Source organism: Lissotriton helveticus, chromosome 9 (assembly GCF_964261635.1).
Source record: "Lissotriton helveticus chromosome 9, aLisHel1.1, whole genome shotgun sequence".
Taxonomy (NCBI): Eukaryota; Metazoa; Chordata; class Amphibia; order Caudata; family Salamandridae; genus Lissotriton; species Lissotriton helveticus.
The window spans coordinates 587,442,454-587,514,542 of NC_136070.1; positions in this window are offsets into that span (position 1 = coordinate 587,442,454).

Genomic DNA, 72,089 nt, shown 5'->3' on the forward strand with positions numbered 1-72,089 from the left:
GTAAAGAGGCTATGCTCCAGGAGAGGGACAAATACAAAAAGATGAGGGTAAGCCATTGAATAAGAAGCGAGCAAATAAAAGTGACATTAAAGCCACATCAATGGAAATTCATGGGCGAGCCGTAAACCCACTGTAAATTGTCAACAGGTTTTTCGCAACCAAACACCTTACACAGTCAGGGAGACCTAAAAAATGGAGATGAACAACTGTGATCATACTAGAAAAACGAAACTAAATCAAAAAGATGGAATAAAATAACAAACCAGACCAAATGGTTACATACTGCACTCAAACTGTGCGAAATTTGAGAGATTACTACGGTAATCTGTAATTCTGTTTGGATAGGAATTTACACTTTATTCTGCCCTTAGACGCTTATTTTGACAATTAGTCATTTCTTCATCACTAATTCTAATTAATATCACAACTTGTGTTTAACTACCAAACAGACCTGAGGGTTTTCCTTGCACAGTTTTTACCAGTTAAAAACTGGCAAAATCTGTGCAGGGAAAAAACCCAATGTTGTGAATTTTCTGGCTCGGAGTGAATCTAAACATGCTGTATTACATTGTTATCACTCATTCTGCTCTGTGGCACTGAAAATGATGCGGTAATATGACAAATGGGTAAAACCTATTCCTAGAGTATCAGTAAAAGCTGGCACGTTTGTGAGAGCACTTGTCTGCCACATATTCCAGTGTGTGGTAACATCATGGCTTTCGGAAATGGTCGCTCATACATCAGACAGTGGAAGACCTAGACAGGATTACAGGTAAGCGTCCAGTCCTGAACAGGTTGTGATCCGAAAATAATTTCTGATTTGTGACTGTTTCCGGCATGGCTCCCGGTGTAGACCTGGTGCCAACTGGAAGTGCACTAGTTAAGGATTGAGAACGCTGCCCTTCGCCGAGCAATTTATTCCAGGCCCATTCCTCATCTTGTGACTTTCCTGCTATCAGTCCTTCAATTTCTAAGTGTGAAAGTGATAAAACTATGTAGTGTACAATGTTTGGAAATCTGGGGGTAGATTTACAAGCCCCTTGCGCCTCTTTTGCGCCGCAATAGATGCACCATGGTGTGGGGTATTAACAACGTGACGCATCTGGGAGATGCGTCACGTTGTAAAACCCTGCACCATAAGGAGGCGTTCCTGCTCAGGGGGGGGGGGCGTTCCTGCGCAGGAACGCCTCCTGCGCCACTTATTGTAAATATGTCCCTAGGTTTCTGCAAATATTTGTCATTTGCACATCATCAAGTATTCTGATTTGTTTTGCTCCTATTTAAATCTGTTTGCATCACATTTCTGAATTACAAAAAAAAATGATTTCGTAATTCCTGATATATTTTGAAATACTTGTACTATTCATTTATATGCTGTTTAAATGTTGTGTTGGAAAAAAAAGACATCTTACAGCCTTTTGTTTCACAATCATTGAAAGACCGCATGCTTGGCAAAAACCTCTAACTGTAATAAGAGAAAGAAAAGTAAACACCATTTTCCAGGATAAGTTAAGCAAAAATTAGTAAAAAGACAAATTGACATTTGACCACTGTCCTTTAAGCATACAGAAGGTCTCAAGATAAAAACAAGTTTTAATGGTGTCTTTATTACTCAATCACTTTTTGAATGAAAAGAATACCTGTTCCCTTACAGCTTAAGTTCACTCCAAGAACGGACAAGTAGGAGCTAAAAATAGCTCGACCTGAAAAAATCTGACCCGCCATTGTGAGTGGGTGGGAAGATTTTTCGAGGTCTGCTCGTGAGAGGCTACAAGGTCTTTTATGAATTAGGTGCGTCAATGATTCTGCTGTGTCAGTGTTCAGTATAGTGTAACTTGCGTTCTCAAGAGGACTTTAGAATATGCCTCTAAAAGGCAAGGTCGGGCTGAGAACCAAAATAAGGCATAGAAAAATGTTCAAAACAGCCACCCTCACATTGCTTATTTGGAGTGACTGTAGGAAGCAGCTGCCGACCTTGGAACTGGGGAACCTGCTTTGGGTCCCACCTCTGTTCAAAACCCTCTGATTCTGGAAAATTAATTTAATTTCCCCGTGCATTAACAAAGATATACAATGTAATGTGGCTCTTGTGTAAAGCGCTGTAATGTTCATTTTTAAAAAGAGATGGGCCAAACGGTGCAAATGAAAGAAATGTTTTTTCAAATGTAATAGCTAAGCACTTTTCAGAGCCCAATCATGGCAGATTATCCAGTCATGAAAGCATTCCCCTACCTTGTAGCCCACTGGGGAAACACCAGAGTGCCCAAATACCCAATCTGGTCCTACTAAAAGGGAGTAGGTATTTTGCTCCTAAAACAAAGCAGAGGTAATGTTGCTTAGCAGCATTCACTTTCCCTGTGGGAAGACAGGGTGGATCAGCACACAGACCTCGAGGCTACATTCTCCAGCACTGAAATGTCTATTCTATTTGCACAATTTATTACACCTCCCCAGGCTGTCTCTTTTGGGACAGGGAATAGTAATTGAGGACATGATCATTAGGGGCAGTGTTTTAAAATACATTTAAATCTTCATTTCTGAGGGATATTAAAAGTGAAAAAGTACTCTATTGTAGGTTAAAACAATTATAAATCTTAAGCACAGGGGGCAAGGCACAGCCCCAAGAGAATAAAGGCCATAATGTGTCAAACACTAATTACGCAGCACAGGGCACAAAGATAGGAAGGAGGGTTCACCTATTATTGACATACATATATAAACGAGATCTGACATTTTGCATGTCTTTCTATTGTTGCAGGATCCTCCGCTAGAACTACAATTGGCTATTGCAAATGGTGCTCGTGACCCGGTGGTAGACGTCTTGGCGCAACTCGAGCATAACCTGGTGAAGGCTATTGCAGACGCCAGGGTCTTGCATAGACTCTTAATGGATCGGGTTGTGGAAGCCAGCAGCAGTAGCGAGCCTGGGAATTCATCTGATGAGAATTAGACTTGTAATATGATAAGGTTGTTTGTATAAAAATGCTTTGCAATACTTGATATCTGAATGAGAGTTAATTTCAACGTGAACCTTTTGGAAGGAGGAGTCTGAAACACGGGGATTTCACAAAGGAGCATTAAACCCAATTTTGAGATCTGCAGGACCGAAACAGGGAACACTTGCAACTGAAGTGTGAGTTGCCCTGCTACATTCAGACTCTGCAAGGGTGATCTCCGGTCACTATAGAATCATATTCAAGATGCAGTACATTGGGCGTGGCTAGGATTGGGAAGTAAAGGGACTTCCAGCCCATGACCAGGACCTAGGCCTACAGAATCTGGGCCTCCCTCGACCCAGAAAATAGTCCATCTGTCTCTTCTCAAATCATGAACCATAGCGTCAATGTGTTTCTCCCTAGATGTGTACTAGAAGAACACCTTAGGCCCCACAATTCAAGTATGCTGGTAGGTCAAACAAGCCTACCTTCTATACCGCTCGCAATGAAGATGATGCTCTAAAGCACCCCTTGACTTATCTACTTCTGTGCATCCCTACCGGTTTACTACTGGAAGCCTAAGACCTTGACTCACACAATTTCTACAAATTGAACCTCAAAACACTATAGTGACATACAGAAAAAGGTATACATCAAACAGGTACACAATCATAAACTATTGTGTTTGATTCACAAACAAAAAATATACCAAAAAAATCAACTTTTTAATTGTAATGGGAATGGTGGGGCTGTCAAAAATATGATGTTATTTCTATAAGAGAAAGCAATATGGTAGGCTCTAGTACACCACTCAGTCTTTCTTGTTCTGAATGCATGGTCTCTTTTTGTCAGTGCACACCAGTGCTTCATTTGAAACTACTAGTTGTCCATAAACGATTCTGTTTGCTGTACTTGTGCTGCTCCCATGAATAAAGTTCAGGATACTAACTTCAATTTTAGCCTCCAATTTTAAATGTCTTCAAATTTACACAGTGTTTTACATTTGTCAGTTCTGTTTTTTTATGTATATATACTTAGCAATCTGCTATAAATTTCAAAAATGTCACAGACCACCTGAGTAGGTGTCCTGGACCCCCAGTAGTCAATGGGCCCCAGGCTAATAACCAATGCTCTACATCAAAGAGCATTACATTTGAATCTGGAAATAAGAGAAAGTAATGGAAGAAATAAAAAATGGGCAGGAGAGAAGTCTCGCGTTAGAGCATTGTCTTACAACAAGCTCGACTCACCCCAAACAGAAAGTAATCCTGTTGTGTATTTCCTAGAGTCCCACTGTATTCTTCCTTATGTTAGCCTAACTGCACGTAATAGCCAGCATTTGCTTTGCACACGTTACAAAAGAACATGCTTGTTTTGTGTTACAAAGTTATTTTTTAACAGGCTGCGCATGTTTTGGTATTTAATTTTCCTGCTGTGATTCAGATGGAACATTTCATACAAGGTCGAGAAACACTGTGCTTTGTTTTCCCTGTGGATGGACACTAACACCTAGACATAATAGAAAAATCGAACTGCTGTTTTGAACATGCAATTGTTGGCACATAAGCTGGGATTTATCATTTTGAAAGGAGAGAGGACAAATTCTTGCCGAGCAAAGGTCGAGATGGGAAAAAGCTCCGCTCCCTGAGATGTAGAACAACTACTTATGTATGCCAGGTATGGGGTCCCCCACTCACTCCAAAGATCTAGAATATAACACTGTGTTTGTATAGTGAGGTTAGGCTTAGGCAGATATGTCTTTCAATATGACAGTGCTATACATAGCGTACAGTCTGTTGATTATGATGATCACATTCCTAACCTGTATTTGTCTTTTTATTGTATCGCAGTTATTAGAAATTAGAGCACAATAGTTTCAATAAATATTGTAATCGTTCTTCGTGTCTTTTTTTCAGTTTATTGTAGATACGTATGAGTGAAAGAACGAAAGGTGAGGGCCTGCTACTGCAATCCCTGAGAGGGTCTAGAGTTTTATGTCTAGAGTTTTGTGTTCTGCTGTGCCAATTTACTTGTTTCTCTGGAAAGGTTAGGAGAGCAAGTAAGGCACTATGAGCAAGTCTGGATTTGGGCCACCATGTGCTATGGGGACCTAGTTCCTACATACTGGTGTTCTGTGGTACCAGGCATAGTTCTGTTTCTAAGCAGAATCTCTACAACATGGAGCAACCAACAATGGGTCCGGTACTTCACGGGTCTCCTGAGTAGTGCTTGTGTGTATTCACAAAACCCTTACACCTGTTACCAGAGGCGTCTGTGATGTTTGGGGTAAATCCTCCACAGTTTTTAGGAAGGACATTTTACTGTTAGTTTTTCAAGTTTGAAAGGTTCTAAGAATCATACCCATTTTTGTTACACTTTGTTTTCATTCCTGTAATTCCTTATGGCTGTACCAAATTTATTGTTATTCCTATAAACTAAAGACCTGCAGTCCATGCACATGTAACGCACCATGGACTTACAAATCAGGGTGGTGCTTTTATCTTTATAGTAGAAGTGAATCCTGCTTACCGCTTTGAAGTATTTTATTCTTGTGTCGATTTTCCAGCTCTGGATGTAAATTCAAACACATTTCATACATATACTACTCCTTCACCACCAGCACAATACAGAGCATATGTACTCATGGAAATACCACTTTCTTATTGAGAACGCCATACTTGGTTCCCTGGTACCCTCCCACATGTAGCTACACCAGTATACATGGGTCCTCTCTAGTTGGATATACAGCTTATCCTAATAAAGGCAGCTTTTAACATTTTGCAAACACATGCTTTTTATGAAGCTCTAGTAGTCTTATATAGACGTTTAACTCAATTCATTTCACATACCTTGCTAGCATAGCCAGCATGAATTGGCCTGCTGGGGCAAGCCCAGTTGCCTGCAGTGCATATAATAAGTTCTGCAAATGTTCATTCAGTTATGGTCAAAATACCCACTAATTGCGAGGAAATTCCACTTTAGATCACCCAATAAGTGGACCAACTTGAAGCTGCGTTTCCCCTTAAGGGACCGCAAGACAAGCACAGAATTTTAACTATGTGCTTACTACTTGGAAAGATTCCCGCTATTGGAGACTGTAACACATGGGGACAGTGTTCACAGCTGTCTATATGAAAAGACACTGCACTTACTCAATGCCCGTCTTACCAGACGTTTTAAAATGAATACAGAATATACAGGGGGCAGCTGCTGCCCTGGATTTGGGGGTGAAGCTAATGGGAAATTTTCCTATAGTGTCCGCAATAATTCTGTCAAACATTAAAAGTGAAGTAGCATCTCTGGCTCTACGCTCTATGCCAGAGAGAAACACAAGGAGATGATGGATGGAGCGCTGAAACTTTTCAGACACTCACCCCCAGTCACAGATCTGGGTTGAATCCATCATCATTCTTTAGCTCACTTCGCCACCCCAGTTCAGACCCAGCTATATGCAAATCAGTCTTGACCCTGTACTTCATGGGAACAGTCCAGCCCAAACTGCCAAGCCAGGTCTTCCCTGGACCGGAAACAAGCATCCTGGGACCGGTTTTGGGGTAACATCACTCATCAGCCAGGCTAGCTTGAAACCAGTGGCAAAGTGGGCAAGGGACCCACGTCTGGGCATACCCTGGCAACTAAGGGCAAACAAAGCAAACACAAGGAGATGATGGATGGAGCGCTAACATTTTTTAGACACTTACTCCCAGTCACAGATCTGGGTTGAATCCATCATCATTCTTTAGCTCACTTCGCCATCCCAGTTCAGACCAAGCTATATGCAAATAAGTCTTGACCATGTACCTCATGGGAACAGTCCAGCCCAAACTGCCAAGCCAGGTCCTCTCTAGACTGGAAACAAGCATCCTGGGACCAGTTTCAGGGTAACTCTCCTCATCAGCCAGGCTAGCTTGAATCCAGTGGCCAAGTGAGCAATGAACCCACGGCTGGGCATACCCTGCCAACTTAGGGCAAACACAAGGAGATGATGGATAGAGCACTGAAACTTTTCAGACACTCACCCCCAGTCACAGATCTGGGTTGAATCCATCATCATTCTTTAGCCCACTTTGCCACCCCAGTTCAGACCCAGCTATATGCAAAACAGTCTTGACCCTGTGCCTCAGGGGAACAGTTCAGCCCAAACTGCCAAGCCAGGTCTTCTCTGCACCGGAAACAAGCATCCTGGGACCGGTTTCGGGGTAACGTCCCTCATCAGCCAGGCTAGCTAGAATCCAGTGGCAAAGTGAGCAAGGGACCCACGTCTGGGAATACCCTGGCAACTAAGTGCTAACATAGCAAACACAAGGAGATGATGGACGGAGCGCTGAAACGTTTCAGACACTTACTCTCAGTCACAGATCTGGGTTGATTATGTCATCTTTCTTTAGCTCACTTCGCCACCCCAGTTTAGACCCAGCTATATGCAAATTAGTCTTGACCCTGTGCCTCATGGGAACAGTTCAGCCCAAACTGCCAAGCCAGGTCTTCCCTGGACTGGAAACAAGCATCCTGGGACCGGTTTCGTGTTAACACCTTGAGTATACGCCAGAGGCTCACAATGGTTGCAGTGGTCGACCGTGAATTGCCTATAATTATTGCTAATGTGTATACATCCTTAGAACTCAATAATTTGTGAACCAGACTTAATAAAGCTCCTCGTAGAAAGCCTGGCATTGACAAGGAAGCCAAGCCCTCCAGTGAGTCTGTTAAAAAAACACATGGGACAAATCTAAACAACCACAGAAAGGTAAACCTCGCAGAGGTCCTCGACAGCCTCAGTCCTCTGAGAGGTGGTACGATTTTCATTATCGCACAAAAATCAAGATTCCAGACAAGCATCAGTTTCCTGATACACCTTCTTCTCGTTCCTTTCAGGAATATTCTAACAAGCAGTACGACAGAGGAGGGCAATCTGAATGCAGACAGGAAGAGTACACGAAACCACAAAAGGATCCTCAACACTTGTCTGATGTAAGGATTAAAAAGGAGGAAAAAGCTCCTCAATATAAAGCCCCTTTTCAGAAAAAGAAAGTAGTGGATCTAACCAAGAAAATATGCCACAGACACTGAGAATCCTCCTCCTGACAGAAGTTGGGAAGTGACTCCTCAATAGCGCGGCAGAAGTCACCAAAGTGCGCCGGAATCACAAAGAGTTTCTGGTAGCAAAAGCAAATGATACTTTTATTACAGTTGAGACCCCAGACAGGTGCGCAGCCTCTCCGGTAGGATTATATGATCTAGGTATTCAAATTGTGGACGACGTAAAGCACACCATTAAAGCAATATTCTGGGGAAAATGTAACTTTACCTTGTGACAATCTTCTGGACGAGATCGATTGGCCACAAATTTGTATCAAAATCCCCACAAGTTGAGGAGGTCATTCTTTCTTCCTTATCTGCTCTTGTCCGTGACCAAGTTAAACAAGCTTACACTGCAGAATGGGTCCTTGCACAGGCCCCTACATTATATCGCAATCATGTTGGCTGGGATAAGCACCCTACTTATGTTATACCGATACGGTCCAGCCCGCAGGTGCAATCACAATATCCTATTAAAAGGAATACTAAAGCACCTGTTAGGAAGTGGCGCCTGGCATCTAATGAGGGATCAGGGGTGGGCAAAGATCATTAAAAAATTAATAATAAAAAAAAACGCTTACCTGATCCTGACGGATGACGTCCTCCTCACTCCGACCTCTCCTGCTGGGACTGCAGTGCAGGCCCAGCAAACTCCCTCAACCAATCCATGGCATGCTGTTAACCAGCATGCGAGCAGTGCCCTGAATGGTGGGAGCGGCATCTCTCGGCCCTCCCGAGGGCACTGGATGCCTTCACTCGCTCTCAACCCAGCTGTCTTAAGACAGCTGGGTTGAGAGGTTTAAAGTGCATGTCTGACTGGCTGTCACAAAACGGCCAGCCGAAAAGACATGCGCACTTTAAACAAGTGCAAAGGCAGCCCTCTTCTCATCACTCCTTGCTGCTGTCACTCAGCAGGCCCTGCCTCGTCCTAACGCTTGGTTCAGGACAGAAGGATTTAAAAAAAATATGGTAAGGAATTATCATTGTATTTTTCATGTCTGGGGCTTTACAGACAGAAGAATCAGACAGACAGAAGAATCCTTGTACTATGGGCATGTTTAACTAATGCCAACTTATGTCTTACCTCTTGATCAGTGTAAATATATTGTTTACACTGATGGTTCAGCCCAATTAGCTATAGGTTCTAAACAACCCTATTCGGCGGCATGTGCCATTGTTCTTAGTGTGATGTTGAACGGAAAGTTCCAACCACAAAGAACTTATACACAGTCCCTGGGAGACTGTCCGGCGCAGTTGGCTGAACTGAAGGGTTTACCTCTTGCACTTGAATATCCAGAACCTGAATTCCCTACACTTATAGTGTGTGATTCGTATTACTGTGTACAATCCTTTAATGGTTTCAAAGAGTCTAAAGGCAACACAGCCAATCATAAAGCGCTTTGGGTTAAGGTGGCAGACCTCAAAGATAGGCTGCCATGCGCTCATGTGACTCATACTTTTAATCATCAGCATGTGGGAACACACAGGGATTTCTCTAGTTGATAAAGCAGCAAATTCTGCAATCACGACTGCTACTGCTGCTGTAATTACTCATTCTGAAATGAGAAAAGACTCTGATATTATGACTGCCGTTAATGTAAACAAATCTGGCACCCCCTTACCTAGGGGATTTCCATCCAACTATACCTACCATTTGAGTGAACAAAATATTCCTTTTGAAACTATTCCAGGAGTTGATGATCACTTGATTCCCAACCAAGACTGCAGACTACCTTTAGTGATAGCTGCGCACGAATGTGTTGCTTCTGCTCATGCAGCTGTGGGGACCACAATTTCGCTGTTAGGGCAATGTTATTCTTGGCAGGGATTATATCAACAGGCCTATAAATATGTCATTTGTTGTGACATTTGTCAACAAATTAAAGCTTTCACCATGGCCTATCCACCACAGACACACCTGTTAATTCTAACATTTTTTTCGGGTGCATTTATTTGGACCACTGTGGTCCTCTTTTTTTCAGGTACAGCGCTTAAATTTATCCTAGTTGCAGTTGATTCTTGCTCCAACTTCCTCTGGTGTTGGCAACAGCGCTCAGCTGATGCTCAAACTGTTATTAAAAACCTGCGAGTCTTTATCGGGACACATGCATGCAGTACAATCCACTTGGACCAGGGTCCAGCTTTTGCTTCAAAAGCGTACCGAGATACTATGACATCCCTGGCTGTACAGGTGCATTATTCTTCTCCATACCGGCCAGAGGTAAATGTTATTGTGGAAAGAATGAACTATGACTTAGAGCAATCCTTAAGAGCTAGATTATAAGGCACTGGGTATAGTAGGAGTCATCACATCTTCAGGGTTCAGAGGGCTCTTAATAACCTCCCTATAAGATCTCTAGATAGACGGACCGCATATGAAGTACTTTTTGGCATCAAGATGTATGCTCCAGAACTTGACGGTCCAGACATTGTGGTGGCTGCCACGCCCTTTGACGCAGATTATCGTTGCGCTGTCTTACAGGAGCTACAAAAGTTCTGTGGCACCCAATCCAACAAACATTTGAAGACATCAATCAATCAATCAATCTGGAGTTTAAAGCGTGCTACTCAACCGAGAGGGTCTCAAGGCGCTGGGGGGTGCAGCTCCGGTTAGCCAAAGAGCCAGGTCTTGCGGCTCTTTCTGAAGGTGTGCAGAGTAGGGGAGAGTCTGAAGTTGACTGGGAGCTTGTTGCAGGCTTTGGCCGCGATGTAAGAGAAGGCTCTTCTACCCATTCTGGTTCTGCGGATGCACAGAGTTTCTGCCAGGGCGACGTCGGGAGAGCGGAGGTACGTGGAAGGAGACTCTTTCGTTGAGGTATTTTGGTTCGATGTTGTGGAGGCATTTGTAGGCGTGGGTGAGTAGCTTGAAGGTTACTCTCTTCTCGATGGGGAGCCATTGGAGGTCTTGCAGGTGAAGGGTGATGTGCCCGTGTTGTAGGATGCTGAGGACAAGTCTGGCCGCAGTGTTCTGGATGGTCTGAAGTTTGTGTAGCAGGGATTTGTTGAATCCAGTGCAGAGGGCGTTTCCGTAATCCAGTCTGCTTGTTATGAGTACGTGAGTGACGGTCTTTCTGGCATTGGTGGGGATCCACTTGAAGGTCTCGCGGAGGTTGATGGAGCAGATGAAGGCGACGCCGTTGATCTGTCGGGTCATGATGAGGGAGGAGTCGAGCATGATGCAGAGGTTCCGAGTATGGTCCGTGGGGATGGTGCAGAGGGCGAGGGGCCACCAGGAGTTGTCCCACGCCGAGGTGGAGGATTCGAGGACTAGGACTTCTGTCTTCTCCGAGTTGAGTTTCAGACAGCTGCTGCTCATCCAGGCTGCAACGTCACTCATTCCGTCTTGGAAGCTGAGTCTGGTAGTTTCGTGCTCCTTCGTGAGAGAGAGGATGAGCTGGGTGTCGACGGTGTAGGATACAATGCTGAGTCCATGCTGTCTGACGGTGGGGGCGAGGAGGGCATGCAGATGTTGAAGAGTGTGGGACTGAGCGATGATCCTTATGGTACTCCGCTGTTGATCTCTGTGGGTTTGGAGAGGAAGAGCGGGAGTCTGATCCTTTGGGTTCTGCCGGCGAGGAAGGAGCTGAGCCAGTCGAGGGCGTTTCCCTGTATTCCTGCGTCGTGGAGTCTGGCTGCAAGGGTGCGGTGGGGCACAGTGTCGAAGGCTGCGGAGAGGTCAAGTAGGATGAGGGCTGCGGTGTGGCCTTGGGCAATGAGCGTACAGATGTTGTATGTGGCAGTGAGGAGGGCGGTCGCCGTGCTGTGGTTGCTGGGGAATCCAGAGTGGGAGCGGTCGGGGATGAAGTTCTCTTCAATGAAGTTTGTCAACTGGGAATTGTCAATCTTCTCAGTGACTTTGGCTGCGAAGGGAAGGAGCCAGATGGGTTGGTAGTTCTTCAGGTCTGTCAGGTCTGCAGAGGGCTTCTTGAGGAGGGGCTTGACTTCTGCGCGTTTCCAGTTGTCTGGGAAGGTGCTGGATTCGAAGGTGGCATTGATGTGCATTGTAGCAGGGGCACTATGGCGGCAGTTGCTCTGTGGAAGGTGTGTGGAGGGTGGAAGTAGGAGCCGAGCTTGTTGCAGAGGTCTTGAGAGGGAGTGATGTCTGTGGCTTCGCTGTGGGGCTTGGTGAATTGCTGGATGATGTTGAAGAGTTCCATCTCCCTCTGCAAGAATTGGGGAGTAATCAGAAACTTCTTGCTGGATTCCAGAGATTGAGGATCTCATTTGTGAAAAGGTGGCGGAGAAAAAAGGAGTTTGCCCCATCATACCGCACACCGGGGCCAGTCCTTGGCATTCAATGCACAAGAATAGTTGTCTTGCCGCCGCTTCCTGGTGCTAAAGACAATCGTTTTGTCTCCATTGAACATGTCAAATTACACCATGTGGCCGAATTTTAAACAGTAGGTCAGGAAAAGTCCTTGGCAGATCCCTAAGTCCTCCCACTACCATACAGGAAATCCCTTTGCAGTTGGTGAGCACATCCACAGCTGGTTCTCCCCTGCTGGGGTAGGGGGGAGACTGAACTACAATTAATCCCTGCATCTGCAACCAGCAACATGACTGAAGTGGGTACTGCTGTTACTACTGTGTCTTTTGCAACTAATGTTGTTTATGCAGATCCACCATGAGTGATTCCAGGTCTTTTGGATTTTTCGAGTCCTATTGCCGAACTGGAGCCACCATTTTTTCAACTAATTGCTTCTGGGTAGTATATGGATCAAGATGATTTTTCCTATGAAAGTTCTTCTGCTTTTGACACTCTTCCATGAAGGATCTGTGGTTTTATTTCATGGCTGAAACAAATGTTTCTTGTCACACCTTGAAAATATGTTTGTATTACACTTTTCTTGATTTTTTTTTTTTTATTATTTTTTTTTTATTCTTGTGGATTGTATTTGTGACTGTTTTCTTCTTACTGATTAATGGTCAGTATCTTCCAGAATGCTCTGCTACAGAACTGGTCGACTGGGTGTTGGCCCCCCAGTCGTCTTCCCTTAAGTTGAAAAGAGTCCTGTCCCGCGTGAACATTTCTGCTGTTACAGGAACTGATGGAATTGTTTGGGATAAAGTTCCTTTTGATATACTCCCCACCGCCTACACACTATGTTCCCTGACACTCCCAACACATGCCCAAGGTGCGGGGTGGAGGATGCCCGACTGGTACACATGCTATGGGCTTGCCCTAAACTCGGGTACTACTGGACCACAGTACAGTATGATCTGGCTAGACTAGTCCCTTCCAAACCATACAACATTTTGGAATATACCCTTCTGGGATTGGGCCCTGTGGAGCGGAGAAAGAGCGTTGGTACACGATTCACAGACTTAGCCATGATCTTAGCGAAACGTGCGATAACCATGAGGTGGAAATCACACAGACCACCAGACCCTGAGATGTGGAGGGCGGAGCTGGTGAGATGGGGAAAGGCTGAGAGTGCGACATTGCAGCGCGAGGAACGCAGAGGGCTTAGGAAACACCCCATCTCCTTAGACTGGAATGCGTTGCTGGGGTCCTTTGAGTCAGGGAATGACACAGACTCAGAACACACCATAGACGAGGGACAACAGGAATGAGGACAAATCCAAATCATACACCGTCCCTTGTGCGGCCTCCACTAGATAGAAGGGACCCGTTACACGCAACTACAGGTGCACAAACACGAACACACACGGTACTTACACGAAGGTGTCTCACCCCATATACCCCTAGTTCGACTTAAGCAGGGCTACTATACCGCACGAAATGTTCATGTGTAAGAATGTTCGGCACCACAAACTAATGTGAATGTGAGTAGGACAGTGCCTGGGGGGGGGGTGGGGGGGGGGAGTTCAGTTAGGGAGTTTTAGCGCAATTACCGAAAAATGAAAATGTACACATTCTGTCAGTGCGATCATAATATACAAATGTGTGAATTCTGTAATGTGAATACTCAGCACTGCTTACTACGCTTTAATGTATCCTGTTAATAAAGAAATTTTCAACAAAAAAAAAAGTTCCTTTTGATATATTCAGTCTTACGGAGTTCCTGTAGATACCACAAGTGTTTCAGGTTTCTATGGCTGATGTAATTATACCTGGGTTACATTCAGATGATTGGAATGTTATGTTATGTTATGTTATAAACACTTGTATAGCGCACAGCTGCCCCAGCTAAGGGGCGTCCCGGCGCTTTGACTGGCAGAAAGAACATAGCATACACAACAAAAAGAAGAGAAGTAGCAGCGGAACAGTCCATTAAGGTCCAGGAGGGAAGAGGTAGGTTTTAATAGCCCTCCTGAACATAAGCAGGTCATCTAGGGCACGGATTTGAGCTGGTAGAGAGTTCCAGAGCTTGGCCGCACGAACGTGGAAGGAGCACCCTCCCGCTCTGCAGCGTTTGAACCGTGGAACTGTAGCCAAATTTTGACCCAATGACCTCAAAGAACGAGAGGGGACATAGTGAGTAAGAAGGTGTTCTAGGATCTGGGGAGAAGACAATTTAAGAATCTTGAAGGAAATACATAGGGTCCTAAACTCGATCATTTGAGCCTTGGGCAGCCAATGGAGTTTCCGGATAGTTTCCTTCACTGAACAGAATCTAGGAAGACCCACCAGGGCCCTGGCAGCCGCATTCTGCACGCTCTGCATCCGGGTAACTTCCGTCTGATTGGCCCCCAACAGAAGCGAACTCGCATAATCAAGCCGCGAGAGTATGGTGGCCTGGATTATCAACTGCCTGGTAGGGGCATCGAAGAATTTTAGGATTGGTCTGAGCCCACGCAGAATACCAAAGCATGTAGCAGCAACTTTTTTGGTGTGTCCGCAGAAACTGAGGGCAGGGTCCAACCAGACACCTAGATTTTTAACCTCAGATACCGGAGTGGGGGTTAAACCCAGCTCTGGAGGCCACCACTGATCGCCCCAGAGGTTGCTGTGCTTACCAACAACAAGAACCTCAGTTTTCTTAGCGTTGAGCTGCAAGCAGTTCGCCGTCATCCAGCCAGCCACTGCTGTCAGACCCTCCCTAAACCGAGAGGCCTCAGAGTCGGAGTCCCCACAGAGTGCAACCGCCAGCTGCGTATCATCAGCATACGAAACCATAGTCAGGCCCCACTGCTTGGCGACCGCAGCCAGCGGCTGAACGTACAGATTGAATAATGTGGGGCTAAGTGCCGACCCCAGCGGTACTCCCTGCTCGATGAAATAGGGTTTAGACTCAAATGGAGGAGTCGCGACCTGAAATGAGCGGCCTGTTAGAAATGACCGGAGCCATTCAAGTGCAAGACCACAGACCCCCGCCTCTCCAAGACGTCGTAGCAGTATCTCGCGTGAGACCGTGTCGAATGCGGCACTGAGGTCAAGTAACACCAGTGCCGCAGTCTGACCAGAGTTGAAACTGTAAACTCCATGCTCTCGGAGCTGGAGTATTATACTGTTTTTGAGTCAGAGGACATGTTCATGAATTATGCTAATTATGGTGAAATGTTCTGTTATCATAATTTTGGACATCATTTTCTACTTCAACCCACTGTCCTACGCACAATTTTTAATTATACACATTGGGACATTGCTCGACTCCCTGCAAGAGAGTTCTAAAACAAATAAAGTAAAATTCACGTAATTTTCAGGATGTGATACATCAGGCCCAGCATAATATTTTCCAAATTAGTCCCTACACCTCCAAAGAAATATATGCTTACACCAACTAAGCACATATATACAGCTTCCTTTGTTGGTGAATTGGCCGTTAAAGGCTATGGCTATTGGAAGTACATAACTGAATCAATTTGGGAGTACTAAAACTTGGTAAATTCAGGGGACAGAACCTTTGTTTCGAACACCCTTAATCCTAACACTAATGATATTCCTGAATGACACCATCCAGCAGACTATGGGGGAGATTTACCAATATTTTGCACCGTGTTTGTGTCACACTCATGATGCAAATCAGCACAAAATCGCTGGAAATAATGGAAAAGTAATATAAAGCAGCGCATAGTGCAGCTTTGCATTACTTTTTGCCATGGGGGCGTACCAATGGTGGTGCATGGGCGTTCCCATGCAACCACCCAAGGTTTCTCACGCTAAACCCAATTTACTAAATAAAGTAGATTGGGTTTAGAGTGAGAAAACTGAGCCCTTTTCAAGTAGGTGCAAGAAGGAGAAATGCTTTAATTTCTCCTTCCTTTTCTGTCTTTGCATGTGTGCTATACTTTACAGCACACATATAAAGCAGGAAAATGCTTAAAGTGAGTCTGTGCATAGTATTTTCTACTGAAAGGGTTACTTCCAGTACAACATCTATGCTAGACTCATGGATACACTCTTGCAACATGGCGCAAAAGTGTCTCTGTGGCATGGGGCAGCTGATTTCAGCGCCAGTGCTAATGAGAGGGGAAGAGAGTGCCTTAATTTAGTAAATAGGGCGCTCCCCTCCTTCCTCCCTTTCACGTATTGCAGCGCAGCATTTGCAGCTGTTGCAGGGCACTATGTGAAAAAATTGTAAATCTGCCCCAACATGTTTGAGGCTGGCTAAAATTAAAGAAATGAATGGCCCAATTATTCCCTCAATTGCTGGCTTTGATAATTGGCAAAATACGACAAATTACACTGAAGAACAACTAAATAGCATGTTGCAGAATGGTACATTTAATTCCACGCTTTCAGGTCCTCACAAGAGTTATTGTGGCCAGTAGACACAAATGGTTGCCATGCTCGTTTTTTGAAGTCCACACAGGGGTTCAAGGCAAGCAGACCTGACCCCTGAAATTCACACTCACAACATTTAGGTATTGTTACCACCTATTCGGTGGGGAAGTTGTGTCAACAATGGTTGGAACATTCCACACTGTCTGTAGTGAAACAACATCTTTCTCTCTTGTCGGAAGACATGGATTCATCAGATTTTTTATTAGGCCCTAAATCTATTTGTTCTTGAAGATTTATGCTACATATAATGAAATTTGGATATTGTCACAAATGGGAGCTGCCACATGCTTAAGACAAATTGATCAAGATCATTTTGATAAAGTGCTTGCTGTTGTTGATAATAGTATTAACATGCTGTCTTTTCGTATTTAAAATCTGAATAGCATTGTGTCATCTGGTCTTGATATTATGCTAAGTGACATGTCAATATTGTATCATGGGCAAAGTTAGCTTAGATCTATCATGCAATGTAGCTGGACACTGCAAACCCTTAAGAATGGGCGCACTCATTCACAGTATAATATCTTTACTGGTTTCAACATTTCAATTCACAGCGTGCATGAAACATTTTCTAGTCTGTAGATACGAACCCCTAGGAGGCAGCTTCAGGTCACTCCCCGTTTTCTATTGTTGTGAACCTGCCAACAAGGAAGTCTTCCTTACTGTAGAAGAATGTGACTCTTTTGTCGGATATTCACTAGTTTGCTAACACATGACCATTTATGGCGCATGTAATACTTCAGTAGAAAATTTGGCCTGCTATCTAAAAGGGATACCAGCCCCTGCAATACTACCCCTTATAACTGTCCTTCCAAATAGAAGTTATTTAATGCTTAGTGACCAAGACTGCTGAAGAATGCAAGCTGGAATCCCCTACATTTTGCACGTCTCCCAGGTCTTCACTAAGGGGTCTATTATAATAGGGGGCGGATCACCACCACCCGTATGGCAGTGGCGATCTGCGTGCCATTACCTATCGCCCGCCTCCCATTTCCGCCCGCCTCACTATGGCGGGGGGGACCCCGTTGGACGGAAAGACCGTCTGCTGGTTTTCTGCCCGTCGACGAGGTGAAAAAGGGGCTGAACATGGTGGTGGTGTCTGCAAGACACCGACATCCATATCACAATACAGGCGGAGAAGTGTTGCCATGGAAAGGCATGCGGTGCCTGAATGTGGGGGGCCATTGCGGGCCTCCATGGTATTGGGGGTGCACATGGGGGGTACCTATGGTACCCCTCTGTATTTGCATGCACATCGTGGCAGGCACCACGCAGTGCCTGCCACGTTGTGCATGCAAATGCACATGGTGCATCCACAGCATTGTGGGGGGTGGTGCTGTGAGCACTGCCCGCCACAATGTTGTGGATGGGGGGTGCCACCATCCCTGTGGCGGTGGCATCCTAATTGCCGGTGCAGGACCGCCTCACCACTGGTGGCTGGTCCCAGCACCGCTAGGGTGCCGCCCGCCATCCTAATAGACCTCTAAGAGTGGGCGGGTAACTCCGCTCCGCCAGCGGACTTTGCAAAGTTTCTCCAACTCCACGCTTCACTTGGAGCACAGAGTTTGTAAAAAAACTCTGACTCCGCCGCATAGCCCCCGTCGCCCACCCCTACTTTTATGGTGTCTGGTTTCTTTTGAGGCCTCCTTTACTGAAGGGTCCATCTAGTGAAAAGAAGAGCAACCCAGTTCTCCCAGTCCCAGCCTGAGTGAGCACCAGTAAGGATTTCAGAAACCCCCTTTGATCCACGCTGCTTTGGTGTGTTCCGAGATGCATGATCTGTACCAGCATAGTTGTGTGTTTGGCACCAATGGCAAACAAAGTAGGCTCGCGGATTGTTTACTGTGTGCAGGAATAGGAATGTGCCATTTCACATGTATGAGAGAATGTGCAGGCACGAAAGAGCGAGCAAGCACATTTAAAAAAGCCTTATTTTTCTCTCCTACCGTGTTGTGGAGAACAAGCTGCCAGTCGTGAATACGCTTTTCCAATTTAGTTACCTGACTCGGCTCATGTTGCCTGCACAGTGAACAGCACGGTGAACAGCAGACCAGCACGCTTGTTTCCGTCCCTCCCCTTCCTGGCTGTGTCCGATTCATCGGCCAGGGTATGCAAAGTGGGTTAAGGTGAGAGGAGCAAGCTTCAATAGCAGGATCCAAACATCAAATCCAGACATGTAGCTGGAAGGACTGAGGTCATCTCAGGATACGCCGGTTTCAGGCAGAGATTTCAGGGGAGACTACCAACCCCTGTTGTCTTCGTGGGCTATTTTGCGCTACTTCCACCAGAGAGAAGGCGGGAGCGTCAGTCTGTGTGCAGCGGGAAGTCCTGCAGCTGTCAGTCAGCGACTGCTGGCCCTAGGCACTTGTGAGCATCAGGAGCCCCCGGATGTATGATGTTACAACGCAGGCTATTACAACGCCTGCCTTTACAACGCGGTTTTTACATCGCAAACCTTTACAACGCATAGCGCTTAAAGGTGCTGGATAGTGAAAAGTTTAATTTTCTATTCCAACTCCAGTCCCCGTGGACACTAGGGAAGGTGTTGGATAGAAAATTAAACTTATTCCCTATCCTAGAGCGCCCCCCAGCGCAATGCGTTGTAATGGTTTGCATTGTAATGACCGCGTTGTAATGGTAGTGCGTTGTAAAAGTTTCGTTGTAAAGGTTGTTCACCGGAGCCCCCTTCCAAAATTTGGACAGGGCAGCCCCCGGCATGAGGACAGGCGGAGTCCATAGGGAGAATGGCGGATCCAAGACTGGGTGAGACACGGGGGCCTGGGAGGGGTAGGTGGGACGGGCAGGACTGTCCATGTGAGCACCGCAGCCCAGCTCTCCTCATAATGTGGCCCAATCTTTCTTTTCAAGCAATGCATCCACATCCTCATAACCCCCCTCCTTCTCCATAGCCATCTTTTTCAGTTGCCCTCCAATCCTGCCTCTCCCTTCAGTAATCTCTCTTTGACAGCCTCAGTTGCTCTCTCACCCCTTTGAGGAAACAGTCACACTGCATTGGTGAGTGGTGACTAGGACGTTGCGGAACTCCGTGGAATTCCACAGAGCTTTTATGCAACTCTGCAGAATTCCGCATAGTGCAACTCCGCCAACTCAGCCCACCCTCTTCCTTTACCTACTGCAATAACATCCTTTTCCCCTCATCGCAAGGGGTTATGGATTGCCCATTATGGCTTTCCATTTCAACTGTGAAGGCAGGATTTAGAAAGCTAAGTAGACTCAAAGCACTATTGTTTCAAAAATAAGTAGCTATCACATCTGTTTGAGAAAGTTTTGAATTACAGGTGGCTAGGAAATCCAGCGAGATACAGTCCTAGTTATAGGACATTTTGGTGAATTTGAGATTGTGCGCTCTGGCTTAGTCAGGTCGTTTCAAACAATCTTTAGAATAATACTGGATTTTATTCATTCCCTTTTATCCAGTGTATTCTGCAGATTCCCGCTGATGTTATTTCTCATTTGTGAAACGTTTGTTCTATTTTTGCTCTTCCACAATGGATGTTCTGTTTGCAAGCCCCCTGGAACTACCATCACTACAGCTGTGTCATGAGCACATGCTTTGATTCTTCAGAATCTTATTGCTCCAGGAACTGGTTCTTGATTGGTCACTGTCATTCCAACCAGTCTAGTTTACCTGCATGCAAACCGTGTTTCCCTGCCTCTTGTGCCTCTTTTCATGGGCACTGGATATTTGCTTGGCTTTGCAGATGCCGGCTCCCGTGGACATTGACCTGCTGATAAGTCCGTTAGCGACCCATTTTCAGAGTTGTCCCTTAGGCCTATGACTTCTTCATTACGCGAGCTATGAGCCACTCCCACCCAAGGAGATGTGCACTTCAGAACATGAATCACTAAATACTGGCTCCAATAACACAGCTGCAGGTATCCTGGCAACTTTTTCAGCATCGGCTGAGACCGAGGATCATGTCTGTTTCCTGGAATTTATGAACTGGGCTGTGAACCAATCGTCGTTTGGGGAGACTGAATCCACTATAGATTTGCAGGCCTTTGAATTTGCAAGTGACATCTGGATACCTCCGACAACATTAGATTTGGCAACTTTTGTGAAATTTACATCTTTATTATTTTTTTGTTTCAGTATTTTGAGATTATAATCCTTTTATATAATATAATTATTAGCAATGCTTTTAATGTGCTTATTTTGAATTGTATTATTATATAGTTAGTCGTTGCATCACTGTCCCGACCAAAGGGAGGGTGTTGTGTATTTCCTAGAGGCCCACTGTGTTTTCTCTCTTATGTTGGCCCAACTGCACGTAATAGCCAGCATTTGCTTTGCACATGTTACAAAAGAATGCGCTCGATTTGTGTAAAATGTATTTTTTAAACATTTTGTTATTTAGTTCTTCTGCTGGGATTCAGACGGAACATTTCGTACAAGGTGGAAAAACACTGCGCTGTTTTCTCTGTGGTTGGACACTAACACCTTGACATAATAGAAAAATCCAGCTGCTGTTTTGAACATGAGGTTCTTATCATGTAAGCTGGTATTTGTCATTTTGAAAGAAGAGAGGACAAATTCTCGCAAATGCAAAGGTCCGGAGACGAGAGAGAGCTTCGCTGCCTGAGAGGTAGAACAACTACCTATGTGTGCCAGGTATGGGTTCCACCACTGATCACCAAAATCTATAATATAACACTGTGGGGCATATGTATAAGCTCCTATCACCATCACAACGTCGATTAACCCTGTGTCAAAATTAAGACCAGTGAAAACCTAGGCCCAGATGTAGGTAAAATAGATTTACCGATTTTTAATTACCGAATTTTACCGATTCAGTATTTAAAAATCGGTAAATCTAAGGGGTGGATATGTAGGAACATCCAGATGTTCCTTTTACCGAATCGGTGAAATTCTGTATATACCGATTCGGTAAATACCGACCGGTAATGCCTATTCATTCCTATGGGCTGCAAAGCCCATAGGAATGAATGGGCATTACCGATTCGGTATTTACCGAATCGGTAAATACAGAATTCCACAAGGGTGCAGGGGGTGTCACTTTGACACCCTCTGGCACCCCCAAAAGAGGCTCGGGTGCCATGTTGCAGGCATACCTGCCCTAAGGGCAGGTCTGCCTGTCATATGGCACAGGTGTGCATGTACACATGTGCATGCACACCGGAATCGGTATTTTACCATCAAATATATTTGATGGTAAAATACCAAATCGGTAAGGGTTGTGGGACTCAGAAGAGTCCCACCTACATATCAAAATTACCGAATTGGTAAAAATACCGATTCGGTATTTTACAGATTCGGTAAATTTACCGATCGGTAAATTTACCGAATCTGTAAAATATGTGGCCCTACATACCATTTACTAAATACCGGTCGGTAACGGCCGAAAATACCGATTTTCTGCCGTTACCGACCGACCTACATCGGGCCCTTAGTCTTAAATTGGTGAAATGAGGAGAAATGCTATATTTCTTCTCGTTTTTGCTTTTTCCATGTGTGCTGCCTTGTGCAGCACACATTGAAAAAGCAAAATGCCTTTTATTGTTTATGTACGGGAAGGTCCCCCTTCAAACAATCTTTAAAAAATGACTTTTTTTGACTTCCATGTGTGCTGCAGTAAGCAGCACACATAGAAGTGACAAAATTGCATTTCAAGATTGTTTATGTACAAGAAGGGACACTTTCCTGTACATAAACAATCTTTTCTCTGCACTGAGACACCCTTGCACTGTGGTGCAAGGGTGCCTGCATTGGCATTACACTGCTAAGTGTAGCACCAGTGCAGGAGGAACGCAATGCTGTACCATATTGTTGTAAATATGGTTCAGCCTTGCGTTTCTGAAGTGGCAAAGTGAGGCATTAAGCCATGACTGCTAACGCCTCACTCTGCCACTTCTGTTGTACATATCCCCCTGTGTTTCTATAGTGAAGCCAGGCTTAGGCAGATCTGTCTTTCAATATGAGAGAGCTTTTCATAGTATACAGTCTGTTGTTTATGATAAACACATTCCTGATCTGCATATGTGTTTTATTGCAGTGCAGGTATTAGAAAATAGAGCACGATAGTTTCAATAAATATTGTAATCATTCTCTGTGTCTCTTTTCAGTTTATTGTGAATACTTTATGAGTAAGAGAGCAAAAAGTGATGGCCTGCAACCATGATCCCTGAGAGGGTCTAGAGTGTTGTGTCTGGGGTGCCAATTTACTTGTTTCTCTGCAAAGGTTAGGAGAGCAAGTACGGCACTATGAGCTAGTCTGGATTTAGGCTCCTAGGTACTAATGTGGTATGATGATTCAGTTCCTACTTAGTGATGTTCTGTAGTCTCAGACATAGTTCTGTTCCTAAGCAGAATCCCTCCAAGAAACCCAAAGGTGGCTGACCAGAGCTCACAAGCTATGGGATCTACCCAACTGTCAGGAGACCAGAAAATAATAACTTCTGTGACTGAGTCAAGTGAGTGAATTGTTGGGTCTCTCATTGCAAGGAATGCAGTTAACCACCGAGTCTTTATCAGCCATGTGCAAGTGATCTAAAGTTGTGTAAGCTGAGGAGGAGGGAACCGTCAGAAGCCTATGGACTGCTCAAACTCATAAAATGAGTTTGGAATGTTTAACAGCCACAGGAGAGCAACAAGGCATAGTATGGCTAACAGAGGTTTAGAGTCATACGTGACAACTTCAAGGGTGAGAGTATCATCTTCAGTGAAAATCCATCAAAAGAAAAGAAAAAAGGTGGTCCCATTAGGAAAGGAGTAAGCTAAAGTAATGAAATGCAATAGCAGCAACATTAAAGAGAGTCCCACAGATCACATAACAAATATCTGTCTCACAGTGTTCTCTCTAGTAGATTCTTCTGAAGAACAGAGTTGAGCAGATCCTTATTTCCCTTAGTGTGTAGAGTAACAGCTCACCGACAGCAGTTCACATATTGACCTATATCGAAGTACATTCCAGACACCTCTCAGTGCCTGATTACACACCACTACAAGACCACCACATACAATTGTAATCATTTGAATATAGAATCCCCAAATAGTGGTAGGACACGCAGGGGGACACTGGGGCATATTACCAACAACTAGCGATAATTATCGCTATGTTGGCTTAGCGGCAATATTTTTATCGCCGAGCTGCGGCGATTTTTATCGCTTAGGAACCTTGCTATTATCAAGGTTTATCTCCTAAGCGATAAAAATCGGCCGAAATGCATGAATATCGCTGAAAAGTCAGCGATATTCGTGCATTGCCGAGCTAATGCTCTTAGCCATGTTATCCACCTAGCATTGGATAACATGGCTAAGAACTGCTCAGGGGCAGGTGTTAGCTTTTGGAGATATTCGCGCTTAGTGCGAATATCTCCAAAAGTTGGTAATAGGAGATAGCGATGTTAGCGACTGTTTCCATCGCTAACATCTTGGCACGCCCACTTTGCATGTCATTAGTGATAAATTTCACTGACATGCAAAGCGGGGCCCAAGATGGTCGCTATCTCCTACTAGCTGTCGCTAACTGGTGTTAGCGACAGCTAGGTAATAGGGAGATAATTTTATCTCCGCTTTCTTGGCTTTTAAAGCCAAAAAAGCGGAGAAAAGCCCCCTTGATAATATGCCCCACTGTTTTCACGGCTGAGAAATGAGCTACGCTGGGAGTACAGATGCTTCATTTGTTGCATGGTGGGTCAACCCAATTTGATTTTCTACTAGCTACTATGGTGGTTTTTCAGACCTGGGAAGCCACAACTATGTCCTTGAGTTTGTAACCAAACTCCCCTTTCCAGAAAAGGTTCTCGAGAAGAAACTCACTGAACACCTGGAACATAACAACCTCCTGGACCCATCTCAATCTGGGTTCTGAGCCGACGACAGCACAGAGACATCCCTCATAGCTGTCACCGACAACATTAGTGCACTCCAGGAACGTGGCAAAACAGCAACCCTCTTCCTCCTGGACCTGTCAGCTGCCTTCAACACCATCTTCAATCACATTTTGATCAACAGACTCCACTACATCGGGATACAGGAAGACGCCCTCAAATAGATCACCTCATACCTCACCGAAAAAACCAAGAGAGTCGGTCTATCACTGTTCACCTCCGATCCCAAGAATAACATCTGTGGCATCCCCCAAGGATTGTCTCTCAGCCCTACCCTCTTCAACATGTACTACCCCCCCCCGGCCAACACTGTCACATCGCACAGACTCAACATCATCTCCTACGCTGATGACACCCATCTCATCATATTGCTGTCAGAAGACCCCTTCTCCACCAGAGCCAACTTCCACAAATGTATGATGAACATTGCAGACTGGATGACAGACATCTGTCTCAAGCTCAATACGGGCAAGACAGAAATCCTTGTATTTGGGAACAACACCTCGCCAAGGAACGACACATGGTGGCCTGCAGAACTTGACCCACCCACCGCACTGACAGATCATGCCAGCAACCTTGGCATTGTCTTGGACCTCGAGCTATCTGTGAAGAAACAGGTAAACGCAGTCTCATCCGCCTGCTTCCAAACCCTACGCATGCTTCGCAAAATTCTTCAGGTGGTTCCCAGTCAGCACCAGAAGGACCGTCACTCAGGCCCTCATACCTAGCAGGTTTGACTAAGGGAAGACACTCTACATAGGAATCACCTCACACCTCCTGAAGAGACTACAGACAATACAAAACTCAGTAGCAAGACTCATCCTCGACCTCCCCAAACAGGCCCACATAACACTGCACCTGAAGAGCTACTCTGGCTCCTGGTTCAGAAGAGATGCCAGTTCAAAATGTTGACCCACGCATACAAAGTCCAGCACAATGAAGGACCAGCATACACCAACAAACGCATGACCTTTCACCAACCGAGCAGGCACTTACAATCTGCTGATATAATAGCTCCTTCTCACAACTGGCAGCCAAACCTTGGAACGACCTTCCCCTGCACCTCAGGATCGCCTAAACACTCCAGGAATTCAGGAAAGAACTCAAGACCTGTCTGTTTGAATGAATGAGAGCACCACGAAGCAGCTAGCAACTCCAGAACCTTGAGACCCCCATGGGCAACGTACAGATCAGTAGGTCTACTATTGCCTGGTCAATTTCCTCTTTTGAAATTTATTTCTTCCTTCTTGGGTGAGCTTGGACAGTTTAGATGACTCAGAAAGGCTTCTTCTTGCGCCTTTGTGCAGTATGGCACTGTCAAAAACCATTTGGTACTCAAGGGTTTTCAGATGGGATTCAGGTTGACAGTATCAGAGGCAGCAGGGATGTTCAGCAGGATGAGAAGTGGGTCACCATTCTTTGAGCTCATGAAGGTCAACCACGGGGGGCCTGGCCGACCCGCCGAAGATGGAGCACGTGAGTGGATCGAGCTCCTTGCAAGCTGACTCTCGGATCTAGCATTTATCCCTCAAAATAGTGCCATCTATGCTAATATGTTGATATTTCATGAGAAATAGTGCCCAGGTGTCCCAGGGGTGAACTAACCAGACCCTCAGCCGCTTCGAACCTCCATTCATCAAGCTTTAACGCCCGCGCCACCATGTCCCCCAGACCTGCAGCCTAGCAAAGTCTGAGCTGGGGACTGCGCAAGGTGAAGCGCGGTCAAACCTGCAGGTGGCTTTATGCAAAAGCAACTGGCCCGAGACGGCACACGTGACAGCGGCAGGAGAAGTGGCCCTAAGTGCAGCTGAGAAGCATAGAGGACACTCCGGTGATCGTCCCCCTCAAAAAAGTGTACCTGACTGGTATGGGTGCTGCAGGCCCAGAGCGCCCGATGGCCTGATAAGGTCCAGGGGCTACCGGGTGCTAAGTGAGGAAGAACATGGAACCACCTCTGCTGATATGAAAGAGGGAACAACAGGAGCAGGGGAGCATGCAGGACTGAATGTCTGGGCACTGGAGATGACCCTGGGGTGCGGCCACTAGCTGCGGGGGGGGGTCTTTGCTAATTTGTGATACATGCTGGCATTCACCAAGCAGAATTGGGCCAGGAGGCCGAGAGGGTGGGTGGGCTAAAGAAGTGGTCATGCCCTGTCAGGGACCCGCAAAGTGTAATGGTCCCACTGTCCATCAACACAAAACAGTTGTATACCACAGGAGGCAGAAGAGAACTGCAGCTACATTATCAGGTACCAAGAATGGTGCTAGCTGGGACATGCCCTGGGTTCAAACATTGACCAACACCAGAAGGGAAAACACCACGGGCTTTGGCAGCATCCCCTACGATTGAAGTCCTGTCCCTGCTCAAGAACACACCTATCAGTTACACAGTTATCAGGACATGGATTGACACTTACCCCTGCCACTATTAGCCCCAATGCCGGACTACAAGGAGGGTGTGTATAAAGAGGTAGGATGGCCCCCTTTTTCCTCTCCCTTCCCACATCTGACCAAACACATCTATAATAGTGGGGCTTTTTCCTTCAAACTGCACTAACTGTAGCCCTGTTGAATCGCTGTAGGGGTGTGCTGCCTATCCTCTGGACAATACCTGGCACAAGAGAATCCCATAGGCATTACCCGTGCAGCTAGGTGCAACAGGGGCACCTAACCCAACACCGCACCCTGATCTATACACACTCCATGGAACCCTGAATTATAAACACATACTACACAGGTCAATTCAGTATGTGGAGACATGTACACCCAGTTACTGAGCACCCGTAAGAGGTCAACTCACATATCTGTCTGCAGCAAGCACTCAGGCCTACAGAGGAAAATTATGGGTTGCACGAAGACAACAGTAACACTCTCCTGGACCCACTTGCTTCCCCCAAAGGCAGAAGACAATCCACCTGTGGATGCCTCACTCCCATTTAGACTGACGGTATCAGACAACAAATTGAATGCGAAATTGAAGGGTATAGAAACCTCGCACATCTGTTAAAACAAAAATAGCGGAGGTAAGAATAGACTTAAGTATACTCTGTGACGACCATAAGAAAATGGCTTGTTCTGTGTCTGAAGTGGAACAAAACCTGCGTGGGCTCCAACACTAGGCAATCCAACAACAGAAAATCACGTCCAAGCCGCAGGAAAGAGTCAGATGCCTAGAAAACCGAGTTGAAGACGCTGAAGGGCGAGCACAAAGAAATAATGTCAGAGTGATCGGGCTACCAGAATGGACTGAAGGTCTGGACTTGATAGCATTCTTGGAGAAATGGTTTAAATCTTTCACACCATCACAGGATCTCTCTGTGTACTTCACCTTAGAGTGGACCCAAGGTGCCAGCCTGCAGATCACCACCAGGCTCACAACCCAGGCCTGTAGTAGCCAAGCTTCTACACTACAAAGATAGATGTGTGATACTCCGAGCAGCTAGATAATTCATTCCAATGTATTATGAAAACTCTACAGTCTCGATGACTCCAGAGTATACCCTAGCAGTACAACAACAACTTGTCTCTTATAGAGTCAAGCGCCGGCTCTGAGAAGTCCTACCACAATACTTCTTGCTATATTCTGCGAAACTGAAGATCATACTAGACCACCAATCTTTCTTTTTCATGGACTTATCCGCTGCTTTGGAAAGGGTAGAGCAACCTGAAGGGAATGGAGCAGGGTCACAGTAAGAGACCCAGAATTCCAAGATGGTAGTCAGCTGGGAAGTTGTAGATGTCCGTGCTCTACACTCCTGCAAGTGCAACCCATAGACCTACCAAGTGTCAACTGCAAGAGGACAGCGATCGGTTTTCGAGGGGGCAGCCCCTTTCTACATATCAAGCCCATAATAAATTTGGGGCTTGATGTACAAAGCATTCAACCATTTCCAACCAGAAAAATGCTTTTTCAAATGTACAAAATGCGATTCGGTAAGGAAATGCAGGAATAACCCAAATTGAGTAAGATAACATTGCATTCACAGAACGCTGCATGTATGCTCCACATCTGTATTTGAGCACTTTGATTTGCATGGTGTGTTTGCTTTTGCAGAGTCACTAAAGTCATATGTGCCACTATATGAATGTTCTATGGCTTCTACCGCAACTACATGAGCAGTATGTCATATTTGAGGGTTTGTTTAACCATATGTTTTTTTAGCCTTCATGTTATATGATAAATATTCAGAAAAGGGAAAGTAGGACCTTGCTTTTGATTCTTTACACGTAGTATATATTAAAGATCCTTCTCGAGCCCTAAAGAATGCCTGAGACCAGTGCAAGGCTAATAAGAGGCAGAAACATTTTGGCAAACCAGAGGGATGCCAGGGACATTGTACCAAATATTATTCATTAATTATACTTTATAGTATTTTTATTCATACTTAAGGTACAACCTAATAAAGGTAATCCTTGTGGTCTACCCCAAGGTATTTTTAGATTATTACTGGATCCCTGAAACATTATCCTGAAGATTGCTATATCTTAAGAACTCCCTAAGCAATCGTGAGGTTGAGGCCGGCCTGGCAGTACCATCTTACCAGCGTGGGATGAGGTGGCCGATGATGAAGCATGCCACATTGTGTGGGTGAAACCACCTCATCCAATATCCTGAAATTCTTTGATTAGGTGATCACCTAGGATAAATAACACTCAAATAGATAGAGAGGAGTAATCGACTCCTCTACTACATGTAAAGCCTCACTGCATCGGTTGGTGGGTATGTACACATTTAAGGTGGTCACCAGGGGCGTGTGCAATTAGGAGGTGATAGGAGTGTGTCAGGTTCTAGAAAGAGAAATCAAAGAAATAGAATAAAGCCTCCACGACCTGGAATGTGGTACGATTCAGGATGCCACAAAGCTGCCCTCACTGGAAGAAGTCCGCTCCAAACATGCAGCCCTTCTAGAATGACTCCGCTGCTATAATTTCATGGCATACATTGCGAAACCCATGCAGTGGGAGATATATCAGGGAGCCTCATAGCTTGGCTAATCAGGCTGCCCCTATAGTCAAGATCACCCAGAGCTACAGCACATACGCATACACCCAAGACAAAATCCTACTAACATTTTACTACTATTAATCCACAAGTTATAAAGCTAACCCCACCAGCGTCCCTAGAATCGATGGAGGCCTGTCTTTCAGAACTGCCAATCCCTCGTATACCAAAGGATGTTCAAAAAGAACCCAATAACAGTTAATGAGGTCTAGCAGGGAATACAACCCCGGTAATGGACAGTCTCCACTTCGAGTACTGCAGCTCCGTTGCTTACCTCCTCACCCCAAGAGTGTCAGAGAAGTATAACGAAGCCTTACAAAAGGGTATGCTGCCCCAGTCACTTTGAGAGTCTTTTTTACAATCCATCCTTAAACCAGATAGAGACCCGGCCATGCTAGCATTGTACACGCCAATAGCCATATTAGGAACAGACCTAAAAATCCTTGGGAAAACGCTTGTGGACAGATACCTCCGAGTACTCACACAAATAATACACAGTGACCAAAATGGATTTGTCTTGGACCTAGCACATCACAGAAAATACAACGTTTATTCCATATAATGGATAGGACACCCTAACAGTTTCCTAATTCTATATGTATGGTACTAGATCTAGAAAAAGCTTTTGACACACTCATTTCGGATTATCTTTTCCAGGTCCTGAAATTAATGGGATTTGGATGAAAGCTTAAAGCTTACACCAAATTACTGCTTACAGACCCAACCTCTCATGTACGGATAGGCAATATCAAATTCCTTCTCATTGGGTAGAGGCATCAGGAAGGGGTGCCCACTTCCCCCATTTTATTCGCCATAGCAATGGAACCCCTGGCTATTAGACTCCACTAGGAGTGGGAGCAATGGGGAATACCCCTAGATGACTCCACACATGTTGTCTCACTCAATGAGGTCAATAGCCTACTATATGTCAAAGACATAAGTAAAGATCTCTCCCCAATCAACAATACCTTGCAGGCATTTGATAGTGCAGCGGGCCACCAGGTTAACTGGAATAAGTTATGCGCTTTCCCACTTCGCAGAGAAGCCACCCCGCAGGTGCTGAGACTAGGAGTGGAAACGATACAATGGAAAGAGAGTGCAGTCCACTATCAGTGGCAGTTGATTACACCACTCCAAGGGTGATTTATTTGATGAGAACCTGCGCTAAGCACAATCCTCCATAAAATCTCAGATCCAATTCTGGAAAAACCTCCGGTTGGCCACAACGGGTAAAATAGTGCTCTCAAACATGGGTATCCTCCCGAGGTTGGTAAATTACTTTGTTAATATCCTAGTCGTTTCCCCCGACTTTCTTTCGAGAGCTGGACACTATGCTTAGCGAAATGATCTGGGGAATCAGACACCATCGGATTGTGCTGGCTAAGCTCCAACTCCCAGTGGGTGAGGGAGGTCTGGGCGCACCATATTTTGAGTCCTATTACCTAATAGCCCAATGGCAGTGGTTGTCCCAGTGGCTTGCTGGAATATCCCTGAATGAGACTTGTACTGGGGCAGGTCCCCTTATGATGAGTAAGGTTAAAAACGTCCTTCTTCCTAAAGTAAGCCCCAAGCAACCATGGTCCCAGCATCTGACAGTAGCCTGCAAATGTATGTCCTGAGTCTTCCAGCTCACATAGTAAATTCCACCCTATGAACCTACCACAGGGTATATGCTCCATGATGGATAACTACTTACATTTTAACAGCACACAGAGGAATATGCCACCCCTCCTGGCCAATTCCTTACATACAGACAACTCAGGGTGACATTCCACAGAGTATGGAATACCAATGATGAAGAACCACAGACACATGCCATATTACGGTCACTGTTACTCATGGGCAAGGGTCGACACCTGGTTACCTGGATATAAAAAGTAATCAGAGAACACACTGGGATTTCAATCATGGCCCTGTGTGGTATGTGGGAGGCAGAGATGGGCAGAGCGTTCCATGACACTTATGGGCTGAGGCGCTAGAGTTCCTACAGAAGGTCTTCAGGAATGCTAGGTTTAAGAGCATTCAATTTAGCAGACAAGGGGTACACAAAATGTTGTTTCTCCTCCTTGCTCCATCAACTCCCCCCTTTGGTGATTTTATCACCAAATACTTCCCAAAATTTTGCACATTTTTATCAGAACACATTTCAAATTATTTCAGATTAGTATATTCTATACTTTAGTATTCTTTTCTACAGTCTCTTTAAAAATCTTTTCTCGGAACTCTTCCATTTCTATATTACCTTTTTCTCTTTCCCTTTCTCGTTTTTCTTGGATCATCTTCTTTAATGACTTTCTAACATTCCTTCTTTTTCTGTATATACAACATAATCTCATCACTAAAATAACTAATACTATGACTGTTACTGGAATTAGTATTTTGCCTATAATTGAACTACCTATTTCTCAAAACCAATGTTTAACTGCTGTAAAACGTCTACCAAGTCGTTCAAGAATACCATCAACCTCCAGTGGTTCAATTTGTCTATGCAACTCTGTAATATTTGTGATGTACTTTTCAATGTTTTGACTTTTATCTGGAATGTAGGTGCAGCAGTGCTGTACCTTCAAAATTCCACAAACTAGAAGAGAACATCTATGGTAATTAGCAAACCATCTTTCTTGCTACTATCACTCTGTTTTAACCATACCATCTTGATGGGCACACTCAATAAAGTTTCCTTGTTGACGTCAAGATAGGCATTTTTAAATCACTTGGATCATTTTCCTTCTTTTCCACATTTTTTCTTTGAGCACTGCAACCAAGTCCTTTCAGCCTCACACGCTATCATTTGTTCTGGTTGAGGGTTCAACCATTGGGTCCAAGGTTAGCCTCAAAGTTCACTTGAGGAAGTGCCTGTTGGACACCAGATTCTCAAACTTGAAATCCCAAATGACGAGCTTCCACTATTGAGTGGGCTGATGGGTACTTTTTCCATTTTCTGTATCTCTCCATCTATCCTGTCACTCCAGTTCCTCCTGCGGAATACTTTATAGATTCCTTAGAATGTCTGGATTTTGCTAAAGACCTGTGGCATCTACATACCTGTTACCTCGGGTGATGTAGTCATCCCCCTTTTTGTGTGCTGCACACTTCACAACAGCTATTTTGTCAGGTAGCTGAATCGCATCTATCAACATTCTCACAAACTCTGCATTACGTATGGGGGATCCTGCAGAAGTCAAATAACCTCTTTGGGACCACAGTTGTCCGTAGTCATGGACAACCCCAAAACTATACTGACTATCCGTCACTATGCGTACTTTGATTTCCTTTCCCAACTCACATGCTCGAATCAAGGCAATCAACTCTGCTATTTGAGCAGAACAAATTCCTTCCAGACCAGAAGCTTCCAATACATCTGCCACTGTACAAACGGCATAAGCTGCACTCAAAGCACCCTCATCTGTTCTCAGACACGAACCCTCCACGAACATCACATAATCAGATTCAGGCAATGGCTCATCTCTGATGTCTGGTCTTGGTTTTGTACAGTATTCAAGAACATCCAGGCATTTGTGATCAACCTCATTTCTCACTTCGGTTTCCATAGTATCAGGCAACAATGTAGAAGGGTTTACATTTACGCATCTAGAGATTGTCAACATTTTCTGCTCCTAGAATTACTTTTTCATATTTTGTCATCCTATTGTTAGTCAAATACTGTGTTTTCGTTCTAGTGAGGAGAATCTCCACAGAGTGAGGTACATACACTCTCACAGGAAATCCCATCACTATTCCTTCACTTTGTTCTAGACTGACGCTTGTAGCTGCTACTGCTTTCAGACAACCTGGAAATGCTTTTGCAACAGGGTCCAAAACAGCTAAGAAATACGCTAATGGCTTTTTCAGTTTTCCATGTCTCTGAATTAGTACTGACAATGCACATCCTTCTCGTTCACTGCAGTACAGTTCAAACTCTTTTTCATAATCGGGCATCCCTAAAGCTGGAGCTTCACATAAACTCGTTTTTAACTGTTCAAATGCTTCCATCTCAGTTTTGGTCAAAACTATAGGGTCTCTGATATCTGCTCTGGTTAATCTCTGCAATGGCTTTTCAATCAGTGAGAATACACTAATCCACTGTCTACAATAACCCACCATTCCTAGGAACATTCTCACTTGTCTTTTAGTTTTTGATGGCTGCATTCCTTGTATCATTTTAATTCTCTCTGCTGTGACTTGTCTGATTCCTTTGGCAATCTTATGACCTAAGTATTGCACTTCTTTTTGACAAAATTGTAATTTAGATGGAGACACTTTATGTCCCTCTTCTGCCAAATGATTCAGCAATGCAATAGTATCTGTTACACATGCATCTTTTGTCTTTGAAGCCACTAGGAGATCATCAATATATCGAACCAATACAGACTCTCCAGGCATGCTCAAACTTTCTAATGATTTCTTTAGTAACTGATTAAAGATCGATGGACTTTCAGTATACCCTTGAGGAATTCGGCACCATGCCAAGATACGATCTCCGAATCTGAATGCAGAAATTGGCTGGCTTTCTGGGTGCAATGGAACTGTAAAGAATGCATTAAACAAATCAATCACAGTATACCATTCTGCATCATGGGGAATTTGATATAAAATCACTGCTGTGTTTGGTACAATTGGACAACATGGGTCAACTATTTTATTCACCTTTCTCAAATCCTGTACAATTCTAAATGCTCCATTTGGCTTTTTCAATCCCATAATCGGTGAATTACAAGGACTACTCTCTATTTCTCTCAATATGCCTTGTTCAATCATTTTGTTTATCACTGAGGTTATTCTTTCAATTATTTCTGCAGTCATTTTGTACTAAGATATGCACCTTCTTTTACAGAGACTTTTACAGGGTCTACATCTTTCATCAACCCAATATCTTCTCCTGTGAAATCCCACACTTTCTCTTTCACTACCATTTTCAATTCATCAGGAATCTTTTCTCGATCAAACACAGGGAACAATTTGTTTTGTTCTGCCTCAATCATAAGCATAGTCATTTTATACAGGCTATCTTCATCTGGGGTTTGCAGTTCTATGCCATCTGGTGAACAGTATATGGCATAGTAGTTCATCTTGCACAAAATATGTTGTCCTAACAGATTTACAGGGCTACTATCACACACCACAAATCGGTGCATATCTTTGAAATTTCCAATTTCTACTTCAACTGGTTGTGTCAAAGAGGTTTAAATTTGTCTATTAGCTACACCTACAAACTGGATTTGTTCTCCCGAGAGAGGAAGATTTTGGACTTCCACTGACCTAACAGTAGAACGGGTAGCACCAGTGTCCACTAGGAAAGTTATTTCTACATCATTTACTTTTCCGTTCACAAATGGACCAGACTGATCTACCTCAAGAGTGGCTCCAAGTACACACTCTTCTTCCCCTCTCAGGCACCGTCAGAAACTTTTATCCGACTCATTCCCACCTTCCTCTTGTAACCAATACTGGGAACTCACATTCACTCTAGGCGATCTATTTACCTGCTTGCCTCCGCTGAATCCTGTCTCTGCACTGTATCTCTGATGATTTACACTGTGTGGAAGTGGCGGTTGCGGCACCTGACTTTGCTGAGTAACTATCTGCTGCTGTTGCGGTTGCCTTTGAATTACCTCATTCTGCACCTGTGGATTCAATGATGTATTTTCTGGATTAACTCTTGGTGGATTCTTACACTCTTTTCTCCAATGCCCTATTCTGCCGCAATTATGACAGGGATATTTTTTTTTCAGCTCTTCTATATTCCCTACTAATTTTGTTTTACCAAAACCTCCTTTCAGTTTTCCCTGATTTGGGTCATTATTTTTACTGTCCATTTGTGCTACTTGTTCTGCTACCTCATAACTTTCTCTTTTAATTTCTTTTGTTTTGCATCAATTTCTTCACTGCCATATTTAGCTTTTCCCAAAACCTCATCTACAGGGCTTGACTGCCATCCTATCAAGGTGTGGCGGATCATGTCTCCAATTTCTGGTCTTAGTCCATACACAAATCGATATACAAAGTGGCTCATGTCCTTTTCGCTCAACTCTTCAAATCCACTGTATTGTTCATAAAAAGCATGTACAGATTATTTTGGTTCCTGTGTAGTCCTTAGTATTTTAACCCAATCTGTTTCTTTTGGTGGGATTTTATTTTTCAAAAACACAATCAGTTGTTCATATTTGCGCATTACATCCGGTGATGGGGCACCTGTCACTTTGTCTCGAGGATATTCCTCCCTTGGCCAATCTACCGATATTTTGCATTCAGTCCATAAGTCTGCTGGCACAACTATATCAAATAATCCATCCAGATCAACCCATAACACTTTTGAAACTTTCACAAATCGATCTACCTGTCGATACCATTCTACTGGCTTTTCTCTCAATCTGGAGAAATCATTTGTAAATGATAATATATCCTGTCTACTCCAAGGAACATGTACATATCTTCCTCCAGGTATTTCTCTCATAGGGAACTCATTTACGACTGCCTCTTTTTCTCTGCCTGGAAACGCTAATGTAGATTTATCAATAGTTTCCTCTTTCTTCTTTGCCCATTTCACTCTCCATTTATTCACATCTCCCCATCTGCGTAACAGCACAATCAACTCTTTTATTTGGGTTAACCTTTCCGGCAGTATTCATGTTTTCAATGTCTTTTTCTGAAAAATCCACTCTATAGGATTTCTGCAATGTTTTATTCTTTGCAAATTCTACTTCAAATTCATTTGCCAATCCCTCTAACTGATCATGTACAGACTTCGCTTTCCATGTTATGCTTTTACACATGAACATGAGTTCATCATCTTGGTACGTTTTTAGTCTATCTGTTCCATTTGTGCCAATAATTAATTCTTCCATGTCAACTTTTAATCTCGCTACATCCAGTACTTTAGGTTCATGCTCTTTCAATTTCAGAGTTTTAATCCAATCACCTAATTCTTGCTCTGATGGTCGAACAGGAGTTTGTGTTAAATCTATTTTCTCTACGCTCTTTTCAGGTGTAGAAGAATCAGACTCTGCTCCAGTTGCATATTTGTAGGGTGAACTCTGATTGAAAGTTAAGTCAGGCGGATTTACATTATTTGTTTGTCTAATTTCTGACAAATCTGGATAAATATTTCCTCTCACTTTTTGCAAACTCTGTTGCAAAGGAATTGTCAAACTTGGTTCTTTTATTCTTTGGTTTTCAAACACGGGAATTACAGGTCCTATCGTTACTGAGACTGTTACTACTTCTATGTTTTTCGTTAATTCTTGTATTTTCTCTGTCAAAGCATTTGTAGTTCGTATATATTCATCAGTACTTGTTTGTTCTTCAACTCGTTTTTCTACTCTAGTTATGCTCTCTCGCTCACTATTTTGCTTTGGAGTACCAGTAAGTCTTGGTTCTGTTATTGAAGTACTCGGATTATATCTCACTTCTACTCTTATGGGTACATCTCTAAAATTAGAAAATTGCCTTGGGGTTTCTTTATTTCTTTCATCTACGGGTGGAGCATTAGGTGTAGTCCATAAAGAACCTGGTTGATATGGTGGTGGTCTCCTATTTAATATTTCTTCTAGCACAGCATCCTCTGATTCACTGTCACCATAACCTTCTCTCCCTGTTTCTATATTTTCCTCTTTTCTGTGCATTTCCGCCCTTCATAATCATCCACTAATCTAACCGGAAACATGCCATCACACATGTCAGCATTTCTCCATCTACGCATTCTACTCTCATGTGTTTCTCCCCATAAATTTCGAAATCTACCTCTTGGTCTGACATATCCTTTCAATCTTTCACTTTCTAATTCATGCATCTCATCCTCCCATTCAACTAAAGCTTCAAACTGAGTTGGTCTGGGTCTTGGGTCAAGATTCATCATCTTTTCTATCAAATTTCTCAAAACTGCCACATCAAAAGATCCCCCTTCCGGGAAAGCTAACACACCATCATTTCTGGTATATCTGACCCAATTCTCTAACCAAACACACGTATGGTAACCATATTTTGACAACATTTAGGAAGCAGGCGTTTTCGGCGGAGGAAGCAATTTTCCCTCTCTTGTGACTATCGCCTTATCCTTCACAAATACATTTTTCAATGTCTTAAACCATGAAGGTTTCTTCTTTTCCTCTCCGTAATAGCAATCCATTTTTTATGAATTCCCTGTCTTTCTGTGGTATATAAATAAATAATACCGGATCTAGGTTTTACTGGACATAGTAATAACAGATAGCTCAATAAATAAGAGTCAAGATTCGAGGTAGTAGGAGTTTGCAGGTTTAATACAGCATAAAGGACAGGAACAGGACAACCTGCACAGGAATAGGATGGCAGAGCCCGGCAGCTGCCGGGGCTGGATCTGGGATGAGCGCGCTAACTTTAATAACAGTACACAAGCATATATACTAAAACAGTTGCAATTGCAATACATACAATAGGCGGAGCAGTGGGTGTGGTCAATAGCAGTCGCGAAAGATAAGGGTGAAAGTAGGTGTAACAGGAGGCGTATACATAGACATGTGATGTAAACGTAACAGAATATGTCATAAATGGGGCGGAAACATGGAGGGGGCTACCTAAGGAGCCGGGACCTCTAACCTAATGGTGCGCGCAAACTGACAATGACGTGTTACTAGGAGAAGCTGGGGGCTATGACTTCTGTGCTAGGAGCAGAGACGAAAGTCTGGAGAGTCAGGGCGACATGTACCTAAACACTATCTAGTATCTGATGTTTAGAGAACATGTTGATATAAACTAAGAGTCAGGAGGGGAGAGGCTAACAGACTCTAAGACTGGAGCATGCATTATTCTACATGTAGTGCGTGATGAAGAATATTAAATGACCATAAATACAGTATTTCTCTTACATGGAGATGTAAAGGCTAGACTGTGACGGAAACTATTGATGCGATTCAGTAGCTTAGGAATGCAGAGAAGGAGGGCTGAACTGATAACTAGAATCATAACATACTCTTGGCAGACTAGCAGGCAGAGCCAGGCCGAGCCGGGCACTGCGAGGCAGGAAGTAAGTGAAGGGTCAGGAACACAGGTGGGGGCTGTATCGCTCCTCAGCAAGGGTTCAGGAGACAGGAGCTGAATCTGGTGTCCGGGCCCTTTTGAGGCCTAGAAACGGGGACTTTACAATGAAATAACGTGCACACTGAGAAACGTGGCAACGTAACTTTACATAGGCCTAATACTCGTAGCTTTCACGAGAACTGGAAACTGGCATACTAGAGATGGACACAACTGTAATTGCGTCTTTAATCAAACATAGGGAATACATATGCATATTAATCATGCACACATAACATAAGATGGGGAACACGTAGGGACACAGAACATGGCAAAATTTACTTTTCCACATTCCCTCCTTGTCACTACGTTTCCATCAGGAAACATCAATATTCATGATACCATCTATCATTTCATATAGTATCATTTGCTCGCCTCGAATTTTCTTGGAACGGGATTTAGAACGGGACTTGGGACTAGGAATACAAGAGGTAGCACAAATGCCACAAATCGCAGGGCCACATTGTATACAGAGGCAGCAACTGAATATGATCGCTACTGCAATACCTAGAAAAGACAAGACTTTCCATCCCCAGGCGGAAATTATATTCCAGAACCAACCGGACCATGTCCAGGTGCCTGGATCTTGGTGTAACATATGGGCAATTTTATGGAGTCTGGTTATAGCTGAATAAACAGACGGCGCGTTATTAGGAATGAAAATGCAGCAACTAGATCCGATGACTCTACAAGCCCCGCCCCTATCGGCCAGTATGACGTCAAGGACGAGACGATTCTGGAGCACGACAATTCTCATAAAGGATTGCTCTTCGGTTAAGTTACTTAGAGCAGAAGTAGTCTCAATCACTATTGCTTCAAGGGTTCTCGTTAGTCTACGTATCAGTTTACTATTTACGACAGTACCTAAATAAGGGAAAACACCTTTATTGATATCTATATATTGTTCTAGAGCAGTTTCAGTATAATCGACAATCGGGAGGTCTCTCTTGTGTCTAGTATGTACTAGGTGGGAATTCCTATGATAGTCAGGTGGGGCTAGGAAAACTGGTGGCAGTAGGAATGCAATGTAACAGGTTCCCTCCCAATCGAGGGGCAGACGAACATATGCGGTCTGACCACAAACAAAATAAGAATGACGTGAAGCTTTAAAAATAGATTTCCTACTGTCACTATACTTGACAATAGTAGTACAATCACTATGTCCTACATGTACGGAACCATTCTTTCGGACACATAATTCACCTTTTACTGGTAGTACTGACATAGCAGGTAAGTCTGGAGTAGTATCAGACTGAACATTCAGGACCATGAAATTCGAAGAATAATTACCTAAATTATAAACTTCATTTTCTAGATCTAACCCTGTTCTGTGGGGAAGACCTTGCTTGTCTGGAAAACATGTACTGTTAAGAAAAGACATATCTGTTGAGGATGACGTTAACGTGGACCATGCTCCACACGAACCGTTATGTGAAAATGGATAAGGAAAGAGTGGCAGAACTCCCTTCGGTGTCTGGAAAGGGGGGAGTCGACCACACACCCAACAATTAGTGGCATTGCTGGTCTGGTGTGAATAATGTAACATGCGGATAAAGGAATTATTACGCATAGCAAGACGATAAGATAGTTCATGAGGAGGCAGATCACTAAACGTGTGCTCTACTGTAGCATTAGAAGACTTCTTTACATGAGAAACTGGAAAACACAAATAAAATGCATAACCGGTGCAGGTAGTCATAAGGCTGAAAAACAATATGAAACTTAGAAAAACGATACATCGGATTGAGTTTTGACTAACTCTCTCACTATGGGGGTCTATTTTATACATGTCAGAAACCGGTCTAACCGTTTCACCTAGGGGAGGACTTAGACAATCAAACTGGCTGACTTATTTTACTAGACCTTAATTTTAGCTTATACTCCTGTTGCGGAGTTTTCTCTAACAGGGAGGGTTTAGTATCATTGTCTTTTGCGGGACAGTCCTTAAGAATAGTACTTTGGCAGTCTTTCAAATCCTGGGAAATGTTCTTGGAAACAGTCTTTAATCCGTAAAACTTTTTCACGTGAGACAGATGCACCCAGCCCTTCCTGCCTTCCAACTTGACGGCAGTACGGGTGGCCAGGAGGACCTGTTTTGGCTCCTTCCAGCGAGGCTCCAGCGGACTTGAACGATCAAAGTTCCTCACAAGAACCAGATTTCCGGGAACGATTTCATGCGGTGCCACCTCGGTATTGTCTGGAAATGCGGCGGCAACCTGTGAACGACAAGAGTGTAGGGCAGACATCAAGGAAGCTAGGTAATCTGTCAGCATATTACTTGAAACATCGGTAATACTTCAGGGTCTAGGTGTACCCCACATGTTAGGGGGGCGGCCGAATACGACCTCATACGGGGACAGACCTGATCTGGAATGTGCGACCATGCGCATATAAAACAAAGCGACTGGCAGAGCTACTAGCCAGTCTACACCTTTCTCTTGACAGACTTTGGCAATGCGGATTTTCAGGGTCTGGTTATGTCTCTCTACGAGACCGGCTGCTTCTGGATGGCGTACACAATGGAACTTCCACTGGTACCCTAACAACAGGGAAACATGTTTCATGAGCTCGGATGAGAATGGCTGGCCGTTATCAGAATATACGACCCTAGGGAGTCCATAACGGGGGAAGAATTCACGAACCAACTGCTTGGCAGTGGTCGCGGCTGTGTAATCTGGAACTGGATATGCTTCTGTCCACCTGGACAAAGCGCATACAACTACAAGGACATACTTGAAACCTCGACATCGCTCCATCTGAATATAATCCATCTGGAGGACTTCGAAAGGGTGGTCAGGGGGCTGGAATCCACCTTGTTCCACCGGGACACTTTTACCTGGATTAAACTGGCAACATATCATACAGGTACGGACTTTCTGCTTGGCTGCAGCTCGTAAATGCTTGTTAAACCAAATGTTCTGGATACTATCTAACATAGCTTTTTCTCCTAAATGTACTGGACTATGTGCGGTATTGATAATGACTTGAACCATAGAGTCGGGGAGAAACCATGTGGCTCTACCCTTCGTCACCCATCCCTGATCTGTCTGGACCCCTCCTTGTTCGGACCATTTCTTGATTTCATCGGGAGTAGCATGTAACTGGATATCTATGACATCTTGAGTAGGGTCCTTAACTGTCATGCATGTAGTCGGATCTGGAGTATGTGTCTGTGTCGGATTAACTGAAATGTCTGGAGTCTGTGCTGTAAGCTTGGCTGTGCGATCTGCTAGATCATTACCTTGAGAAATAATGTCAGTAACTTTCGTATGTGCTTTGCACTTCATGATAGCAATAGATGTCGGTAAATGTATAGCATCTAACAGAGCTTGAATAAGGAGACCATGCTGAATCTTGGTTCCATGAGAAGTCATGAAACCTCTCTCCTGCCAGAGCACTCCGAAGTCGTGTACAACTCCGAATGCGTAGCGTGAATCTGTATAAACATTAACTTTCAGGTTCTTGGCGTGTATGCAGGCTTGTGTCAGAGCAACTAGCTCTGCTGCTTGAGCAGACAGGGTGTCAATACGGTGTGTTTCAATAACTTCAGTGTCAGTAGTCACTGCATACGCGGCTACTAGTTCTCCTGTACTTGTTCTCATACATGAACCATCCACATAAAGTGTCAGGTCGGGATCTGGTAATGGGATGTCTGTCAGATCTTGTCTTGGCTTAGTCATAGTGTTAACTACTTCCACACAGTCGTGTGTGGCAGGATTTGAATTAACTGATGGTAACAGTGTAGCAGGATTTAGAACGTTGCAGCGTCTGATTTCTATGTGTGGCTGGAACAGTGTCAGTTCATAACCTGTTAAACGTGCAATTGTCAAGTGCTGAGTCTGTGTTCGGTTTAAAAGAACTTCCACGGAGTGTGGAACTTGTACTGTCAAGGAATGTCCTAATACTATGGAATCACTTTGTCTGATAGCTAGTGCTGTGGCTGCAACTGACTTGAGGCACGCAGGCAGAGCCTGGGCTACTGGATCTAATGTGCTCGAAAAATAAGCACAGGGCTTGTATTGTCCTGCTTGATCTTGTGTGAGAACAGATAATGCTGTACCTTCGCGTTCTGTGACGAAAAGTGTAAAAGGCTTACTGTAGTTCGGTGTAGCTAGAACTGGAGCTTGACATAAAGCTTTCTTTAACTTATTGAAACTAAGTGTATGTTCAGATGTCCAAGGGAGGACAGTCGATACGGCTGCCTCCTGTGTCGTTAACTGTATCAGTGGTTTAGCTAGAAATGCATACTGAGGAATCCATTGTCTGCAATAAGAAGTAAGGCCGATAAAAGCACGTACCTCCTTCTGGGTCTTGGGCTGAGGAAGACTTGCTATTAACTGGATACGGTCTGGTGTCAACTGCCTACCCCACTTGGACAGTAAGTGGCCTAAGTAGATCACTTGCTGGACACAGAATTGAAGCTTCGAAGGGGACACCTTGTGCCCCATCTCGGCAAGGAAATACAAGACTGTAAGTGATGCTCGCTCGCAAGCACGTTCAGAACGGGCTGTAATCAGTAGATCATCGACATACTGGAGCAGGGCAGTGTCAGCTGGCATGTGAATGTTGTCTAGTTGTCTCTTAAGTGCTTGACTGTAAATGCTAGGACTTTCTGTGAAACCTTGAGGAGCTCGTGTGAACATATAGCTTCTTCCATTTAAACAAAATCCGAAAAGAAACTGGCTGTCTGGATGAATGGGGACACTGAAAAACGCGTTCTTGAGGTCTATGACTGTGAAAAATGTTGCCTCAGAATCAATGGCTGTCAATAGGGAAGAAATATCTGGAACAACTGGGTACTGGGGAATTATACATTTATTGAGTTCTCGTAGGTCAATCACTAATCGATATACTGGAGGTGCATTTGGATCGGTACGTTTCATGACTGGAATGATCGGAGAATTACATACATTGGAGTCAGTTTCTACAACTACTCCTTGAGCCATGAGCTCGTCAATAATTTTGGATAAGGCTGCTACAGCCTCAGGTGGCAATCTGTACTGTCTGATTCGTGGTAACACTACACCTGGTTTGAGAGTCACACGATGGGGTGTGATTTGCATGAAACCTACATCAGTTGGACCTTGCGCCCATAGATGCTGCGGAACATTAGACAATCTCGGATCAAAATCTCGTAATACATAGTGACCCTTGAAGTCACGTAGAAACAATCGTATTCCCTCTGGGGAACAACAAATAACTGCACCTAATTCTTTCAGTGTTCTAATACCTAACAAATTTTCTGGACATGACTTAGTAAGTAATAGATCAGTAGTGCGGGACAATGGACCTACTTCTAGAGTAACTGGCTTAGATATCTCGTTTACAATAGGCTTTCCTGAAAATCCAAGGGAAACATTTCTAGAGCCTGAGAGCGGAGCCCCTGGAACTTCGGCGTGACTGATGGTCGTCCTACTTGCCCCTGTATCAATCAGAAACTTTCTGTCTTTTCCTAGTACCTGACTATGAACATAGGGACCTTCTTGATCTACAGGAATCTCGATGAGAGGCAAGCCTACCTCCCTCTCTAGGCTGTTTCATGAATACTGTTGATACTCTGGATACTCGGACTGTGCATACTGGTACATCTGCTGTGTAACATGCTGTGTTGCAGCAATAGGCTGCGGTGCTGTAACTGTCTGTTGTGCATTCTGTGGCTGAGAAGTCTGTGAAACTTGTTCTTGTCTAGGCGGACGTGGTCTTTCTTTAGTTTTACCGGTAGCTATATTGTGTTTCAGAACTGCACACTCGTTTATGAAATGACCTGGCTGTTTACAATAATTGCATGTCCCTTTAACGGGAGCTGCAGGATGACTGGCTTGAGTCGGACCCCTCTTCTGACTGTCTTGTGGAACAGATTGTGCAACTAGTACTTTCATTTTCGTGTCTTTCATACGTTTTCTCTCGTGTTCTTGCTCTTCTCTGATTCTATTCTGGTGGTACTGGAGCATCTGTAACATCTGGGACGGGGTACTAGCTTGCATTGTACTTTCGACCTTCAAAACTCGATTCTTAACTTGTGGACTTGAATTCTCGACTAGTTTAGTAACAAAAAGATGAGGGTACGACTCGCTACTCGTCTTCAAGCCACTGTTTATAATAAAGCATTTCTCGAATCTAGAATAAAAATCACTAGTATCTTCATCTTGTTTCTGTTTACAGGCTGAGATTGCATCCCAGTCTTCCTTTTTAGTGGCTAATAATCTGGGCAAAACTTGTATTAACAATTCAGGTAATTCTTTACATTTCTCTCCAAGACCGGTACCTGGTACTCGTATCTTATCTTCAGCTTCTAGAACTGCCCAATCGATCTTTTTCTCTCCCACCTCCCAATCTTTTTCCTTGAGTTTCTCGTATACCCCTGCGGGCAACAGGACCTTTAGCATTTTAATAATATCTGGATACGTGTATTCTCCCATACGGAGCATGTCTTTTAATTCTCGATGGAACCCTGCTGGATCTTTGTCATGACAGGGAATTAATTTCTTCATCTCTAAGAGTTCCATCTTTGTAATCGGGGTGTAAACAAATACTCTTTGCATTTCACCATCTGCTGTCCTGACTGGGTGTACTTCTCGTAGCGGGTTCTGTCTATCTATGTAAAACGGTTTACTTTCTGGAGGTGAGACATGAACAAAATGCGGGTTCAGAAACGTTCTATATTTGTGGCGCTGTTCTAGAATGACACTAATTAAATCAGTACCTAAACCTTTCCATCTATACTGGAATAACTCGTTCAGGACATCGTGTAACGGACCTGGATCAGAATGTTGACCCTCATACAATGTAATGAGGTGCTGGATCATATACATACCCACCAGTCGTTGCTCGGCTGGGGGCAATTTCAGAAACATTTGTGCCACTATTTCGTCTGGAAAAGTGGTAGAATCAGTAATCCATCGGACTGCTGATCGGACTAGTTCTTGTTCATGCATAGTACTTAACTCACTATAACCGATTCGTGATTTCAGAATATGATCGGTAGCTTGAAATACTTGTTCTAGAGAACCTTGTTCTGGTGCTGGATGATGAAAAACTGACTTGTGTTCTAGGCGTAAATGGCGGTCTGGAAATCTAGACTTACCTACATACGCTATTCTGGCGGGATTCTCGTCCTCTACCTCTTCAGTAGAAGAGTCATTCTCTTTCTCGCTTACTTGTGCTGCTTTACGTTGTTCGTGTAACTTTATTATTTCCTTACGAATTCTCTTGTACATACTCTCTATACTACTGATAGTTCTGTGTTTACCCTCGGCTATATTATCACTCCACCTTGTCAGGATTCTCATTTCAGCTGGATCTTTGGTCGGGTAATCTTGTTCCCTTATTAAACAATTAATCAGAAACTTTAATAGCATGAGCTGGATCTCAGCTTTCCTTTGGGACATGGCTTCGCCAATACTTTCTGGATCATTCCCTGTACGGATGAAACGATATATTCTGTCTAGATCTTCTTTCATATCTGGTAGGGTGTCCAAATACCCGGTCACCCGTCTTACACGTATCGAATATATAACCGTACTATCATCACCTGCGACTGGATCATAGCGGCATTCAGTAAGAGCTCGTCGGATATCTGCAACGGACTTATATTTGGGCGTACGCTGTAACGCACATTCATGTAACTCGACTAATGTTACACGTTGGTGTGGTGGCGGGGTACCAGGAGGACCTCCTCCTGCGGCCCCTAAACTGGTATCATCGACTGATACTCTTCGTGCTGGTGCGGCGGGCAATTGTAATGTAGGCTGGACCGGGGGTACCGTAGCAGGTACTCCGGTGTCTGGAGGAGCAGGAATTGCATGATTTACAGGGACTGGCGGAACAGGATTTGCATATTCTGGGACTGTGTCGTCCAAGTAGGACGAGATGAAAATATCAGCTGCGGTCGGTTTGTGACGTAGCTTGGTCGGAACTAATGGTGGCGGAAAATTACTGGATGCCTCCGGGGTCGCTTTTGGCAAGCCCTCGGCAAGAAGAGGATACATACCCTTAATGAGGGCATTCCTCTGTCTGTCTGACTGTTCGGTTTTGACTCGTTCACCTATCTCGATTAATTCCCTTTCTTGGGCTCGCTCTAAGGATTCTCTACTTAATTCTGACTTTCTGATTTCTTTTTCGGTTCTTTTATGAGATTCTTTGCGCCATAACTCGATGGCATCTTTCTGTGACTGTCTGGCTTTCTTTTTCCATAATGCTTCTTCTACTCGCATGATGCACTCGGCATCCCATGTACCCGATACGGGCCATCTATACTTTTCTTCTAACTGTTTGGTATACTCTACCCATAAATCTAGATACAATATGGCACTTATGCCATGCTTCTGATACATAAAATGACCTGGACTGTCCCTAGGCGGGACAGGAACTGCTTCTTCTAACAGACCTTTTCTAGTTCTTAACTGACGTAGTCTAGAAAATAAAGGCATGACTGAACTGTAATCTAGACACAATACAATACACAATGGACACGATAAGTACACCACTTTCATACCACGACATTAAAATACATGAAGAACATTTAAAATAACAGTTCGAACAGAATACTACCTGGAATACGGAAAACAGAATACATGAATTTCTCGAGAACAGAACTGACTAGAACAGAAACTAGATGCACTGCTGAAACAGTACGAAATTTACCGGTCTCATAAAGAGACACGTCAGGACCCGCATCCACCGGAGTGGACACTTCATTTTGGGATCTGTGTACCACCAAACCCCACGGACCAGAGACAATTAGATTGACCCTGTCTAGATACTCCCCAGCAACGGTACTCACCGGGCAGCAAGAACGGAAGGCCTCGGACTGGACGGGACTGCTTTGACGCCGGACGGACGAGCTTCGGACTTCTGTTACGGGTGGGCCTCCGGATACCTCGGACCTTGGACTCTCGGCTTGGGCTCTGGTCGGGACTCGCCGCGTTCCTCCACCGCCTCGTCTGGATGCTGGACCGCAACCTCCGTCTCCTCCGTGGGCCTGAGGGATACTTGAAGCAGAAATATCTGCCGGTGCGCAGAAGAGTTCCGTCACGGCTGCAGAGGGTCAGGGGGCATACGTGGCTTCACCGGCGCGTGGGGAAAGGGCAAGTCCCTGTTCGGGCGCCATTATGTGGTATATAAATAAATAATACCGGATCTAGGTTTTACTGGACATAGTAATAACAGATAGCTCAATAAATAAGAGTCAAGATTCGAGGTAGTAGGAGTTTGCAGGTTTAATACAGCATAAAGGACAGGAACAGGACAACCTGCACAGGAATAGGATGGCAGAGCCCGGCAGCTGCCGGGGCTGGATCTGGGATGAGCGCGCTAACTTTAATAACAGTACACAAGCATATATACTAAAACAGTTGCAATTGCAATACATACAATAGGCGGAGCAGTGGGTGTGGTCAATAGCAGTCGCGAAAGATAAGGGTGAAAGTAGGTGTAACAGGAGGCGTATACATAGACATGTGATGTAAACGTAACAGAATATGTCATAAATGGGGCGGAAACATGGAGGGGGCTACCTAAGGAGCCGGGACCTCTAACCTAATGGTGCGCGCAAACTGACAATGACGTGTTACTAGGAGAAGCTGGGGGCTATGACTTCTGTGCTAGGAGCAGAGACGAAAGTCTGGAGAGTCAGGGCGACATGTACCTAAACACTATCTAGTATCTGATGTTTAGAGAACATGTTGATATAAACTAAGAGTCAGGAGGGGAGAGGCTAACAGACTCTAAGGCTGGAGCATGCATTATTCTACATGTAGTGCGTGATGAAGAATATTAAATGACCATAAATACAGTATTTCTCTTACATGGAGATGTAAAGGCTAGACTGTGACGGAAACTATTGATGCGATTCAGTAGCTTAGGAATGCAGAGAAGGAGGGCTGAACTGATAACTAGAATCATAACATACTCTTGGCAGACTAGCAGGCAGAGCCAGGCCGAGCCGGGCACTGCGAGGCAGGAAGTAAGTGAAGGGTCAGGAACACAGGTGGGGGCTGTATCGCTCCTCAGCAAGGGTTCAGGAGACAGGAGCTGAATCTGGTGTCCGGGCCCTTTTGAGGCCTAGAAACGGGGACTTTACAATGAAATAACGTGCACACTGAGAAACGTGGCAACGTAACTTTACATAGGCCTAATACTCGTAGCTTTCACGAGAACTGGAAACTGGCATACTAGAGATGGACACAACTGTAATTGCGTCTTTAATCAAACATAGGGAATACATATGCATATTAATCATGCACACATAACATAAGATGGGGAACACGTAGGGACACAGAACATGGCAAAATTTACTTTTCCACATTTCAAAAGATCGCGCACTTCCCTGTTGCTGTTCCGTAACACCAACCTATCACAGCGCGGTTCACACTAGCGTACCAATTAGAATAAGATACGTCTCTTTAGTGCTTAACCAATAGTTTTGCTGCTTTTCGTGATGCACCAATCAGCTCTTTGCCCTGTCTTGGCCTTCTGCAGCGCTGACTGACCCCTCCTTTACAAGATTTTTTCAAGAAGCCGTATTTTCAAGATATTTTACAAAATCGGTTAGTAACTTACGCAAAACAACTCCATTCGTCTGTTTCGCTAAACAAAGTGATAGAATTTTCTCAATCACACAAGTATTCTGTATTTCCAGTAGACAGCGCTTACCTCTTCTCTATCACAGAATTTTACATTCGCCGATAAAGCAGCACCACTTCCTCTACTTTACCCTTCTCTCAAGCTCGGGTTAAGCTCCATTACTCTCCCAGCAGTAAGTTTTAAATCAGGATACACAATGATCCCTTTACTTGAAAGCCAAGATTTTATAGACTGTCCTCGCTATACATTTATCCTTTCACACGTAGTGTCCCTAAACAGTGATATACGACGATAGAACCGCAGTATACGATGATACTACTTTTTTGAAACAGACTATGCGATGTGAAGCTTCACTTGCCACACTTCCTCTGCCTGCAGACAGAGTGACCAGCTTCACGCAATACTCGGAAGCCTTTACAGGACTACATATATCGTAATACGAACTCAACAGATGTTAGTCATAATTCTGTATATCAAAACCCTTATATAACACTTTATACATAATCCTAGCTAATTCTATAGCAACCAATGCTCTGCTACCAAGCTAATTACTGATGCAGCGGTTCTCCGGACATAATTTCTAAAACCATGACACCTTTCCCTGAAGTACAAAATCATACATATACTCGACAGTGTGACCCATGACACTGCGAGTCACTCACAAAATACTTACACCTTACTCCATGGATTGGTGAGATTCAAAGGAGAGCTGCTGTATCATAGCGGGATGTCTAAACTATAACTGAATATTTATTCTATTTACACCTGCAGTTTAAAGAAATTTACCATGGTTTTCATTAATAAAAACATTTATTTAGACACGCCGCCACTGTGGTCGACGGATCTGCTAGTAAAAAATTAGGCGTAGGAAAACTCAAGACCAGCTTAATTCTCCATTTATCTAATTTTTATTAAAAGCAAATATAACATGTCTAATATGTTATTCACTTTATTTATTTCTTTATTCAAAAACGACATTAAAAGGAAAATAAGGATTTTATTTCAAAACGGTTAATTTCATTTATTTTAGAAAATTCAGAAATAGACATTTATTTAGATTGCAGAAATGCAAGTATTTTAGCAAAAGACAGATAGTTCCCAAAATTCATTCTTTTTCCTAACTTCCCTGACTAATAACCTCACCTAAAGTTCAAATCTCATTCTAAAGAAATAAAAAAATTACTCAAAGTCTTACATCTCAGGAAAAATCAGCATACGGACAGCATCTCGAGAGGAAATCGAAAAGGAGTCTTTTCCTCACTAAAATCAGCACTTTTTATACCTTTTTCACTGGCTCTATCTATCTAAAAGTGTAACTTTCAACATAAATTCGAGTTCTGATTGGACAATTTTGGGGTGGATGAGCATCACCTCATCATTACAAAATTCAGTTCCTGTTCAGTCAGCGAAAATCCAAAGGGCTTAATGTTTTACGGAAATGTCCGGCCTAGTCTTGTTCTCAGTTCGCAACTTCAGAGTCTTTTCCCACGTTCAGTAGATTAAGCATTCATCATACTTGGCAGTCATCTGGACTTCCAGGGCAGCCAGTCCTTGAACTAACTTCATTCCGGCACAGGCAGCTCGCATTCAGACTCTGGCTTGGGCTGCACATGCTCAGTTCATCTTTCTTTCGCAGTTTACTAAGGTAGCCATTTTCTAGTAGGCCTCACGGGCCAGAATGGGAACTATCATAGACACAAACACAAAATAGACGTTAATTTGAGAAAAATAGCCTTTCTGTTTACCTACCCCCTTACTAAGGTTTTCCCTATTAATATTTACCTAGCAGATAAGCAACACTTAAGTGTAATATACTTACTTATCCCTCGGTTTCTGCCACAAATACATAAACAAAAGCACATTTATGCTGCATTTTATTATTTCAAAGCTGCTTATTAGTTTAGGACACGACAAAACCACACGATTAGTTAATTATGATTGCAACACATAAGCAAAGTTAATTCCCACGTGTATCTGTGTAGGTGCAATTTTGACTCTAGATTGATTAGTTCCATTAGTTCATGTTATTGTTATTGAAGTATGACTTCACAAGGGGTACACACACTTTTGTTTCTCCTCCTTGCTCCATTACCTTCTGAGCGAGAAAAACTGTTCACCTTTTGACTTCAGTGAAGCTATGTGCGTCACAAAGAGTAAAGTATGAATGATTGAAAGAGTTTTATAAAATGGTCTGTGCTAAAAGGAAAGAACACATCTGAGGATGAGTTTAAGGAGATTGAAGTGACCATGTTTTCAGCTTCCTCCTGAAAAGAGGCAAAGAGAAGATGCTTCTGAAGGGAGCAGGCAGAGAGTTCCACATTTTGGGTTCCAGGTAAAAGAATTCATGGCGTTCTTAATGCCAGGAGTCTAGAGCAGGTGAGAAGTATATGACCACAGAGTACTGGCCGGACAGCAGGGAAGATGAGGTCTGCTCATGAGATGCCTACAAAGTGGTACAAAAGGGGGTGGTGATGGACGGAGCCTCTATGGCCATGTCTGAACTGGGGTGGCAGAGTGGGCTAAAGAACGGTGATGGATTAAACCCAGATCTGTTGACTGGGTGTGAGTGTTTGATTGATTCAGATGCTCCGTCCATCACCACCCCCCTTTTGTACCACTTTGTTCGCCATAAGTTGCCAGGGTATGCTCAGACGTGAGTCCCTTGCTTACTTTGCCACTGGATTCAAGCAAGCCGGGCTGAAGACGGCTGAAATGCCAGAAACCGGTCCTCGGAAGCTTGTTTCCGGTCCAGGGAAGGCATGGCTTGGCAGTTCGGGCCGGACTGTTCCCATGAGGCACAGGGTCAGACTGATTTGCATACGGCCACGTCTGAACTGGGGTGGCAGAGTGGGCTAATGAACGGTGATGGATTAAACCCAGATCTGTTGACTGGGTGTGAGTGTTTGATTGATTTAGATGCTCCATCCATCACCACCCCCCTTTTGTACCACCATGAGATGCCTACGGCCTAAATTGTAAAAAACTCTGGGGCAGATTTACAAGCCCCTTGCGCCACTTTTGCGTCACGTTTCCCATGTTAAAAGTGATGCAAAAGTGGTGCCAGGGGCTTGTAAATCTTCCCCTCTGTGCGCACAGCAAAGGGCCTTTAAGGTGCACGGCTTGCAGGTTCAGAAACAGATGGGCCACTGCGTTTTGCACAATCTGACGATGTTAAAGTAGATCGTTTCGCAGCCCTAGGCAGAATGAGTTACTGTAATCAAGACAGGATGTCACAAGAGCCAAAGTGATCGTTTTATGGGAAGAGATAGGAAACGGGGGAACATTTTTTTAAGCATTCTCAACATAGCAAAGTAGATGGTAGCAACGCAAATATACTGAAGGAACAATGAGAAACTGAATCAGATTAGATGTTACTATTTTTAAAGGCCATAACGAAAAAGATCAAACGGAGGGGTTGACTGCCAATTAGTGGAATCTCAGTTCTGTCACTGTTAGAATTATTATTCATCTAGGTGGTGACTGCAGACATGCAGACATGAAGGCAGACTTGGGTGGTCTGGTAGGACTAATCTAAAATGGTTATCAGCAGGGACATCTTAAGGATTTTGGGGGCCCTGGGCCAAACATATTTTGGGGGCCCATGTTCAGAACAGCTTTGAATTTATGATCCAATTTAAGCCCCTGTTTCCCACACTGTTTCCGCGTCCTCAGCAGTGTTAGCGATTCAGTTTGCATCGTAGGCAGTAGCCTATATATTCCTGATGTAAACGGATGCGCGCAGCTGAAAGTGGTAGGATTTAAGGTTTCCTGCCCTGCTACTAGGTCTTTAATACTTTTTAAATTGTATATGTATTGCTGAATTACTCTGTGCTTTTTAACAATTTCTCCTACCTACGCGCACTTGCACTTTACTTGAGTCTGCTTGCCTACACCTCCTAAGCTGCTCCGATTCGCATCTCGCTTTTCCTCCAGTCCTGGTCCTGCGCAACTGATACGCGGATTGTGCAGATGGCTGGGGCTACTATGGGGCTCCTCACTTCCACCCATGCAGTTTCTGCTTCCTCAGCTGCGTTAGCGATCCAGTTTGCATCATAGGCATTAGCCTATATATTCCCAATGCAAAGGGGGCAAACAGGACGCTGACGTCTGTGCCCGTCAGCGTCCCGGAGGCGGCTGGCGCCAGCCATGCTGCCCATTTTCCTCCGGTGAGTTTCTTCCACTATATTACAATAGCAAAAAACTGCTTAGCCTGATGTGGCTACCATTATGTCAGTGTACAGCGCCTGATCCGAGCTTGGAGGTAGACTTTTGATGCAATAAGTGCAACTTGTCTCCCCTCCAGCCCAGGAATCTCGCACCCATGAACCTCCCACGCAATAATAAGTGTCAAAACAATAGGAAAACTGAGGACTTAAAGGCCACCCTTTTGAATAGTCGCTCTATGCAAAAGCATGAACCACACATTTATGACCTACTTTTAGACAAACAGCCTGATCTCTTATTTTCACTGAGTACTGTCTGAAGCCTCCAACCCTACTATCACCTCGGGCATCCCTACGGGTTGTAAAATCCTTAGGAGAGATCGACCGAGTGGGAAGGGGGGCGGTGTCTCCAAAATTTACAGACATCCTGGTGCAATTGGAAATGTTATTACTACACTTAATACAACCACCACCTCCCTGGACCTAAAGTACAACTGTTTTATTCTGGGAGATTTCAATATACATATGGATGATAGAAAAGACCCTCAAACAATTTACTTGTTGGAGACACTGCAACATGTTTCCATCTATTGCTTCTGCCACCCATGAGAACGAGCAAATCTTTCACAACTTTGACATATCAGTAAGCCTACCTCTTCCCAGTACCTGGTCTTACCATCTCCTAATAATATTCGTCATTCCCAACTCTGCCACAGCTCCTTGGGCTAACGCAGGGCAGAGGGTCCTTTATTACAGGATATTCCATAAATTATCCATCCCGATGTTAGCAGACCCCTCGGTCGTTCCTCACCGGAGGTCTCTGGCTGCTCCGACTCGGACGCCATCTCAATAGATTCATGGCTCCGAACCAACATTGGTGCAGTGGTACCAGTTGTTTCCTGCTCCTCAAAGAGGCCGGCCCCACCGGCCGCCCTGGTGCTGCTGGACCTCTCCGCGGCTTTCGATACGGTCCACCATGGGATTTTACTTGACCGTTTGAAGGCCTGCGGAGTTCGAGGGAAAGCGCTTGACATACTCAAAGCCTTCCTGTCCGGTAGAGTTCAGACTGTGGCCCTAGGAGAATATGAGTCAAAACCCTTCATCGTGCCCTGTGGAGTTCCTCAGGGCTCGTCTTATGAGCCCTACGTTATTTAACGTTTATGTCAGCTCATTGGCGCCTGTAATTCGGGCATATGGTTTTGATCTCACATCATATGCCGACGACACCCAGATTGTGGTGTCAGTATTACCAGGGATGGAAGAAGGTGTAGCTAGGAATCTCCAGGATTGTATGCTGGTGGTGGGAAACTGGATGGCAGTTAACTGCCTTAAATTAAACTCGGCAAAAACCGAAGTTATAGTGTTTGGCTCAAACACTAACTTCTGGAGTCCAAGCTGGTGGCCAGACAAGATGGGCAAGGCCCCCACCCCAGTTGCGAAGGTGAAAAACCTGGGGGTGTTGATCGATGATCAACTTACTTTTCGCGCCCAGGTTAATGCACTCTCCTCCTCGGTGGCCTACCTGCTCAAATCCATTCGTAAGATCCTTCCATTTATCCCGGGCAACAATAGGAAAACAGTGGTCACAACGTTGGTCATGGCAAAGTTGGATTACTGCAACAGTCTTTTCCTTGGGGCCCAACAGGGGGTACTCAATAAACTACAGGTACTACAAAATGCGGCGGCTAGGCTTATTTTGGGGATTCCGAAATATGTCCCCGTGTCTCAGGAGCTGGTCAAGCTGCACTGGCTTCCAATGCGAAAGAGAATTCTTTTTAAAGCACTATGCCTAGTTTTCAAGTCCCTACAAGGCAAGGGACCCTTATTCTTTCGGCGGTACTTTTATTGGTACCGACCGACTAGAAACCTCAGATCAGCTGACATGGGGCTGATCGCGGTGCCTCGTATCAAGAGAGCCCGCTGGGGAGGCCGAAGCTTTGTGCTGGGCGCAGCTAAAGCTTGGAATGCCTTGCCTTATGCCCTCAGAAAAATGACGGATCTCATGGCCTTTAGAAGAGCTTTAAAGACATGGCTGTTTACCATCTGATTCCCTTACCGGCCTCTTTTTTCAGGAGCAACACTTAGCGCCAGGACACCTACGGGTAACAGAGCGCTGTACAAATGCCAAAAATAAATAAAATAAATAAATCTCCATGGTTTAACGATTCTCTCAGGTCTAGCTAAAGAAATTGTAGAAAAATGGAACAAAAATGGTGTAAATCCTATCTATCTGAGGACAGGATGGTGTATAAAGACACCTTAAATGCTCATTACATTCTCGTGAAGGCAGCCAAGAAAACCATCTTTGAATCCAAGATAGAAAATGCCCAAAATAAGAGTAAGGAAATCATTAGCATAGTTAAATCCTTCACCGCCCCGAAAGCCGGCTCAAAGGAAGGGCCATGTACGGAAGAATTGTCTAAGCAAATAGCTCAATTCTTCCACAAAAAGATCTCTGTGATCCAACAAGCCTTAACTAAAATCTCAGAGGAAGAATTGACCTTCTACCTTAGTTCTAATAGCGAAATGTACCTCTTGGATCCTCCATCTTTACTAGCTTTCCCTGAGTTTCAGCTTGAAGAGTCACTGACCCTTCTCCAAAGCATTAAGTCTGGCTCTCCTACCAACCCATGTCCAGTGAATATCCTGAACCTATTAGCTCCCACCATAAACCGCATGGTAAACCAGCTCTTTAATGCTTCCCTCTCCTAAGGCAACATGCTGAAATTATGGAAGAATGCTATGATTCTTCCACTGATACAAAACGGTAACGCCAAACCGACGGACCCTGCCAACTACAGGCCAATCTCCCTTCTTCCAGCCCTTTATTAAAGTATTAGAGACGCATGTAAACAAGGCCCTCCAAAAACACATAAAAGATGGAAAACTCCTTCATGGGTCCCAATCCGGTTTTAGGGCTAACTACAGTACGAGGTCCGCTCTGCTGGAAGTTACTGAATTTCTTAAGGGTAAGCTGGACCACGAAGGCAAGGCTGTTATGATACTGCTTGATCTGTTGGCGGCCTTCGATATGGTCCCACAGGAGAGGCTCCTGGAGAGACTTGCTAACATCGGCCTGGAGGGACCGCATTAACAAGGATGGCATCCTTCTTGGCAAATAGATCTCAGGTCATCCCCCCCCCTTTCTCTTTCCCGGTTCCGGGCATGAATGTAGGTGTCCCTCAGGGCTCCATTCTCAGTCCTGCCCTTTTTTAAATATATATCTATCCCCCCTGCATTTCTGGTAGAGTAAGTGGCCGCCAAAATAGTTTCCTATGCTGATGACACTCAGCTGATTTTTACATGTGAAAAAGGAACCGACTTTGACGGGCCAATGGTTAGGTATTGCCTCACAAAGGTTTTTAACTGGCTTAAGATCAATCAGCTGGAGGGCAATCCTGACAAAACTGTAGTTTTTTTCTTCGGTAATCCAGAAACGCCTGACTGGATCTCTTGGTGGCAAAAACTTCTGCCGCCCACACCCGCGGAAAAGGCGAAAGTCAAAAACTTAAGAATTGTCATAGACAAGACACTCTCCATGCGCTTTCAAATCCAAAATATAACTGGCGCTTGCTTGGCATATTCTGGATGCAAAGAAAATTCCTGCCACTGTTCCCGCTTGAGAGCAGAAAGATCATGGTGTAGGCTCTAGTGACATCAAAGCTTTACTATGTCAACAGCATGTACCTCGGTCTTCCCAAATCCCTTATTCAGCGCCTAAAAGTGGTACAGAACTGGGTGGCCAGAGCCATCCTGAGACCTAAACTCAGATCTAGTATTCTTAAGTCTCTACACTGGCTCTGCATAAAAGAACAGATCCACTTTAAAGGGATGACCATCTTCTTTAAAGCTTCCCACGGCTTAGGAGCCAGCAACCTAAATATGCACTTTAATCGCTACACAACATCTAGACCCCTAAGTTCTTCAAATGCCAACCTGGCCATCATGCCTAAAATATGCCGTGCCTGCACTGGAGGCAGATTCCTCAGCTTTCTAGACCTACTCTTTTTCAGGAAGAACTTAAAAACCTGACTTTTTAATAACTTATGGGTCTTTTACGCACGTTTTCCTCCCGCTGTCACGCACTAGGACACTCTAGTCTGAGTAGCTGCACGCTTTATTAAATACACTATTTCATTAGGTCCCTGACAGTGCAAAGGAACGCTCGTCCAAATTCTAATGCCTTATTTATGATGCCTTGCTTCATTTTGATGCCACCAGTGCATCACTTTTTGTGACACACCGGCAGCGTAAAAAATGTGCCATGTTGCACCCTATTTACAAAGTGATGCATCTAGGCAGATGCGCCACTTTGTAAACCCCTGCACCACATTATACCTGCGCCAGGTATAATGTATGCAGGGTGGGTGTTCCCCCACAAAAAGCCTCGTAGAAGTGGTGCTTTGAAATCTATGAGAACTCAGTGCGCCACTTCTAAGACGCCATTGCGTCAATATCTTACACCTGCCTCACAGCAGGTAGGCCCTTTCACATGGGGCTTGCCCCATGTGAAATGGCACATTGCAGGAGTTGCGTCTATTTTCAGACTCACCCCAGCAATGCATCACGTTTGCGCCTACAGATACGTCAGAAATACTGACGTATCTGTAACTCCTTGTGACATGATGCGTCATACAGTATATAAGATGCATCCATCATGTCGCAAGGAGGGCGCACTAAGAAGTGATGCATCCCTGTTTTCACACAGCAAAGCATCACTTCTCATAAATAAGGCCCCTAAATGTGTTTACATCTAATATTCAGGGATAGTTATGTGTGTTTTCAATATTGTAATACAGCAGCAGCTTACCAATATTACTGCAAATAGTCTCTGTGACTCCCTCCCATTTCTTATATGTTAGGCCTTGTTTTGATCTAAAAAAAACTTTTTTTATGGATGTTGCATGAAACATAAACACAACATTTCTCTGCAAAATGGCTGTACTAGACTCTCACACAGCAGATACAAAATAAATTAAAGGAAAACAGTATTTAAAACAATATGTTTAAGAAATATTCACGGTCATTAGGGCAAAACTCTGGAGAACGTAGCTGACTATGTCAGGGGCCCCCCTGAAAGGCTGGGGCCCTGGGCCAAGCCCACTTTGCCATGCATTAAAACATCTCTGGTTATCAGATCATCTGATATAGTTAAGAGTGTGTTTTCAATGATGTGGTGGTCTCAAAAGTGAAACTGGATCTCGTCAAGCAGATTCTTGTCCTCTAGACATGTGGTAAACTAGGAATTAACAACTTTCTCCAGTATTTTGGCAGTGAAGAGCCATCAAGAAATATAGCAAGCAATAGTTTGCGAAGACATTAGGATCCACCATGGAAGGCCTTTCGAGAAGGGGTATGTCCATGCCATGTTTTCAACTGGAGAGGGCAGTGGACAAAGTTAAAAAAAGGTTGCATAAATTAGTGACAGACGTGATAAGGGTATCAATATCTGGGAGGAAAACATGAGCAGGGATAGGGGTCAAGAGTTAATAGGGGGTAAGAGGGCGGCTGGATTTGCGAAAAGTGACGAGTGAACTTGCAGCCTCTGCTTTTAGTGAGGTGAAGCCAGTTGTCAAAGTAGACCAGAGAGTTAATATGTTCCTGGATTGAATCAATGGAAGTATTCTGTGGCTGCCTGTCTTGAAGAGTCGTGATCAGAAATGAGGCAGAGACATCTTCTGTTGCATGCACCTGAGAAAGAAAGGTAGTAGACTGACTTGCATATTGAAGTCTATCCTGCTTCATTACAAGAACCACTATAAGCCACATAAGCAGGGCCGGTTGCCCAGGTAACCAGATTGATCAAGACTGGAGATATTGCAGCTGTCTAACACGAAATAAATACTTCCTTTGGAGTCGGATAGTCTTTCTTGGCCTTTTCTCATGTGTCCTCTGAGAGAGATGCCCAGAAATGTTGCAAAATGTTACAAAATGCTATAAGGTGAGAAATAAGAGCTGAAGGACTTCCAGAGAGAACCTCTAGTTTTAGCAATAAGCCAAATGCACTTTACCTCCCATTGTGACCTGCTTCCCCTTTATTTCTATGACTGTGATGCTCACAGGCTTTCCTGTGTCCTTCCTCATCTTTATTGCTGGACCCCATCATGAAAGTCACATCACCCCCATCGTCCTGAGTAATTCTCTGTTTGGCAGGACATCTACAACAGTGAGCACTGCCTATGTGCCCCCTTAGTTTGGGCATCACTGCTGATATAAACCAAACCCACAGCCCTGACCAAATGACTGTCTCTAGTATCCCCCTTTGATTTGTGCTCACAATGAGAAAACTTGGTGACCTACTTCACATACACAGAGCAGCTTACCAGCAACAGTAGCACTGCATGCCAAACAAAGATATAATAAGACCTGAAAACAAAATGTGCATAGTTTTAGACCTGTCTGCCTTATGGTGGTCTTCCCCCAAACTTTTCCCCTTAATTCCCCAAATTTTTCTGATCTCATTTTTGTTGGCCTTAGGACTCTGTGCACTTTACCACTGCTAACCAGTACTAAAGTGCATATGCCCACTCTTTAAAACATGGTAATATTTGCTTTTCCCCAAATCCCATACTTAATGTGCGTATAAGTCCTTAGTAAAGTGGTAGTACGTGTACACAGTGTCTGTAAATTAAATGCTACTAGTGGGTCCGCAGCACTTGTTGTGCCACTCACTGCAGTAGACTTGAAAACCTGCCTCATACCTGCCATAGCAACCTGGGTGTGCAGTTTTAAAGTGCAATTTTGACCTGGCAAGATAAGCCTTTGCCAGGCCAAACCTTCCTTTTCTTTACATATAAGTCACCCCAAGGTAGACCCTGGACAGACCAGAGGGCAGGGTACAGTGTATTTAAAAGGCAGGACAAGTATGTTTAAGTTTTACATGTGCTGATAATGAAAAACTCTTAAATTCCATTTTGACTATTGCAAGGCCCATCTCCTCCCATAGGCCAACATTGGAGTTACCTTATTACATTTAATAAGGTGAGCTTCCAAAATGGGAACAGGTAACCTGTTCATCTCTGGTGTCATTGGAATAGTAATTTTTATGGCAAAGTTGGATTTTAAATTACAATTTTGAGCATGCCACTATAGAAAGTTTACCTTTTCCTTCCTTAGTCATTTAATGCCTGCAGCCTGTCTCTGGGTCACATGACTGGGCGTAGATAGCAATTGGACTCTGAATATTCCTCCTCGACAGCCACACACAATAGAGAGCTCATGTGTGACTGGATGGGCCATCACTGGCAGGACGGTAGGGCGGAGGTGGGAACAGCCCTACTTACACCTGAATAGGCTGTGTCCTGCCTTCACACAAATAACTGCATACCTCCTGTAATTAGTCTGGAGCGAGCGCACGGAGGCAGGAAGCTTGTGCACTTCGAAGGGTAACCGATAGAAACTTCTCCTACTTCAAAGGAGGCACCAGGCATAAATATTGGACCTCAAACACCAACACTTTAGTACACTTCTGGACCTGTAGAAGACTCTGCCAGGAAGACAGACTGCTGTTATGCTGCAAGGACTGCCACTCTGCTGGACTGCTGACCTAAAGGACTACCTGCCCTGCTTCCCTCCTGCCTGTGAGAGAAGGACTGGACCTGCAACTTGTACCCAGGACCACCAGAGTGACTCCAAGGGCCAAGTGTTATTCCTAGCCTGCTAAGTGGTGCCAACCCAGTCCTGGAACCTTGGAAGAGGGCATGAAGTCTCTCTGCCAGCCCATCTGGGGTTCCAGCAGAAACAACACATCGACTCTGCTGCGGGGGCAACCCCAAGCAAAACTAATGCATCACGTCTGTTGAGTGGACTTGTTTCATCGCAAGAACACCACATTGCCCTCACTGCCTGCAGCCTCATTGGAACCGCCACTGCGTGATGCACCCTCGATGCAGGCCCTCGCATCACAATCCCCTCATCATGTGCAGCCTCAACGATGACGCCAGGCTTTGCATCGCTGCCTCGCAGCTCCTCGGAACTGATGCATCGCCTAGGCTGCACGATGCATCCTCCTTTGGACACTGCATCGCAAGCCCCTCATCAACGGGAACCTCGACGATGACTCAGCCTTTCTGTTCCTGTGAACCGACACATCAACATATTATCCCAGTGATTGGATAGAAAACTACTGTGAGTTTAAATCTTAGTTTTTCATAAAAATTCAACTGCCCTTGCAAAACAGTTACTTAGAAGTATTTAAAATGTTTTACCAGCATCTCAGTTTCTAAACCTACAACACCATCCAAGAGCAAACATTGATTGTTCAACCTCGCTACATCCTGGAAGTCAAAACCTGAAACTAAAACAACTGGCAATTCATTACATTCTCATGGTTCCCAAAGTTACAGAGGCAACAGGTAATATTTGCTACAAGAGATGCCTATTTGCCCTCAAGTTCCCTAAGTCCAGAACTGGATTCCTGTTAAAAAGATGAAGCGTATTGTTTGAAAAAAGAAAAGAGATACTGTAGCTAAACTGTGTCCCTACCACAAATTTTTTTTTATTTGGGACTGCCATGCGACAAGGCCTCTCGTTGAGATGTACACAAAAGAACCATGAAGACGAAAATCCATAAGAGCATCACAGTATCTCCTAAAATATATCAAGAAGAATCACATGTTCAGCCATAAACATTAACCCAGAAATTCTGACAAATGCAACACTACAGTATCGATTCTGATCTCGGTCGGAAGGGCTCCGAATCGGATTTGGTTTTACCTAAACCGTTCCGGAGCCCTTGTTTCCAACCTACTCGTTCCCAATTCTAAAAGACTAGATACGATGCCTGGAAAACCTTAGCGCTGACCGAATCAGTTCCAAAAGGCATTCGGAGAGATAGAGCCTTTCCAGAGCCGATACGTACAGCTCTATGGACTCGGTATACGAGCAAGCAAGTACAATGAACTACAGCTTTTCCGATTTGGTTTGCCCGGATAGAAAAGGCTGCTAGAATCGCTCTTTGGGGTCCTGTATCAGGCCCCCTTTTACCTGGGACCCTCCGAATCAGGCCGTGGGGTTACTCATGGGTCCCCTCTTCCCAACTATGCACAGTGTGACCGGCACCAAGGGGTGCCCGCCACAGGGTGCACGGATATCCCCAACCACCCCTTTTGTCAATGCGAGCCTGTGTTCGCGTTCGGAACACAGGCTCCCATTAAAGCCAATGGGAGCCCGACAGAATTGTATCTGCATTCAAATGCACCACTCTCGCTCAATCGGATTCCCCAGATCCGAGTCGTACGGGGACGCATTCAGGACCTGAGTAGTTCAGTATGCTTTACGAACAAGATTGGGCCCTTCGTCTCTGAAGCAAGAACTGATATAAGCTCTCATTAAGTATTTAGAGATAAATTTGGATCCCTAGCCAGAGGTTTTCACATGGAATAATAATTTTTGTGATAATTATAACCCTCTCGCAGTGTTCCCTTGATAGATGCTGGCAAATCAAACCTGTCAAATCTTATTAGGGAAAGGCCTTGAAAAGAGGAAGAAGCAAAACATGTGGAATTTGGTGTGTTAAAATCGATTCTGCAAGTTATGACTCATTTAAATATTGAAACTTTGGTGTTTACCATGTAGTAACTACCTCATCTAGGAATAGTGGTATTTTCTGGGTGTGGTAAATACCTGACCCTGTTCCACCCAAGTTGTAACTAGGGCCATAGTGTTTGAAAGAGATCCAAACAGAGTAGACAAATAACTTTGAAACAGAATACAAAAAATGATGCAAGAGAACACAAAAATTATAAAAAAGATGCATGACAGAATAGCAATTAGGTAATGGGGAAATAAACCTTTACTACGAAACATGAATATATTATATCTTAAAAGGCCTACTGATAAAAACATAGCACGCACAACCAGTTATTTTCACGGGTTCAGAGGGAAAATGTTGCGATGAGTAGGCTGCACTATCAAGCGGGGAGGTATGTGCGGATTCTGCACCAACTTAGAGCCTGCTTCCGACCTGAGACCAGTGTAAGCTATCTGCGGGCCCGATTCACAGAACTAACTTAAGATAAAATCCTAAACTTACTACCATTTTGGTATTCACAGAAGGCATTTACTCATTTTGGTATTCACAGAAGGCACTTACTCAATTTGGTTTTCACAGAAGTTAGGAGTCCTAACTTTAGGACTCCTAAATGTCTTCTGTGAATGCCAAAAGTCTTAAAGTTAGGATTTTTCTCAGTTTAGGAGTAGTAAAGTTAGGACTCCTAACTTTAGGACTCATAAATGCCTTCTGTGAATACCGAAAGTCTTAAAGTTAGGATTTTTCTCAGTTTAGGAGTAGAAAAGTTAGGGCTCCTAACTTTAGGACTCCTAAATGCCTTCTGTGAATACCGAAAATCTTAAAGTTAGGATAAGGGAAGCCCGAAACCGGTCCTAGGATGCTTGTTTCCAGTCCAGGAAGGACCTGTCCTGGCAGTTAGGGCTGAACTGTTCCCATTGGGCGCAGGGTCAAGACTGATTTGCATATGGCTGGGTCCAAAGTGGAATGGCATGGTGAGCAAAAAAACAATAGATTTAGGCCCAGATCTCTGTACTGGGGTGAATGTATGACGTTCTTCAGCATTCTGTCCATCAATTGTTCTTTTTGTAGTATGCCCAGATAGGCAACACAACTATATAGCTGAGCTCCGCTCTGACACAGGAGAAGCCATTATAGGTGGGGAAAATATCCTAAACGAGTACCAAAGATATTACCAGAAATTGTATACAGCTCGTGTTACAGGCAACCCCTCTGACATTGGCTCTGACCTTAAGATCACGATGGTGTGGCTGTCAAATGGACAACAGGAGTTTTTAACCAAACCTATCTTCTTGGAAGAGGTGACACAAGCTATCATGGCTCTGGACGGAGCCAAGGCACCAGGCCTTGAGGAGCTGACTGGAGCCTTTTCCAAAGCTGTTAAACAACAGCTGGCCCGCAGCTCCTGGAATTATACAACGATGCATTAAACACAGGCGAACTAACACCCACACTACACAAGAATGTCCTGATGGTACTGCTAAAACCTGGCAAGGACCCCAGTTACTACACATCATATCACCCCCTCCTGCTGCTAAACTTAGAAAATAAAATCTTAGCAAAAATACTTTATACTAGTTTCACCTTATTAATGGAACAGATAATTTCGCCAGCTCAATCTGGCTTTGTACTACATCGTTTGACTTCACTAAACCTCTGCACCATATATTTTCCCCTACTACACCAGCAGCAATGGCACCATTACACGCTGAAAAGGCATAAGGCCTTTTGAACATGCTGTCCTATGTAAGTTGGCCTTTCCCACTTCGGTTTTTGCTTTGATTAAGCTTTTATATACCAGACCCACAGCCCGTCTACGGGTAAATGGTGTCCTCACAGATGCCTTTCCCATATTTCGAGGCACCAGACAAAGGTGCCCATTATCTCCTCTCCTTTTTATAGCTGCAATAGACCCGCTGGTTTGCATCTTTAAGGACTGCCATGCACACCTTGGGTTGCAACTAAGGCATGGCCCTCTAGTACTATCTCTGTATGCAGACAACATCTTGCTTTTCATCAGACATCCACAGGTCAATCTACCCCCCCTTGTGCAAGAAATAGCAAGATATGGAGACCCCTCAGTATCAATTGAGCAAAATCAGAACTTTTACCACTGACAGATGCCTCTCAAGCACCACTTGCAAATGTTCCCCTCCGATGGGTTGAAGACGGCACTAAATACCTTGGAGTAAATGTTCATAGGAGCAGAGATCAGATTCTGCAACATAATTACGACCCGGCTATAGCCTCCCCCACGTCACCAGTTGGTAGATGAATTTGTGGAAGAGGTGTGGCACAGCGGGCCAGGGTGCCTGACTCCGGACCACACGGTTCGATCCCCAGCTCTAGCGGAAGGTTAGCCCAGCACCATGTGACTCTGGGCAATAGCTTGCTTAATCTTCTCAGCGGCTTCCAGCGCCGGGACACCTCTCCAGTGGTAGCTGTGCGATTTACAAATGCTGGTATTTGAAATGCTGGTATTTCATTAGACTACCGCTTTCCATGGTGGGACGAGTGGCTATAATTAAAATGGTGGTACTTCCTATATTTCTTCAAACATATTCCCATTCTGCTGCCACAGACCTTTTTCCGCACACCCCGCAGCACTCTGGAGTGTCTGGTATGAGCAGGAGGCCACCCATGAATCCGCTGGGACACTCTCACTCTTCCTTACGAGCGGGAGGGACGTAGAGTTACAGATTTCTGCTTTTACTACCTTGCTGCCCAATGTCATTACACATACCGGTGGTATCACCCCATTGCTTGCATTCCGTACATCATCCCCAAACGGCCACAACTAGAACGGTTACTTTATTCACAGATCCTACCATGGGTATACCTCTGGAGGTCCAGGATGTCCAGACAGTCTCTACTGCATGCTGGGCATGGTGCAGGATGCGGTGATTGCTAGGTGGGGGTCTTCTATATTCCGGCGCTCTCCCACTTCTTGATAACCCATGGCTTCCCCTTACAAGAGAAACGCTGGTCAAACGCACACTTGACTGACACTCTTTGTCTACAATGGACAATCTATTTCCCAATAGCCATGTCTTGCACTTAACAGATACTACACAAGAACCCAATATCCCCTACATGAACCTCTTAAATTTTAAGAGACTACTCAACACGCTGTGATCCATTATACCCTTCTATCCACTCCCAGCTGCCGATTTCCCACCCTTGACAATGCTAGACATCCAGACTCTACCACTCATGCATGACCTTGAGTCGAGATACCACCAAACGGGTGAGAGGAACGTGGGAGAGTGAACTGGAAATGCCACTCACAGATCAAACATGGAACTACTGTTGTCCACAAACCACAAATATTTCCATTAATCAGAGGCACAAACTACTACTCTTTATATATATACACCGATATACACCGATATTACCTCTCCCCAGCTGACATTGCCAGATTCGATCACTCCAGGTCAGATAGATGTCTAAAACGTCACGCCCCTGGAGCGGATTTTGTGTATTTAACCTGGAAGTACCCCGCAATAGCCTCCTACTGGGTGGCTGTATACACACATATCAGCCATGTCTGCACACGACATGGCACCGGACCACCTGGTTGCCCTGCTGGGCTACACTAAAAATGTGCCCCACACAGGATGGGGCTTCGTTTCTATGGCATTGTTACTGGGCAAAAGGGAGACAGCATTACTCTGGGGTAGTACCAGTCCACCCATTCCCTCAGATTGGCTGGAGAGTGTGAGCTGCTGTGAGAGCATGGGAGGGGGGAATATGCCAACTTGCAGCCCGCACATCCCACCCCAGGGATATCTTGGTGCCCTTCCACACATATCTCCTTACCTTAACACAAGATACTACTGATCAACCCTCGACCCCCAGATCACCATCTGATGGATAGCATCCCCCCTTTTATAGTCCTTTTGTGAGACACATCTACATTTAACTGCCCGACTATCTTTTTTTTTTCACACACACTTTATTGAGTGTGACAGTTACAGTTTGCATTACCAATTATACAATCATACATTTTCAGTTTATCAAATGACATAGGGGTTATAGCCGTATCCGATTACTAGCAAGTGCTATTGATTATACAAATTCCACTGTACATATTGTCCTAATCAGACCTATAATATGAGCATAGTATAGTTGCAAGGTAATAAACTAGCGTATGGAATTTAGTGACAAATTTCTTAGTGCCCTAAATCCCGCTCCCTCCACATACCAACCCCCTTAAACAAACCCTATAACAAAGAAAATAATTGCGGCTGTGGTGCAACTACACCTTACTTGGTGTATAGTGCCAAGTGATAGTCACATCTGATAGTACTAGGGAGGACTAGGGAAAGGAGCAAGGAGGGGACGGCCCGACTATCTTAATAATATATGGGCTGGCTTAAATACTATATGTTGACAACTCTTTTGCGAGACTTAGGGGCCCATTAGGATGGCGGGCGGATCACCACCGCCGGCCTGGCGGGGGCAATCCGCCCTCCATCTGTGCCAGAATGACACCCCGCCATATTAGCTGGCTGGGGGGTCCGTGGCGGACGGAAAGACCGTCCGCCAGTTTTCGCCACTTTTCGGGCGGTGCTTTCAGCATCGCCCGCCTCAATGGTAAAAATACAGGATGCGCCAGCCACTGTGGCGGGCGTATCCTAATTCCCCCCACGGGACCCCCTCCCTTATGGCGGGCGGTCCCTTTCCACAACAGGATGGCGAGCGGACAAAGTCCGCCCATCATCCTAATGAGCCCCTTAGTGTTGTAGGCGGCTATACTATGCAATTGTCAAATGTTATTTGTTCACATTTAAAATTGAATAAAGGTAATTGAAAAAAAGTGAAAACTAAGAAAACCCTTCCATCCCAGACTCATACAGACCCCTCTCCTTGCTGCTAAACTGTGACTATAAGATCTTTGCAGGTATTATAGGAAAGAGAGTAGCTAAGGTCATGAGCTCAGTGATTCACCCAGTTCAAAAAGCTTCATGATGGGTAGGCAGCATAATGACCTGACATACCTTTTGATTCAGACAATTGATATAGCAGAAACAACTAAGTGCCCATTGACAATAGCCACTTTAGAAGCTGCCAAAGCCTTTGATAGGGTAAGCTAGGTGTACCTCTGGGAGTTGTTAAATATTTTCAGCCTCAGCAGTAGGTTGATCAATATAATTGAACTCATATACAGCTGAATCATAGCAAGCATATTAATAAATAGGAGTCTACCCAAGGCTTTCTACATCACCAGGGTAACCAGACAGGGATGTCCTTTATCTCCATTAATATTTGATCTATACATTGAACCTTTTGCCCAGGAAATTCACCAAGATATCTCCATCTTACCCTTTGCAGTCTCGGGCCTAGATGAGTAGATTGCACTCTGTAGAATGTTGGTGGTGAAGCCAATTGAGTCATATATTGAGAAGTTGTGCACTGCAATGGTGGGGCCCGAAGCTATACAGATATGTTTATACAAGTTTAGAAACCCCAAATTCTTTAAACAAGTGAGGTTCAAGGTCTTGTTTGCTGCCTTAAAAGTATGATGCCATGTGACAAAGCTCTTCCGCATTCCCTATTATTCGTCATCACCACCAATATGGGAATCACCAAGAACCCTGGCTTGCCTAATAGACAAGCTTATCAATCTGCTAAGGCCAGCTGGTTATGATGTCTGGGAATGACTTGAGAAAGGGAGGCAGGCTGACAGAGTGGGATGAAATCCTGCCTGCAAAAGCAGGAAAGATGTCGAGATTTAAATATCTCCAGCTGAGCTCATAATGGGATGCCCAAGTACAGATTGAAGAGGATAGTGAGGAGTACGATGATATATTAATGAATAGAGTTAGACTACTAAAAGAGGCTGCCCACTGGTCCTGGGAGTTCATCAAGGCCGAAGAGAACCATCTGACTCAACTGCACCAAGTTTAGAAGGACGTCTTGCCAGAAGTGGCAGAAGAAGAAATACAGAAAGCATCTCTAAATATACTTTATTCTACAGTTAAAGCTGCCCCCCCCAAAGACCAACCACCCCTTCACTATCCATAGGATATACTGGACCCCCCCCCCCCTCCAGAGACTAGCAAAGTTCACGCTGGAGCAACCGAGATGTAAGAAATGCCACCAGTCACATGCGAAAGACAGACATGTGTTTGTGTAATGTCCAAGCCTACAGACATATTGGAAAGTTTTTAGTAGGTCCCTAAGAAGGATTATAAAACATGAGATCAAGGTAAACTACACTTTCATTTTAATGGGAGTGGATCCTTCAACCATTGTATTACTGACCAGAGCCAAGAGAAGACTGCTATTCTATCTAATCCTGCTAGCCAGATGTGACAGATGTAAAAAGTGGATTTTGAAAGATCCCCCATTAGACACAGACTGGTTCAAAGCTGCTACCCATACGAGTCATTTTGACATTGCATGTGACCCTAGAAACCTTGATAAGACTGGAAAAAACTTTATTGAGTGGCAATGTGTCCAGAAATTACACCTGAATGAGGTACTACAGTTCAGCTTACCCGAGCTGTTTCTATGGGCCATATGTATCAAGCCTTTTGCGAATCGCAAAGGCCGATTTGCATGTTTTGGGATGTATGAAATAATCGCTAAATAAGGAATCGCAAAGTTTTGCGATTCCTTATTTTGCCATAGCATTTAAGGAATCACAATTTTGCGATTCCTTAAATGCTATGTATGTAGCATTTTTGGGTAGCGAATTTTGGATAAGAATTCGCAAATTACCACCAACTTGTAGTAGATGGTAACTTGCGAATTCTTCACAAAATGTACATTTTGGCATTTTTGAAGGTGGCATGTGATGCACACACATGCTCATAGGGCATGTATGTGCGCCATATGCACACACATGTACATTTCAGGGGTGCAGCAGGGTGTCTTTGAGACACCCCTGCACCCTTGAAATAATTCTCAAATTGCGATTAGCAAATTGCGAATTCGCAATTTGAGAATTATTTCGCAATCATTCCTATGGGCCTCCTGGCCCATAGGAATGCATTGGATATTATTCCTTAATTGCGAATTCGCAAAATGCAAATTCACAAATAAGGAAGATTAATGAATCGCTAAAAAATAGCGAATTTCTTCATACATACCATTTTGCGATTCCTAAATAGCGATTCCTTAAAAATTGCTATTTAGGAATCGCAAAAGAGTTTATTGATACATATGACCCTATGTGTAATAATGGCAAACTGCCCTTCTGAGGTCCCGATGGTAACCAACACGAAATCAGAAGAAGTGATAATGGTGAAAATAGGACACAAAAAAAATAAAAACAAAGGCACCCCCGTTGACTGCACAACAACTGGAGCATCCTTGAGCATCTTCATCTCCTGTATACTCAGCATCAGCACCACCCAATTAATGTCTATGGCGGTCATGCTGTAAAGTGCGGAACTTGACTAGAAAACGCTCTGGTAGCCACATAACTGTCCAAATCTATCTGTTAGGTACTCAGGCTTTTTACCTGTCAGATCTGATCACCCACATTGGGCTGGAGTATTTGAAATAACTTTATCAAACTTTTCAAAAGTTTCCAAACTTTACAATTGCAATGCTTGTTTCGGGTCGGAATACAAATTAAGACATCTTTAATATCTGTGTCTCCAGAACCCTCAGGTGGATTTTGATTATCTTGGATTCTAATAATTCATAAAAATATGATCTATTTTTATAAATTAGTGTTGTGTTTTTTTGCGTGTTGACAGGCTTTCTTATTTCATTGTTTGGTACTGTTGAATGCTTTACTCCGATTTCTTTGCTCAAGCCTTGCTGCTGAAAGCCATAGCTTCCCAGGGTTGAGCTTAAGGTTGCCCAAACGAGCCTAAATGAAACCCAGACAGTTTCCTTAAGTGTATCCTACAGTGAGGCTGCACAACCACACCAAAATTCTCACATTACCTTTATTTACTTGTAACTTTAGACTGCAACTATGTATTATTTAAATTTCTTTCATAAAAAATAAAACTATAAAGAAAGAGAAATGAGCCAAGATGTTTCTTATTTTTGTGATGTCACTGATGAGCAAACAGTCTAACATTCCAATAGCTGGTGCTTGGAGACCAGCCATAGCTCATCTCTGTTCAACTACAACAGAATCATTGGATCCAGATGTTCAGATTTGAGTTAAGCCGCAAGTGTGTGAACATCAGCCTCCTCCTGAGCAGCGCATTCCCTCCAGGTTGTTAAGGGCAGGGTTACCAGTGGACATATGGCATTTTCCTATAAAAAAAATCTATATGCAGCAGACCATAGCCAGTTGAACCAATTGCAGGAAAATGGAAGTTTTGATTATTGTTTCGTCTGTGGCTTTTCTCTACCTTCTGTATCGAAGAACAGACCCACTAATGTTTCTAAGAAAGGTAGGAATACAAATAAAAAGGCTCTTATCTGTAACTATAGTTCTCCATGCTGTGAAGGTGTGCCCCTATTCAGTGTATATGAATACATGTGTGCACCTAAATGGAATAACTTAGATTTTGTTTTAATCATTTCATTATCACATAGTCACGTGATGGTGGCAAGCTGACTCAGGAAGTTGAACAGATGTTCCTGACATTTGATATGACCAGCTGGTTAGTTGTTTGACTCACAGCATGGCTAGATTGGTCGCGTATCCCCATTGCACTGTGTAAGAGTAAAACCTGCCACTTACAACACTTATAAAACGACAAACTGCGCTATTGTTAATTAAGTTACCATTACTATTTTGTTCACAGACATTGACAATGTAAGGTTTCAAATCGCCCAAATTCCTGGCTCCAATTTACATTCATTTTAAGAGCTGAAGCCCTGCATTCCTGAACATAGTATGTACTCGTTTTTGTAAAATCCACAAGTGAGGAAGAGGGGGCGCATCCCGTGGATATGGTTGATGATTGGTTACAATGTGGCACAGTATGCTGGAGGTGTTTGACTCCTATTGGGCATTGAAGTACTCTTCTCAGATGAGACTATGGGGCAGATCTACAAGGAAGAACAGCAGCATGGCAACGCAAGCCCTTTGGCTGCACCACGCTACGGCACTTTCGAAGTACAGGAATACGACATATTTACAATAATATGTCGCATTACTGTGCTCTCCCCTGCCCTGGCGCACAAACTGCAGCCATGCACTGGCACAGGTACCCTTGCACCATGGTGCAATGATGTCTGCGTCATGGGGAGATTGTTTTTGTGC